Consider the following 71,558-nt stretch of genomic DNA (forward strand, 5'->3'; position numbering starts at 1 on the left):
TGAAGCTAAATTTATAGGCTTAGTCCAAGTAACCCCCCAAACAAGTCCACAAAGGTCTTAACGGCTCTCTCAATAAAGATGCATACATATTGCACACGCCATGTCTTGCCACATGCATGGCATGGCTGGCCAAGCTGAGTAAGCTGTGCATGTGTATGCACCAGCCCATCATCCCCAAAACCCAATGGAGCCTGAAACTACTAGACATCAATAATTTTTTTTAAATATTTAAACCTTTTCAAAAAAGAAAAAACAACTAAAATTTCTATTCAAAATTTAAACCTTTTCAAAATGGAAATTAAATCTCCAAAGAAAACAAGCAATGTTGCTATCTTTATTCAGGATGGTCCATTGTTAGAAATATAGTCACAAGGTTGATGTTCATGAGCAATTTATCTAGAGTTGGAGGTTCGAAGTTCTAGAAAAATATGCAAGAAACTGACAAAAAGTTTAGTTGGAATTCAGACCATCAGAAAAATTCAGAAAACACAAGTTTGAAAATTTTTATATATTTGTTCATGTTAAAGTAATGCATAATTAGGGTGATAACAAAATAAACAATAGCAAATATAATATCATCAGCAACAACATACAACATTATTGATTCGGAACTTGTAAAGATATTCTGAACTAAACATGGATAATTAATTTATTGTAAGGATTTTCTTTACTCCTTTGAGAGTAAGAGCAATAGATAGTAGAGAGATATTCCATCCTCTTTTTTCTTCTGGTAGAAATATTCTATATTTTTTATTGGGTAAGATGAAAGTTGAATCCAAATCTCTGTTATCAATACTGAGGGACTTTACTGATATTCTATTGGTACCTTTGTGATCCATAATATAGGACTATAGTATCAGCTCTTGAGGGTGTGACTCCATCCCTGAATTTAACTATACCTCGGGCTCACAAACTCTTCACTTTATTTTTAACTTATGGTGACACAAGACTCCATCTGAAAAATGGAATAGAGGAAGGAGGGAGTATATTTCGCATCTTGAGAGAGCTTTATAAGACTCCATCTAAGAAATGGAAGAGAGAGAGAGAGAAGAGGGGAGTATTTTCTTACCTTGATAGAGTTTTTTGCTGTCTCTACAATCACATATAGCGATAGGAAAACTATTTGGCCAGATAAAATCATGAATAATTTCTTTTGAAAAGTGAGAACTAGAACTAGTGGAAGCTTAACCTCATGCTAGAATAAGGGTAAGATCGAACCTGGAGATTTTATGCCTGGGTTGACATCTTCAAATTAAAAATACTTTGTGGTTCATTTGGTTGGGGTATATTAGATTGTAGGATAAACTGATGATTTCTAAAAATCATTTATCTGAAAAAATTGATTATAGATGAAAATAAATTTTACTATGTTTAATTGGTGGAAAAATTACTCCAAAAAATAGTTTCCAAAAAATATACTATATTTGGTTGGAGGTAATCTTATATTGAAATATTGCCATTTTTTAAAAATACCTTTTAATAAATAATTCAAGTAATAACATATTTTTCTTAGTCTATTTGTTAGCGATTTATAGCTCACTTACATAAATGTTAGCAATGTTGGCTATTTCGAATATTGACGATTTATGGCCCTTGAATAAGTATTTTTAAATTAGTTATATATATAATATTACTCATTTTAAATAATTTTTAATATATTTTGGTATATAAATAAATATACATAAGATTTATTAAATAATTGATAAATATTTGTTAATTGTTTATTGATAATTAATATTTTATAAATATCATTAATCAATGTAGTAATATAATATCAATATAACATAAGTGATGGTATTTCTATTAGGAAATGGTAATCTCAGATTATTTTCACTAAGTAATCTAATGTGAAAAACAAATATCATTCTTTTGGTGGTGTTTGTTACTCTCTCTCTCTCTAAGATCCTTTATTTATTTTATCATCTTTTTCATTTACTTTTGGTACTAAAGTTGGCAATCTGTTATAGAATTTATTTTTTCATGCCAGATTACTTTTAGCTAAACTGGCTCTTAAAATTTTTAATAATATTTTTTATTAAAAAAAATAAAGAACAGGAGAGGAGCATCACCTGGGGTGACCGTATTCACATTCCCCGTCCCAGAACTCCTGGGCCTTCGGCTAACACGCATCAGGCGGCGGAGGACCAGACCGGCGCCCAGTCAACTCCCCATCGAGTGAAAAGCAGGGGCATATCCGAAAATAACCTACAAAGCCAAGGGCATTTGCATTTACATTTCCCTCCTCCTCTCCTCAGCTTTCCAGTTTTACTCCAATTTCTCCCCTTTTATTGGATCCACCAGCAGTAATACTATTAACAGCTGTACACTTTAAAAAAAAAAAAGACGGCAAGATATTTTTTTTCATAAAAAAAGCTAAGAGAAGAGAGGAGAGGAGAGAGCTCTTCTCCTCATCTCTCTCTCTCTCTCTCTCTCTCTCTTCCTTTCCCTTCCTTGGCTTGGCGACTGATCTCTTGCCTTTTCCCCCTCCTCGATTCCCCCGTACACTCGGAGCTCTCGGCATTTGGATCCGAACAGCACTGCGAGGAAGCGAGGACTGTGATTTTGGAGAGGTTTTGAACTGAATATGTAGCCAGAGAAGAGGAATCGGGACCAACTTCGGCGGATCCTGGAGGCATTTGGAGTGTCTAGAGGTTGACTCGGTTTCTGGAGGACTTGGACGGATGGGTGGATGACAGGTCCTAACTTGGAGAGAATGGGTGGGAGGTTCGATTCGGTCGTGGAGAAAGCGGACTAGGGAGTGCTAAAGGTTGGTTCTGGTGGAGGGGATGTCGGCGGCTGCGGCGGCGGATCATGGCAGGGCGGGCCCTGTCGAGAGGGATATCGAGCAGGTAATGGCTTCTTTGGTTCGGAGGCATTAGCTGATTTCTTTTTTTTTTTTTTTTTTAAGTTCTTGAAAGTAGGAATTATTTAAATTATATGGTTGAATTTGAAGGTATTCTAATGTTGGTGGTTAAGGATGAGTAGAGAAATTTACATTGGTTTAAATGTTAATGCTCATAAAAATATCAATTTACCTGCATTGAGATTTTATGCTATTGGGTTGGAATTTATAGGGTAGAGCAATTGCTCCAGCCAGGGTCCTGGTACAAGCTTTTCAGTTTTTTGTGCAAAAACTCATGTAGCAAATTTGGACTGATATATGAAGATGTTTCTGAGAGTCACAGGAGTTTATTTGCTGATTTCAAGGGCCATGAATAACTAGTGAACTTTCTTCTTAAGCTGTATTCCCCACTATGCATTCATTCTTCTCAAAGGTGTTTTTTCAGTCATTTTCATTTGATTGCTGCCTCTGAATTCTCTAGAGATTTGTTTGGTTTGCCGGAAAATTTTTCTGTCAATGGAATATTTTTTTGGGAAGTTGATGTTTGGGTATATGATATATGAGAAAGTAGGTTTTGCATATTTGATTGACCATGGAAAAGTTGCACATTCCAGAGCGACTTATGTTTGGTTAAGAATCTATTTTCTTAAAAGAATTATGTAAAGTACCTCTTATGCCCTCGATAAAGGGGAAAACCTTTCCCCATTCTATCTAAAAACTTAAGGGCACTTTTGAAAAAAAATTATCCCAATTCTCAGCAAGTAGGAAAATCACTTTTCTATATCCCACTTGATTTTTCTTTTCCATGAAATGTGAGAATTTTATTCCCATAGGAAAACTACTTTCTCATCTCTCTCATTTGAAAACTCTAACCAAATATAAGTCATTTCTTCATTGTTCCGTTGACCACACTTCCCCTCTCCTCTTCCCGCGAACCAAACAAGTCCTAGAACTCTACTCTTTTCCCATAGGTATATTGGTGCTCGTCAAATCCTATTCAATTTTGGATTCGTTTGACCTGGCTGATGCCTGCTTCTCATGGCAATTCTTCTCTGGTTCTTATCATTCTTTATGATGCATTTGTTCCTTTTGATGGTTAACTAGGAGGTTATAGGTTAAGGGATAACTAGGTATGTCTGTATTAGGGTATAAGCAGGGTGGATGAAGTCATCATACACACGAATGTCATATGCTCAAAAGAAAAAAGTTCATAAATAACTAATACTAGTCCAACGCTATGGATCAAAGTGTTGGCTAATGAGGGAGTTCCATTATCATAAAAATGACATGACAAACATGAGAACTATGAGATGGCTGTTAGGTAAAATTAGGATATACTTAAGGTGACATCTTTTAGGATAACGGAATAGAAAATTGTTTGCGATGTTTGGACATATGAAGCGTAGGCTAAAGATGGTGTTGGTGACAGTGAAGTTGCCAATATTGCTTCAATTTGTGGTCATGAGGAATTGGAGGCTAAAGAAGACTTCAATGGAATCAAGGCAGCTAAAAGGTTTCACAAAGTGAAAACCCCTAGGTGGTGCTTAGATGACTAGTCAGCCACATAGGTCAAATAATAATTTTCTCTTTCAAAGAAAGAATATGGAGAAGCTGTAGACAAACAAAAGGAAGAAAAGAACAGGGAAAAAAGAAATATAAAAAAGGAAAAAGAAACAGTGTTGGAAGAAAGGAAACAAATAAAAAACAGAAGAAAAGAGGGAGAAAAACAAGAAAAGGTTAACATTTTTCTCTCCTTGATATTAATAAAAAAGAAAAGATGGATGAAAAAGAAAAACGACAGACTAAAGGAGAATCAATAATATTGAAGAAGGTTAAAAGGGGGGAGAAAGAATAAGAAGAAAGGAAAGGAAGTGTTAGAGGAAGAAATGGAAGAATCAATATATCTATGTTAGTCAAAATAAAGTTAGATATGTCTAAATTATAAAGGTCTTTTTACAGTTAACAGCAACCTTCTGTCTCCTCTCACAAACAAGGGCAGCGCATGAACTTGTTGACGTATGCTTGTATGGTAACTAGGCAATCATTACCTAGAATGCTTAAGCACCTAGTTTAGGTGGCAACTTGTGGCAAAACAGGATAGAGTAGTGAGAAACGGTTTTAAGAAAGTATCTATTTTTGAAGAGTTAGCCTTAGAAATCTTGATAATGTTATAGATGCAAAGATTATCAAATTGTACAGTGCTTTTAATTCTTGATTATGTTCCCTATTATTTTGTGCTAGATAGTGAATGATGTAAGATCCCTTGCTTCTTTTGACCTCTGCTCATTCTTGCTTCTTCCTATGGCTTGTAAGGGTGAAACTGGTTTAGCATGACTGAATTAAAGTCGGCAAATCAAGGATTTTTCTTCTCGTTTATGCCAATAGTTGATTGTTGTTTCATTTTTTTTTAATTTTTATATGATAGGCAACATTTGTTCATCTGTTGATGTAAAAAATGCCTGAGATGATTATTGTTTTGTAGGCTTATACCTGAGATGATTATTGTTTTGTTGGCTTACGCCCATCAAATTATGGTGTTCCATATATGGTGTCATTGTGTTGGTCTATTTGGTAGATAAATAGATAGATATGGGTTGTTTGGATTCGTCAATATACTATCCGTATGTTGTCATGTGTATCGGTGGTAAATCTACTTTTTACATGGTTGTTTTACAAACTTTAGTACCTCAATAACCATAAACATAATTAGGCCACGTTTGGGAAAGCTGTTGGCAGTAGAGCTTTCGAAAGTAGAGCTTTCTAAAATAGAGCTTTTATAAAAAGCTATTTACTGTTTGGTAACTACATTTCTAAAGTGTCGTGCCACTTTAACATGTGTTTGGTAAACAAACTAACAAAGTACTTTTGGTATGACAAAATGACCATAAAGAACATTGCATAGTATTATACAACAGAGCATAATAAAATATAATAAGTATGAATACATAAATATATGATATAGTATAATATTACAGTAATATAATATAATATTGTATACTATAGCATAATAATTTAATATAATATTAAATTATTCAACAAATCATATCAATATATTATGATATAATGTAATATAATATTATATTTATAGTATAATACAATAATAAAGATATAAAATAATATAATTATTAGCATAAATTATTTTTTTAATAATATAACAAATTTTCTAGCTATGTGATAAAATTGGTTAAACAATTATTAAAGGGACATGTTGTGTAATTGTTATATTTTATTATGGGTATTATGGTCAAAAAAATATTTTCTCAATCAGGCCTAAAAGTGTTTTTCTATAAAGCTCCAAAATAGAACTTCTCCCAAAAAGCTGTTTTTGGCTTTCTGAAAAAGCTAAAACAACTTTCCAAAATTTTTACCAAATACCCTTATATCATCTAAAAGTGCTTTTGGAGGGCCAAAAAGTGCTTTCTGGCCATCCAAAATCTCCCCCAAACGGGGCCTTAGTCTGCCATGCATACAAAGGATACTCACACATGTCATGGTTTGCATCTAAATAAGACATAACAGGAATTGCGGCAAACATTTCTTTGTCCCATTATTAGGGTTGATGTAATGGTGTTCTTTCTACCATAGATTCTTATCCTTGACCATTCTCTCTAGCCATTGGTAAGTAGGACTGTAGGAGTATAAAATTCTGTCACCTGAATTCAATTGCTTTCGGTATTCTTTCCCAAAAATCAACTCTGTTTTCTTGAGCCTTGCAGGTTCTGAATTAAATTTTATCTTTTACCTGATTGTCCAAAGCCATCTTTTGAAGCAAATAATCTGCTTATCCTCTGTTACTTTTGCCTCCAAGCTTCCTCCATATGATCAAAAATGTGTTATCCAGTGTTATTATTGCCTAAGAAAGGCTTAACCTTATTAGCCTGAGCAGCTGGGTTTACAAGCAAATTTGGGTGCAAAAAGATGGTGGTAGTTCTTCTGAAAAGATTTAGGCAAATTGCCAAGAGGTGTATAAAATTAATAAAAGTTACTAAATATCTTATCAAGTGTTTTTTCTTTATAAATCCTTACGAAAAGTTGATAAAATGGTTCAAGTATGACAATAGATTAGAAACGGTTTAACAAAATAATGTACTCCTTCTTAGGACTTAGGAGTCATCAGTTTTCATGTATAACCCAATACCCACAAGCAAAAAATTATCAGCAAGGGGTTTGGAGTTGTTACACAATTACTAGAAAGTAGGAGTGAGATTAGAGTGCGGTAGTACCATATTTGGTGGATTTTAGGTATTAAGAACTAACTGTATCTGCTTCTATTTGATATTGCTTACTTCATTCTTGATATTTGAAACATGATTTGATGCATCACTTAAGCTATGATGTAGACCATCTTTACTCTCATGCGTATTGTTATCATCACATCTTTATATGCTATTGAAATAGGTATGTTCCCACCTCCTTGTGACCTATCATGTTGAAGTTTTCCCCTCAAAGTATAAAATTCTTCTCCATTACTCTACTCTTGCTATGCTTCTTAAATTTCAATGTTTTAATGTTGTATTAATAAATTTATTGGCTCTTTTTTGCACGTTGAAATGTTTTGCATCCACATCTTAGCCCCTGAAAGGACAGCTGGTTGTTGTGGATCCTGTACTATTCTTTTTCTCATTGATACCGAAAGTTTTGGACTTTACAAATACACATGATTTGGGTGAATCTTGCTAATTTATCATAATTCATCGGCATCAGCTGACAGCTGCAGCTTCACTTCTGAATCATTTGAGCTTCGTCTCAAGTCTACTTTTTAGGTTGAGATGATCTTGTACGGATTTTTATTTTTCCATTGACACCTGTTTTGGATACTAGAAAGATTTGTGCGGTGCTAGCTAATTGAACATGTTACATCTACATTAGCTGCCACCGCTTATCTTCTGGATCATTTTGAATTTGTTTGCAGTCTATTTTCTTAGTCCACCCCTTCTCCTCTCTGAGGCTTTGTTGCATTTGCCTAAATCAACTCCTGAAATACTAGATGGGTAAGTAAGTTTGGGTTACATAAAATTCTGATACTCTCTGGTGTGATTCATGAGTAAATTGCTGATAGGATAAGGGACTTTCAACCCAATAAAGAAGAAATGATCACAGTTACCTACACCTTCTACTGTTATTAGCTTCTTTTATAGTTTCCTTAGTTATCTTGATTTTGCCTTACCATATTGTTTATCTTGCACGAGCGAAGATGGGTGCCACTATTAGCTTTTCTTTGATGAAATGAAGTAAAGAGGTAAAGAGAGATGGGCTTCAAAATAATAGAGGTACTTGTGAAAATGGCAGAGAGATGTGAGAAAACAAAAGAATGACATGCTAGATGCCTAGATGATACGCTATAACTGAAACCTTCTGAACATAGTTTGTGAATGGTATTTCTAGATAACATCTCTCGACCTCCATTTTGTTTCTATACTGGAAATTCATATGGTCTATAGAGACAGCTGTCTGTCACTGTGGTTTGTAACTTTTTTCTGAAAATCATGGCATGTCTAAGTTGACATACTCCAGCACATGGTCTGCCGAACCAGACCGTACCGGCCGGTTCGGCTCGATACGGACCGGTCCGGCCTGGAATCGGTATCCAGACAGCGTGGAAACTGGTTCCAGCTGTTTTCGGACCGATCTCGACCGGTATGCATGCGTACCGGTCGTGTACCGGCCGGTTCACATCGGTATTTTTTTTGGGAAAACGCGCATGGCTCTTTCGGCCATGCGCTTGGGCAGAGCACCCCACGCATGGGGCAGAGTGCCACGCGGGGGTTTCCCCCACCCGCGCTTCCCTAGCCCGCGCAGGGCAGCGTGCCCGTGCGCCCACGTGGGCTTATTAATGCCACAATGCCACTCTATAGCATTTATCCCGCTAGCACGCGATTCTCTGTCCGCGCGCGGTTTTGCGCACTGGGGAACTATGTCCGCGTGCGATTCCTCGCGCTGTGAAGTGCTGCGAAGGCGTTTCCCCCGCCCGCGCGTTTCCCCAGCCTGCGCGCCCACGCAGGCTCATTAATGCCACTCTGTGGCATTTATCCCGCGCGTCCGTGCGCGGACACGAAAACTGTAAGATAAAAAAAAAGAGTCTGCGCGCGGACGCAAAAACCGTAAGATAAAAAAAAGAGCTTACTGGTTCGTACTGGACTGGTTCCGGTACGAACCATACCGGTCCGGTAGGCCACCGGTATGCCTACCGGTGTTGGTACGGCAAACCTTGCTCCAGCATATTGCACTCATAGCTAAAGTTCTTAACTTCAACAACATATCTTGTGAACTTTTCCATTGACTGATTTTTTTAACAATTCTTGAATGTTGTAGGGTCTTGTGACTTCCAAATCCTTTCAATTTTCAGATAAACTGGAATTTTTCTCATAGTGCACTGGAGATTTGTATATGTATGTGTATGTCTGTACATTATATGTTATATACATATGTCAGGATATTTGTTTATGCATATTTATATTATCTGTATCGGTGTGGGGTAGGCTTTCCACAAATAGATCTGAAATACAGTAAAATTTGTTTTTATTGTCTAGATTTCTCCCATTCTCTGTTCTCGCATGGAATCCAATATGATGAACTTGATGAACTCTGTTCTGCGCTTGAGGACTAAAGGGTTGAGACCACACTGGCAAATCATTACTGTATTGACATGCAGCCACGTTCATTAACTTTGGTACTTGGCACAACCTTTTAAAAGAACAAGAGATGCCCAATTGTTAGAATATCCCAAGGCAAAAGCTGTATTAGAAAAATTACTGCTCACATCATAAGAGCTGGCTGCTTAACAAGTTTACCTCCGCTACAACTTCTAAAACGGATTAAAAGATAGGACCAGACAAAAGAGATGTATGTGAGTAATGTTAATTGATGGACTGCCCTTCCCCCCTCCTCTCTTTTACTACTAGTTCCCATCTATGATCCTATTCAACTTCCACTAATAATGATCCTTCACAGGACAAGAAGATTCGAATAAACATTTGCAGGTTTAGTCTTGTAAAAAGGCTTTTTAGGAATATTAGTAGCAAGATTAAAGAATAGGACATGGGAAGAGTCTTTTGCTATACTAGAGTATAGGTGATACTTCCCTGCTGGGATATGCAAAAAGGTGTGGTGCCATGAGAAATAAAATTTGTAACCAAGTTTGCTTAGAAAGGAGTTATAAAAGGTGTATCAAGGATGAGATGTGACCCAAGGCTACCTATAGCAAAGGGAGCAAGCATAATGAGTGTTAGAAATGTTTTACTTGAGGATGAGATAGTGTTAGCCAATCTCAAACCTATATATGCAGTCAATTAGCTTCCAAGTCATAACATCCTCGGATGAAACAAGCTTCTTAGCAGAACCTTAATGAGCATAAACAGCTGTAGCGGTGGAACATTGCTGGCAAAACTTCTGCTTGGCAAATTTGTTAATAGCATGCTCCATTTTGGAGCTGACTAAGGTTCCATAGCAGTGCCCAAAGAATGGAAAGAGCCTGATCTTCAGGAAACAGGATGTGGGGTGACAAGAACTTGAAGAGAGTTGTCCCTAGCAACCATCTCTTCTAGAGAAAAATTTAAAGGGAGGATAAGATGAAGAATTTCTATGAGTATTGACCAGAAAACACAGCCTTAGATCATTAGATGCATCAGAAACTAATCGAGATGCCTAAGTATTCTCTCATGTATGAGGTTGGATCTGTAGCTAAAAGCAACTATCGGTTGTCAAAAACCAATTTTGCCATGATAGATTGAATTGCACATTCAGATTTTCAACCATCCTTTGATCAATGACAGTAGACATGGTAGATCGTTTATAGATCTCTATGGTACAACAAATCACCCCGCATTAGCATACCTTGTACTATTGTGTGCACTGAATTCCATTTAAATTTATGAAACATCTAATATCATGTCAAGATTTAAAATCTTACAGGTGTAATGATGATTAATAACTTAAACCGCCAAAAGGTTAACATCAGGCATGAAATAAACAAACTTGCACATCAAACATCATTATCTGCTGTGAAGGATACAAGATATCTTACTGATTGGAACTTGTGGACTAGTATAATGTGACAGGTTTGTCACCATAGAATCAAAATATTGGTTCTGCTTATGTTGTTACCTCATGTGTTATTTTCGTATGACATCATAAGTCACTTGCATGCTCGTTTCTCTTTTTTTGGCTTTGCTGTTACATCTTACTCATACACTCCTTTTCTTGTTATTGCGTCTTTCCTGATGATTGTTATGCTTTTCTCTCACTTATCTTGCTGCATTCTGGTGCATAGGGTCCAGTAGTGCTGCAACTGTATATTATATATTGTCTGGGTCTGATGTGGTGCAATCATTATTCAATTTATTTGATTCTGGAGTTATTCTGAGGCAGACATCTTACATATCTTACTGGACCTAAGTTCTGTGATTCTTTTTCAAAGATCACACGAATGTTTTGTTGATAGAGTATATGACATTTTAACAGACTTTTTTCTATTACAGGCTATCACTGCTCTTAAGAAAGGAGCATACTTGCTCAAGTATGGACGCAGAGGAAAGCCTAAATTTTGCCCATTTAGGCTGTCCAATGTAAGTTTATTTACATTGTATTTTTGGATATTCAAATTTTTTCAGGGATGGTTGAAAAAAACCCATGTGCTGCACTTACTAGATTTTTAGTTGTATCATTTTTTTAGGCGGATAATTTATCAATAGTTGGTCTTCCATTAGTGTTCAGAGCTATGTTGTAGACATGCCCATTGAATGCAAGTATCGCAGAGAAGAACCTTTTGAAAACTAGTGACAGTGTTTTAGGTAATGTTACGAGTGTCATGTAAGCTCCATCCGAAAAGGTAATAGTATTCCAAGAACTTGTGCGCACTTTGGAAGTGGATTGACAAGGTCATGGAACGCCAAAGATAAGATAGGAACATAACTTTCTGAGCAATTCTTGCCTTTCTATGTCGTTATGAATTGTTTAATAGTCAAAGAAATATCCCACTTGGATGAAGCCATACATTGCGATATATATGGGACATGCAAGTTTGAGCTGATGAACATAACCCTCATTAAGCTGTGTTGATGGGAATCAGGCAATGCTGACCTGATTATGTGATCCGTATCCCCGACACTCCTAAGTATGATTATATCATAATTTGTAATGCTTGATTTGGTTTGTGCATGAGGATTACTATTAATTAGTTTTGTATTTGGGCTGTAAAACCCTACAGAGGATGCCTATAAAAAAAAGAGCATTGTGTAAAATGACTATCAACTTGGAGGATGTTATCACTATCCTCTGCCTCCCATTTGATGAATTGCTGGTGGTATGGGCAGTTGATAATCCATCTTTGGTGTTACTAGACCATCTTGGGAGGGCACCACCAAAGGACAAGATTAGGAGTGGCAGACATGGCTAAGGATGATCTTTAGGGTGATATAAAGTCCATCAGTAATTTAAGTATACATCCTTCATCTGGTTGGGAGCTTCATATTTTCAAACACACCTCGAACAATGTGTTCCTATAGTGGCTTGCTAACCCAACACATATTTGCTAACCGAGCATAGTGGCATTAATTCAGAAAAACGTACAACCCCAACCTTATGAGCAATTTTAATCACCCATTTCATATAAGGTCAATAACTAGATGAATGGAGACCGACTCAAATGATGATGGAGCTTAAGTGGGGGTTCCAACTTCTAAGAGCTTCCTTTGATTATCATGCATTGTTTCCTTTGGTTCTTTTTCATTCCAAATTAAGACTGGTTAAAATATATGGTATCTTTTGTTGCCTCTTGATATAGCTAAGTATCTTTCTGAATTTTGACCTCTTGTAGTATGTTTTTCTAGATGCTCCTTAGGGTTGTTAAATGAGTAAACCTATGGTGAGCAGCAACTATTAAGCTTGGAGCTCAGCATGATATGGCTCCTTAGTTAGCAGATGAATCAATGTTGAGCCTGGAATATGAGCTTGAAATTTAAGAGGAGTGATCTTGAGATTGGCCCTGTTGCTTGTGTTCTGCTCAATGAATATTGTTTTTACATAGATAAAATTTTACTAATATAGATATGCGTATATGTTGATTATTAAGGATTACCTAACCCTTAGTTTGTAATCTAACAGCTGAAATATTTGGACATTAGCAGCTGAGATTAACATCTCAGATCATGGTTTACATACTGATCAGAGTGGGGACGTACTGGTTGCTATGTACTGCAGTTATCAGCCTGTACTGCTTGTACCACACTGGTGTGCCTGCATGTGTTGGTACAAGGGCATACTGAAGTGTCCACTGTCCTAAACCGTGACTGGTACAAGCTCATCCTTTGGTATTTCATACCTTTCTCTGACTTTATACACCGGTTAAACCCTGACATCTCTTTTCATTGAGCACAGCCCTATTTGGTTTCTCCTTTCCTTGTGTCCTCTCTCAAAACCCTAAGATATACCCCTTCCAAAAGTCAATGCTAACAGCCTACAGTCCATGGTACTTTTGACACCCGCCAAATGATGCCTTTCCAACTTTCACCTCCAGTTTATCTCCTCTCTCAAAATTCTAGTGTTCCAATTCTTCTCTCTCTTTCCTCTCTCCTCTACACCAGACTCTGATAATGCGATTGCCAATGACCTGCAAGCTGCAACTTATTCTATGCCAACCAACTGGAGCCCCAAAACCCCTCTCATTTGATCATTTGATCTCTCTTTCCTTCTTCAATCTCCTCTCTCATACTCTTTGTTGTTGATTGTCTCTTGGCTGGAGCTCGACTCATGGACACTTTCAGCCAAACCAAACAGGACTTAATATTTGAAGTTACTGAACCGACATTGTGCAAGCTATGCTTGTCATGAATGTGAACCAATTTCAAGTTAGTTTGGTTGAATAAACATAACCTTATGCAAACATTTTTTGTGTTGACAAAATGGCTTAATATATGGTTCCATGAACCCTTAAAAAATTAAATCTGGAAAGTAGAAGAGTGAAGGTTATATAGTTGAGAACTTCCTATTAATTGCTTGAATTGGAGCAGAAATCAATTAATTGTCTCTGGATGCTTTTATTTGTAATGGTGCCATGATGCCATAGTTATCAATTGATCTTGCCATCGTTCATGTATGGTTTCTTTTGACCACTCCCTAGTGTTTAAGAATTTATTGGTTGTTGATCCTTTAGTAATCTGTTATAATATGTATCTTTTCAACATGGCTCTGCCGACATTGTGCAATTTCAGGATGAATCGATATTAATATGGTTCTCGGGCAAAGAGGAGAAACGCCTCAAATTAAGCCATGTATCCAGAATCATGCCTGGACAACGCACTGTAAGACTTTATTTTTCAAGCTTTTTTAAGTTTTCAGAAGATTGCATCCCATTCCCCCACCCCCAACCCAAAAGGGGGGAAAAACACATATGGCCTAGCAGTTCTAAGAAAACAGAATCTGTGGCGTTTTGTGCAAAGCTATTCAAATGAGTATGATATTTATGCAGAAAAAAAAAAACTACTTTATCACATCAGGCAGAATCAAGATGTTGTGAGTTGTGAATACACTTCGTCCTTCTGTCTATATAAGTGCTTCAGTTTCCTGACATTTGCAAGTAGTCTATTTTATTCAAAATTTGTCAATATAATTTTATGTAAATTTAAAATTATAATTTATTAGATTTAAGAAAAATCTATGGAGGAATATTTTGTATCATTCATTAATTTTAAAAGTGAGCGCAAAACTATGCTACCACCATTTAAAGAGACTTTTCAAAGCAAAAAACTTGTGTTAGAGAAAAATTGCACGATCACCTCACCTAATGTAGGTAAATTGCCACATACACGTCTGACATGCTACCTGATTTCTATCCTTTCATATTTTCCATGGGAATGTTCATGGATTGTATGTAATGTCTGTTTATATGTTCTCCTATCTTTTCCTTGTGTAGTTTCTCAAGGAATAGAATGGAGAAAAAGTGGTGGCATCGGTGACTCTTCAGGACTCATTACACTAAATGCAATGAGGTAGCCTCCATTGACCACTGAAAACCTTCTCAATGATCTTTAGAGGGACACTAGGACGCCTAGTGCTCCCTAAACTCCGCATGATGGATTTTGAATTGTGTATGGTCTCACAAAACCTACAAAACATGTGCAACTTGAATTTCTATTAAATTTCATTTGGTATGGGGACAGAGAATAGGGCTGCAGTTGGATTGGATTGATGCCTCTGATCCAAATCTGACCAAAATTGACCTAGTCAAAACTAAAAAGAAACCTTTTTGATTTGGCTCAGGTCCAATTCAATGATATGTATTATAGGATTATTTCCAGACTTTTCTTCCCTATCTCTGTCATAAAAAGATTTGTGATATTGATGCTTAATGACAACTGGAAGATATGTGTAGGATTGTCACATATTTTATGTAAATTTTTGTTCATCCTTGAAACTTATGTTTGTGATCCCTTTGTAAGTTGGCATCTATTAGGTTTATACTTTAGCCCACTTCTTCAAATATATTAAATATTGATTGAAAACATTTCTATTTTTCAGGCAGTATTTCAGAGGTACCCACGTCCCGAGAAGGAATGCCAGTCATTTTCTCTTATTTATAATGATAGGTCATTGGATCTTGTAAGTGTTGCTACATCTTGTGCATTTTCTATGGCTGTGATTGCTTCTATTGACACTTGGGTGCACCTATTCTATCCTGCTTCATTATTTTTCTGTTCCCAATTAATAGTTTTCACACTTGAAAGTTGAATAGTTGTGTTGTCATCTTACTCTAATATATGCCAGATATGCAAAGATAAGGATGAAGCTGAAGTCTGGTTTGCTGGTCTCAAAACACTGATATCACAAAGCCATCACCAGAAATGGAGAACAGAATCGAGAAGTGATGGAGTATCTTCTGGTACTAATAGTCCAAGAACATACACCCATAGAAGTTCACCTTTAAGCTCTCCTTTTGGTAGCAGTGATAGCATACAGAAGGTGCTCCAAGTTCATCTTAATTTCTTTCTCTTTGATGTCAATATTGTATTCTTTAAAACAGGAAATCTTTGGTTTTATTTAATTCAGGATGGCAGCGAAACCCTTCGACTTCGAAGTCCATATGAAAGTCCACCCAAGAATGGCTTGGAGAAGACATTTTCTGATGGTTTATTATATGCTGTGCCTCCTAAGGTTTTCTTTCCTTCAGATTCTGCTAGTGGATCAGTGCACTCTGTGTCATCAGGATGCTCAGATAATGCAAATGGGCATACAAGGGGCATTACAATGGATGCATTCAGGGTAAGTCTGTCAAGTGCTGTTAGCTCATCAAGTCAAGGCTCTGGTCATGATGATGGTGATGCTTTAGGTGATGTTTTCATATGGGGTGAAGGAACTGGGGATGGAATTTTAGGTGGTGGCGGTCATAGAGTTGGAACGTGTTCAGGCATTAAAATCGATTCTCTTGTACCAAAAGCCATAGAATCTGCCGTAATACTTGATGTTCAGAACATATCCTGTGGTGGCAGACATGCTGCACTTGTCACTAAGCAAGGAGAGATCTACACATGGGGAGAGGAATCAGGAGGCAGGCTTGGGCATGGAGTAGATTCTGATGTGGCTCAACCAAAACTTGTTGATGCTCTTGTCAATATGAACATTGAACTTGTAGCATGCGGGGAGTGCCATACTTGTGCTGTTACACTATCTGGTGACCTCTACACTTGGGGGGATGGTACTTTTAATTTTGGTCTCCTTGGGCATGGAAATGAAGTGAGCCACTGGGTACCCAAGAGGGTTAATGGACCTTTAGAGGGCATACATGTTTCAGCAATTTCTTGTGGACCTTGGCATACAGCTGTTGTAACCTCTTCTGGGAAATTATTTACTTTTGGAGATGGAACTTTTGGTGTTCTAGGTCATGGAGATCGCAAGAGTGTCTCTGTGCCTAGGGAAGTAGAATCCCTAAAAGGACTACGCACAGTGCGAGCAGCTTGTGGTGTTTGGCATACTGCTGCAGTTGTTGAAGTTATGGCTGGAAATTCTAGTTCTAGTAACTGTTCTTCTGGGAAGCTGTTTACATGGGGGGATGGAGATAAAGGCCGCCTAGGACATGGTGACAAAGAACCAAGACTCGTGCCTACTTGTGTGGCTGCCTTGGTTGAACCAAACTTTTGTCAAGTTGCCTGTGGGCACAGCCTAACTGTGGCACTTACAACCTCTGGCCATGTCTATACAATGGGCAGCACTGTTTATGGTCAACTTGGAAATCCTCAAGCAGATGGAAAGCTCCCAGTCCGTGTTGAACGTAAGCTACTAAAGAACTTTGTGGAGGAAATATCATGTGGAGCATATCATGTTGCCGTCCTAACTTCAAGAACTGAAGTGTACACTTGGGGTAAAGGAGCAAATGGCCGATTAGGTCATGGCGATATTGATGATAAGAATACCCCAACATTGGTTGAAGCTTTAAAAGATAAACAAGTCCGAAGTGTTGTTTGTGGCACTAACTTTACTGCAGCAATCTGTATTCATAAGTGGGTGTCTGGTGTTGATCAGTCTATGTGCTCAGGCTGCCGCCTGCCATTTAATTTCAAAAGAAAACGCCATAATTGCTACAACTGTGCACTTGTCTTTTGTCATTCCTGCAGCAGTAAAAAGTCTCTTAGGGCTTCCATGGCACCAAATCCTAACAAACCATATCGTGTCTGTGACAGCTGCTTTAACAAGTTAAGCAAGGCCTTGGAAACTGATTCATCATCTCATTCTGCAGCAACTAAAAAGGGTAGTATAATTCAGGGGTTCAGTGAAATGATTGAGAAGGAGGATAAGTTGGATCCTAGACCACATGTTCATATCTCCAGACTTTCTTCCATAGAGTCATTTAAGCAAACAGAAGGTAGATCTTCCAAGAGAAACAAGAAATTTGAATTCAATAGCAGTCGTGTATCTCCAATCCCAAATGGAAGTTCACATTGGGGTGCCCTTAACATCTCAAGATCACTGAATCCGGTATTCGGAACATCAAAAAAGTTCTTTTCTGCTTCTGTTCCTGGATCAAGAATTGTTTCTCGTGCAACTTCACCAGTATCAAGAAGGCCTAGCCCCCCTCGCTCTACAACACCAACTCCAACTCTGGGAGGACTTACATCTCCAAAAGTCGTTGTTGATGAAGCAAAAAGAACACATGATAACCTAAGCCAAGAAGTGGCTAGGTTAAGAGCTCAGGTACATGCTTACCAGATATGTCACGCATCTCTTCAGTTTCATGTGATTTTTTTCTCTATTCTGTTATTCTACCCTATTGAGCATGTCACCGATTGATAACCAAGGAAAAACACTATATCTACTCCTAGTATCTGCAACATTGGGCTGTGCATGGATGACATCTTCTTCTGGAGCACATAGATCCTGATGGGTGCTAATGAGAAGAGTCAGCCTTTTGACTGAGGTTTTAGAGATAATGCGTTATTTGGATAAGGTAGAAATTACTATCATTTTGATACCTATCATATTGAGAAGAGCCCAATTCTAATAGTTGAGATTCATCATCTATGATACATATCTATGTTTTTAATGTCTGTCCAAAGTATATTTCACAATAGGCAAACCAAGGAAGAGCTGTCAGTTCAGATTTGTTTCGTTTAAATTATAGGTCATGGGCAAATTGCACTTCTTCTCTCATCATCTACATGTAGATCTCTTCCAAATTTATGAATTTGATCTTCTGTTTTTCTTTGAAAAGTATTTGTATAGATTTTCTTTGAAATAACAAACACTGTTATTTAAATGTTCAACTCTATTAGTTCATTGGTTCATCCCCATATAGCAGTCCAAAGATATTATATAGTACAAAAAGTTAGAGTTGATAGAAAATATCCTTAGCATCTGCAGATAGCATCATGCATCTCTCTGTTTTGGTGCATACCAATACGTAACATGATATGGAACAACGGTTTATGTCATATGTGGATGGCTGATCAGTGTGGGCATGGTGTTGAATACTTTACACCTTGTTTGTTTTATATGTGGATCCATGTCACTTTTTTCAGCAGTCTGCTACTTCTTGCAAAGCAAGTGCAAGACACTAATTTTTATAGGGAAATTGGCATGTATCGAAAACTCAAAATGCATATAAATGATTTCTGATGAAGTATGTTTTGTAGGTGGAGAATCTTATACATAAGGCCCAGCTTCAAGAAGTTGAGTTGGAAAGAACAACAAAACAGTTGAAGGAAGCTATTGCAATTGCAGGGGAAGAAACAGCAAAGTGCAAAGCAGCAAAAGAAGTTATAAAGTCACTTACTGCACAAGTAAGGGTCATCATTTTCAACGATGATATGATTGCAATTCTCATTTATGGCATATTCAATTTGCTGTTATTGTTTCTTAGGGAGTGAATAACATTATTTGAATTACTTTATTACTGTTTGAAGTTTAGGGGGTTGCTTGTTGGGTAAAACTATGTGTAGGATTTTATCATAAAGCATGCTTACAGTTATTTGGATAGTTTGTACGAAATTGTAGACTGAAACAATTGCAGATTATAAATATTTATAATTTTTTTGACAGTTTTTGAAACTATTGTTACATATCTCTACTTTAAAATAAATACATACCAAGGTTCAAAGTATCAAAATATGGAGGCATACCAACTAGGAGTGGGTACAATATGAGCTGTAGCAAAGATTGTGCTGACAAAGATTATTATGGGTACAGGTAGATATGGCTGCTACACCTTACTACAGCCTCTTTCGCATTATTTTCAGATTTACACAATTTTTGGTTGTAGGTTTGGGCAGTCCAAACCTCAAGGATCATTGATTTTGATTCTGAACTGATGCATTAATTCATGGTGTAATGCATAAATCTGATGATTAAAAACATCTAATTTGAGAAAATTCCCCATGTTTTTATTTCAATTAGAGAGGAATTTTCACTCGATTTTTTCAAAAATAAGAAAAAGAGAAGGAAGAAAATTTACCTAGCTAGGATGATTTTGTAGCCCCAAAAAATCGAAAACCAAGCTTCAATCCTATAAGCCACTTCTAGGCATTAATCCCTTCCCCCTCACTTTGTTCCCAACTTCAATAGGTGGAGAATGATTGCAGAAGAGGTTGTTTTAGGCATCCAACCTTGCAATTCTAGCCAGTTCAAGCTCAGCATGGGGCAAATCAACCTCAATCCACCCCAAACGGGTTAAATTGGGATAGATTCAAGTAGTTTGGCATATAGATAGGTTACAGGCATCAATTACATATAATTCATTACAATGAATACAACATAAAAGGGCATAAAAGAAAACCAAACTCTAAAATTAAAGATGTTCAAAATACAAAATTAAGATGTCGTACAGAAAAAAAATGTTGTCTTTTTGCATGGAAAAAATCCCTTTGTTGCATTTTATTATATTATTTATTATAGGCAATTAAAACCTAAAAATTAAAGTTTGCACCTGAGCCACTCTCCCAGAAATCGTAGCAGATTCTGGCATGCAACTTAGTCTTAGTCATCCGTATCTTGTAGATCTCCTCAAATTTAAGTTATTGACATGGACACTTCATGCTTAGCATGGAATTGTTAATGTTCATATAGGAATGTGAAAATGCAACTGTATTAGTGATATGAATTTGTTATCTATGGATGTATGAATTAAATGCACCATTAACTAAATAAAATTTATAGATTTTCTTTGTTTTTGTTTACTTTTCATTGGCAAGAGATATTACTTAACATTGATCAAAGGAGATGTACACGACATTTGGAATTATATGCCATATAAAAACCTGAAAGATGTTTAACATTGTGTTTTAGTTTTTTATTTCGGTGTAGATGTTGATCACCAAAATCAGTAGTTTCATCCAAAAAAAAAAAAGTTACTCTCATATAGGAGTCCCAAAGACCAATAATATATTTTGTTTGAAATGAAATTTCAAACTTTCTACCCAAGCACAACCTGATAATTGATCCTGATAGTTTTTTAATGTCCTTATAGAGCTTAGTATGTTGATATGGTTCGTGATTTCAATCATCCAGAAAATTCTAGGTGGCTCCTCTGTAATGGAATGGCATTAACCTCTAAAAAATGTGAACTTGGGCAATTACCTCATCGTAAAATGTTAGCTAATCATGAACCAAAAAAGGATGTTAACCTCATTTTAACTATTTTCTCTATGAAAATTGGCATTAGCAAATTTTGCCCTTTTCTATTGTTGAGAAGGAATTTGGTTTGTGTTTAGTAGATTAACACAGGATTGTAAGTTCACAACCTCATCTAGATATGGAGAAGCTACGAAATAAGTTGGGCATCTCTATAAGGATCCTATGTAGGCATTTTCTTCTTTGTGGAGTGGTAGGATGTTGAGTAAAAAGCTCCTGCATAAATTTTGTGGTCTGGTGAAATCTGTAACGCACTTGCCAAACAAACCTAGAGTCATGTCCAAGATAACTTGGGATTCTTTTTCCCTGCACCTCCATAAAACCCTCATTCTATATAAAATATATTCATAGCCTACTAGGTCTTGTTGCTTCCTCTTGTGCTGACTTGAGTTCTTGTGTTTGAGGAAGAACAGTGAAACCTTCAAGACACTTATTTGATCATGTCTGGCAAAAAATGACTTTTCATTTAAATCTTTAGTTTCACTTTCACCACATGATAATGCATTTTGATATGTTTGATAACTATCATTGCCCATGGCAGACAACAATCTCAGTTTCTTGGGTTTGATGGGAGAGTTACAGAGTAGGACATGTTAATTTTAATCTCTTCAATGCACTAGTCGTGAATTCGAGCAGTGTTACTGGCATGGTTGATAAGATGTACAGGTTGGACCTGTCTAAGATATATGCTGGCAATGTAAGTATGACTTGGGAAAGTTGATGATATGGTTATATCCAAGCTTGGCTTTGAGGGGGATTTGTCTTATGCTATCAACTTGCTAGATATTTTTGCCTCAGCTCATAAGATGAATCAAAATATTATATGGCTGATTGTCTTTGCTCCTCCAACTTATCCTAGGAGTACAGCTTTTGCATGTTTGGTGCAGGGCTGATCGAGCGGCTACTTCCTTGGCAGGGGGACTTCTAATCATATGAGTAGTTAAACTGGTACTTCATATTCTATGGGATGGACAAGGATTTTCCATCATATTCTATGGGACTTTGATTGACATGTGGTTGTTACGGCTAATGATCTAGACACTATATGCCCATTATTGCATCTTGATTGAAGATTTTAGATTTGCATTTCAAGGAAAAAGAAAGTGCACTTTGTACATGCAACTTTTTTCTTACTTTTAGTTCTACGAAAGTAGCAAAAACCGTCACCAAATATAGATGCAATTTCAGAAGGAAATTTCTGTTGATGCGCTTATTGCTGTTTTTTGAATATGTAGTTACATGTTCCATCTTGTTTCTGACATAATCTTCTTGTTTCGAGCAGTTGAAGGACATGGCTGAAAGATTACCTCTTGGAGCGGCCAAAAACAGTAAACTCCTTTCGTTGGCATCCTTCAGTACTACTCCTGCTTCAAGTGATATTTCAGCTGCAGCTGTTGATCGAATGAGCAGTCCTGCTCCATCTCTTGAACCAGAATTAAATGGTTCAAACGGATTATTGATTTCTAATGGAGCAAGTTCCATCAGCAGCTGGAGCAATGTAGGTCATTCAGAAGCAGTAAGAAATGGAAACAAAGTGACAAATGCAGACCCCAATCAAGAGTCTGAATGGGTTGAGCAAGATGAGCCAGGCGTATATATTACCCTCACTGCTTTACCTGGGGGTGTCAAAGATCTCAAGAGGGTCCGGTTCAGGTATGTCTGAAGCAGTGATATTCTGATTCATGCCCTAAAGTAGAATAGGATAAAATTATATCGCACATAGTTACTTCCAGAGTCCACTGCTACTTGCTATAGTATTGGACTAGAGTCTAGCCTGTGCAATGCATGTGCAATTTTTTTTTAGATATAGCAAAAGGTGTGGTGCTTTCCTGAAATAGGATTTTTTTCCCCCGGTTGGCAAGAGATGGTGCTGTCCAATGGACGACGGGATATTTTCTTTGTTTTTGTTTTTGTCGAAAAAAATACCTTTGGTTCATAGGAAAAAGGAAAAACAATTTTTTAGAGCCCGGTATATGTGATTTTGGAGCAGATGTGCATCTGGGAAATCTGAAAAGCCAGATTTTTTTTATTTTTTGGGAACTGTTGAAGCCATGAGGTTTCAGGCTCTAAGACCAGAAGCGTGAAGCTAGCCTCAAGCCTTTCGCATTATATATTAATAGATGTCAAACTGGAAGTGCCAAATAACTGTCATTTGAAAAATATGTATATGTGCAGGTCATTGTGCAATGTGAGGGATGATGATATCAGAAGCCAGAAAATATCTGTTATAGAAGTGGATAAATGGCCATCTTTTTCTCCACACAAAATGTTTTTCATTTTAATATGCATTAGATAATAGTTATATTATTATGAGCTCCTTTAAGTACTTTTATGATTAAATTTGTACATCTTTTTTCATTTTTTCTGTTTGAAGAAATCATGTACTCTATAGCTGGTGGTAAATTGGAGTTGATAGTATAAAACGATAAGTTGGCTGTTGGGAGAACAGTATATATGACCTAGCGATGATTGAGAATACAAATCATCATGTTGATTGGTTGGTCAGATAATGGTTTGTGACTCTATTGTCGCCATTTGTGCTGTTGGCTATACATATAAGACCATAATCAATCACATTTTGTTCCTTATGCTATTTTCGCACATTTAAGAGCAATCCTCTAATTTTTTGTTTGGATTCAGTCGGAAGCGGTTCAGTGAGAAACAAGCAGAACAATGGTGGGCTGAGAACCGGGCAAGGATTTATCAGCAGTACAATGTCCGCATGGTTGACAGGTCTGCCTCAAGTGTTGGGAATGATGAAGGATCCCATTGAAATTCAATTGACTTGTAAGGAGCGGTCATCCGAATTGGATCCAAGCTGCAGTAATGAGGAAGCTCTCGCTGATCAAATGGTTGTAAGTGTGGGTATATTTTATTTAGCCCTATGAAAGATTGGAGGGCCCTGAGTATAAAGAGATGTGGCTGGTATTCTCCCCCACCCCCCCCCCCCCCCCCCCCCCCCCCCCCCGGCGTGTGGAAAAGTAGAGTGGGTTTGTGAGGAATGTAAATTCTCAGTATGCAGCTGGCAATATCCTGCCTTGTAAATTCATAAGCAAATGCATCATCTCTCTGTCCCTCCCCTTTTTCTTGTGTTCTTCCAATAACCAATGAAAGGAAGGCACACGGTTTCAGCTATCTAGCTGCTGAAAATGTTTGTGCAAAGTTGGGCTCTTGCATTATTTCAGTTTCAAGAGCTTTAGTGGATATTTTTATGTCTAGATAAGTTGTTATAGAAAAACAGCTGCTTTGATTGTTGATTTTAGACAACACTTCTGATTGAGAACATCTGATCATGGTTGGCCATAAGGTCCTTTAAAAAACAAAGTGAAAATGAATTCAGTGATTTCTAATGTAATTTTTTGGGAGATGGTTTCTAATAATTCATTGTAATTTGTAGCTCAATCCTGAGTCAATTGAGACTACGGCTTTTACAGGTGTAGGTACCCAAAGAACCTCCATATGAGGCCCATTGGTGGCTAGCACTGTCTGGTTTGTTAAAGAAAAATATTGCCTTGCTGAGGAAAGCCAAACAAATCTTCTTGTTCTGATGGAATTTTTCATTTAATGAATGGTTGATGACAAGATTGAGGACAAAATGCTTGAGAATTTAAATGATTCAGATGTTCGTTATCATTCATTTCAAATTTGCAAATTGGTTCAACTTTACTTTCTTGGGTGAAGAATTGAAGGGTAAATTAGTAAAGAATGGAGGCGTAAATTAGCTTGTCATCGTGCAATGTTCAAGCTAATAACCAGGCCTTATGTGCTGGAATGGCAGTTAAGAGTTTTCTCAATCAACTTCAGAATTGCAACAATTTCTGTTCTTTTTACGCAAAATTTTCATTTCATTCTTCATGCTGGAAGCTAAGTCTGATCGCTTTTTCAAAGGAGATTTCAAAGAGCAAATGCATGTATTCATGTATTCGATTTTTTCAAAAAATTATTAAAAATAAAAGTTAGAGATAGTTGAATTTATTATTTACATTCCACAGGTACTCAAAATAAATAATCTCTTGTGCATTTTTTTTCTTTTGATAAACCTTGTGGAAATTTGAAGGTATGCAGCAAATTAAATTTGCACAGGGAAATTTATTACATTTAACACCAGGTAGACAATGATATAATATAATTCTCTCTTACGGGAACTCTGAACTAGCTCCGGCAGGATGCATGTCAGGATTCGTTCATCTTTGACAAAAACGCTTATCAGGCAACTTTCAACTAGATTCATATCTTACAAATTCTTATGGCACGTTTCAACTAGTTCCTGACATGCGGCTTGCCAAGACTAGTTCATATTAACATCCTATTTCAAGTTTCTCCTAGCTCAGATCCTTTGCAGCAATTCTCTTATGATAAATTTTGACGATTGCCGGTACGCCAATTGCCGAGACTGGGTTATATTTGACGGAACCTCTTTATAGCAAGTTTCAATAGTTTTGGCCATCTGGACGCTTGACTGAAAGGTTGTCCTATAACAAGTTATAACGAGCCGTATGTGAGTATAGACTTCATATGTACTCTTACGACAAGTTTCAACCAGATCCGGTGGTCCTTTCACTGAGACTATCAACTCGGGTGTTCGGCCTTTCTTTCTAGCTAGCGGTAGACCCATATGAGGCTGATCCTTTGACATTGTGGTTTCATGAAGGTTACAGTAAAATTTTCAAAAAGAAAATCTTGAAGAGTGGATGTATGAGCTGAATTTGGCTCTGAACCACTATAAAATCCCTCCTTTTTTTTTTCCTGTCTTCCTTCAGGGATGGTAACCTACTCAATTATTGAGAGTAGTTTTCAATATTTTACATGAATAATGTGAGGATCCGTGCGGGCGTGTGTTTAGTCCCACATCGGTTATTCGCTGGGTAGATATTGGGTACTTATACAGGATCAAGAAATCCAAATAATACATTTCGGCTAACCATTTTGGATGAGGTCTTGGGTTGTTACAAATGGTATCAGAGCGGACCCGGCCCATAACCTATGTGGACTAGGGGACACTGCAGCACGAATCTATTAGGGCTGATCACGGGCCAATCGTAGTGTTTGTGATTAGATTTGAATAGACTTGAACCCTTAGCTTGACGAGAATGTTAGGGCTTGAACGGGGGAGTATGTGAGGACCCATACGGGCGTGTGTTTGTCTCACATCGATTATTCGCTGAATAGATATTGGGTACTTATACAGGATCAAGAAACCCAAATAATACTTTCCGGCTAGCCATTTTGTGTGAGATCTTGGGTTGTTCCAAATAATGTTTTCACGAGTTTCAACTAGTTTCGGCAAAGGCTATGCAGACAACATTCAACTAGTTTTTGGCCCTCCTCATGCCAAGAGTAGATAATATCTTACAAAAATTATGTTATTGCACTTTGTTAATCCAAGAGAACTCCTACAGCCAGTTTCAACTACCTCAGTTTCAACCAATTGAAATGGAATTTGGGGTTAGAGGTTTATTAGGAAAGATGTCGTCCCTATCTAATCCTCTCCGCTCCTGCCTTAATCTGCTTTCTGGGAGATCTGGTACGCAACACGCTCATCTTGCTTTAAGTGCAAGATGCTGTGACTGTCGAGAGTGCCCCCATGTCTTAATTTCTCTTGTATTATGTTGAATTGGCAACATCCTTCAGAGTTGGCTCCCATAAGAAAATTTGTTCAATCACATTTCTCCAAAGAAATGTTATAGATGAGAAACGGGACTGGCAGGCTCATTTGTTAATATCATGAGGCTCCAATGAGAAGTTCTTTGGGATTATAGTGCCGTGAAACGAGGCTTGGAACCAAGAAAGCTAGAATCCGGTTATGACAGCGAACAAAGACATTGGGAGCCACAGAAACCCGCATCCCTCTAGGAAGAAACGCATCAACCTTATTCCGACGCTATATAATTCTGATTCCTGGCAAATTAGCTCGCGCAGAGGTAGGTTTACATGCTCTGGTTTATATAAAGCAATAATCTTTCGCATCAATCAGACGTGGAAAGAACTTAAACCTGCCCAATAACAGGCTCATGCAACATCCAAGGACTGCTGCTATGTACGAATAGAATATTTGGGAAACAATTTATAAAAATAAATGATGTATATGTGCAAAATGTAAGTTTCTGATTGTTGTTTTGACACTGAGAACCTGACAAAAATATTCAGCTTGACAGAGCAACAAAAGGAATGGAGAATAAGAATTCCTCGAATGTTTCCAGCTTGTAATGGAATCTCTCTTTGGCTGTAGCACTTGGAAGGCACCTTTGCCAATAATTACAAAATAAAACCAAACTAAGCAGGCGGCTGATTTCATAGGGTAGCCTGCAATAACAAGTATCTGAAGGTTGTTGCTGAACCAAAAAATAAAATAATAATGATGATGATGATGATGATGATGATGGTAAAGACATGAAGATTGCATAGAATTAGATTCGCATCATCAAGGGCGGTCTGATGTGCAGAGACTTTGATGCTGCATTCAACGTCCTCGTACCTGAAGAAGATTAGAGCTAAAGAATTTTCAGCCTTTCGGTCTTGTTCATAAGGTGCACAATGTCAGACTTTGAGCTGCTAGTTAAATTGATTGATGATTGGAGTAGAGCAAGGTGCTTTCAACATTGACTGACAGATTTTGCGTAGTGCTCTTATTGTTTGTAAGCATGTGAATTCATGACATAAACAGAGAATCTGGAACGCTGAAGAAAATTTATTTTGAGAGGCATCTGATAGGATTTCAATGTTGATTTCAGGGATTTTTAATCATTTTATCATGAGTTTCATGGATTTGGAGTTAAATAGATCAGGTGAAAAAATGCATGGGTCAGCATTTTTGCTTGATTCTCTATTAATATCAATGTGATTCCTTCAATCATCTTTTGAGATCGAGAAAGGGAGCCCAACCCCTTCCCTGTCAGTACTCTTCCAAGGGTAGTGGAAAAAAGGCCTCTGAGTGGCTTTTCCACATAAGCAAATCAATCTCTCTAGTTTAATATGCAGATGGCAGAAATATTCTTTGTGAATCATGTTTCATGATGCAGGTATGTGATGCTTGTCTTTCAATATTTGGTTTGAACAAGAACCAAAAGGAAAAGGCAAAAGGCAGGGTTCTTTTGATACCATGTAGGCAGGTGCTGGATGCATGACAAGATGGGATGTGGCCAACATGCGAAGGATTATGTAAAGTTTGAGACGTTGGTTGCAATGCTCAATGTTGCCACATTCTGTTGGAAAGTTTAAGAAGTATGACTGGTAATTTGATGATCAAAGGATTGAGAAAAGGTTAGTATCTCCATTTCCATTTACTCATCTTTCATTTTTCAAGATCTCAAGTTTGACCAATTAGATGAGACTCTTTCTTTAGTGACATCTGGTGAACCTCTGGAGAATTTCTTTGATTCTTTGAAATGAAGCTTGCCTAACAAATGCCTCAAGAAATTAAGACTTAGGCATTTAACTGACTTCAATTTTTCTTTCTTGGTTAACTAGCAGTGGTGGTCAATGCAAAGAAGCAAGGGAGTTGGTAAGTAGAATTCTTTCAGATTTCAATCATGAGTCAGATATGTTGGAGCATAGGGGTACCGAGAAATGAGATTAAGCTGAGGGCGACGGAGGCAATTGAGTTGGATTTTAAGGAGTTGTTCGATATTCTTAGGTGCAAGCTTTGTTTCCCACATCTTGTCATGGTAATAAGTGTTGAGCAACCAAGTATACAGGCCTTGTTTAGTGTCCTCTATTCAATAATTTCTTTTTTGGTAAGTTGAGTTAAGAGTAAGATTTTGAACTATCTCGATTCATCACCAGTGCCTGTAACCCGAATCAACTATCAAAAGAAATGCAGAGTCAAAACTGCTTCATGCCTCTTGTCTAGTTGAGATTTCCTTGCTTTAGTCATGTTTAGCTTCTTTTCTTTCTCCCATTTTCCTCCACCTTCATGTCCTAACTTCTGCATCTAAGTGTGGGGTGTGATGGGGCCCATCTATCACTTTAATCATCTTTCAAACGATGAAGACAGTTTTGGCTTTAACCAAAGCTGTCAACAACGTTAAATGCTTAAGTGGACACTTGAACAACTGTGGTATCACTGTTTAAATGAAATCCTATCAAATGTTAAGATATAAGTTAGTCAATCTAAACATCCATAAATGATTGAGCAGCCATTCACTCTGCTTAAACAGTAGTTTAATTCGCTACCCCTACAAGATGGTTAGCAACATGGATAGAGAACCAATGCATACAATGTTCAATGCATTTAATTATTGATCCAGCAGAATATATGTTAGGTAACAGGATATGATTAAGAGATTGCCTCTCTCTTATTTATATATGCTCCCCTAGGGTGTTGCAATGAATTGACAATCATGTCATTGCTTATTGATTATGAATAACCAACAGGTAAAGGTATGCCATGTAATGCAATGAATACCTGTCATGCCTTAACATTTGTCCGTACAAAACTGAGTTCAGCCAAATAATTGCTTTCAGCAAAATCATGTATTGTACGATGACCTCGTGATCCCTCATGATCAGTTTTCCGACTTTCTTCCTTCAGCGTTCTTCTACGCTCACTAGCATCCTGAAGTGACAAGTGCAGTTAGTTATGTACAAAATTGATAGAACTATATTTCTGCCAAAATATTACACCAGCAAATGGTTGTAGCTTCATACATATTTTTTCACTAGGGTGTTAGACATGTTAAAGATAAACCATGGTTAGTACGTTCTAAGATGCAGCAGCAAAGGATAAAAATTGTAAATTTTTTGGATAAAAAATGCATGCAGAAAAAACAACTACATGTTTGAGCTCCTGCACATACTTCACATAAAAATTTATTTCTAAAAAAACCTGGAGTTAACAAACTATCAGAAAAACAAGATATAGGGTAAGGACCTGTAGCCAAACAATTCTCATTGTAAATTTGGTGTTTTGATAATTTTCTTGGTCGTTACATATATTGTTCTCACTTGCCTCAATGACATCTCTATCTAGAACCACTGATAAGCAAAGCTACTCCATACTGCACTAAGGGAAATCATGTTACTTGCAGTTGGCACAACAGTGATGGAAGACCGGAAGATCCACAAAGCTAATAGATATGCAAATTGCGACTGAATTGAGGACTATGTCTCCATTAGACATGTAAAAAGGACCACGGAGCAAGTAAATATCCAGTTATGGTGAATCCCATAACTCAAGACTGAATAGAAGATGAACTCGAAACAACGTGTTGGAGGGGATTTCCTCATGGTCGTTGAATTGCAGTGAGAATCTCTAGGCGCATCCATATTTCAGATGCTACAATGCATTAAAAGATGATTTTCATCATCCAAGAAATCCTGGAATTGTAGGATAAATTCCCTCCAATCCCTACTTCTATTTCCCAACTTGTCATCTCACCTGAATCAAACTCCTCAAGTTGTGTTTTCCACCCATGCATGGAATATCAAACTAACACTATAGCCAGGCAGCCAAAAAACCACTTTATTTAATCAGTATGAAGACCTAACAGCACCAGCAGTCATGTGAAAGAAAATGCACAAGTTTCAGGGAGCTTGCAATGTAAGCCATAAATTTAGAGAAACAACCAGTATCCTCAAGTTACTAGGTTTAATAGGTCCAGGAAGGGTGTGATGGTGGATGAAGAGACGTCAATGATATGAGCATTAGGGACTATGAGCAGAAATAAGATACTCCAACAAAATAAAATGTCTATCAATGATATATTTGTATATCATCACCATTGGTGCATTGGTGTTGCATCTTTTGAAGGATTCAATTGTGCACAAAAATTCAGAATAAATGATATTCTTTTGATAGAGCAAGCAAATACTGTAAGACGTCATCTGGAGGAAGAAGTTATAGATGAGGGTAAGAGACACTACTGCGTTAATCCAGGATACATTTAGCGGCTCTCTTGTCATGGTGTTGTTCACTGAAAACATTGTAATTTGATGTGATGCAATAGCACTAAAGGAAAGTTTGGAACAATAGAAAGAACTATTAAAGAATAGGTTAAACTTTAAAGACTTGTTTATTGTAACAAAAAGAAGGAAATTGGCATCATTGCTAATCCTATCTATCCTGAGAAAACCAATCACATAGACATTGATGATCACTTTGTTCGCAAAAAAATTAAAGATTTTTAAAGATGCTACATTGATGAAGCAGAGAAACTAGTTAACATTTTCATGAAAGGATTTTTAAATGAGAGAAATCCTAATTTCAAGGTCAACCTATGTTCCATCAATGACTACAAACATCTTATGGTACAATAAATATGTTTCATGACTAATAGAACATGTATTTATCACAGAGGTAAACAATTTTTTATAATACAATTGCAATATTAAATACACAAAAGAGAAGGCAAGAGGGATCGGTTGGCATGTCATAGCCAGTGTTGCATGGGCACATAAATGAGAATCGGATTCGGAGACAACATCAAGGGATTTAGAATAAGGAGACGTCTTATGATGATGATCCAACATGTGACAGATTGTCCTCATGATTTACCAAAAACATACACTTGAGGACTCAAAAATGACCTTTACACCCTCTTGCTACTTGAAGGTACTATTATTTGGTTGCTTCATTTTCCTCCACATTAGCAGACACTAGCAGAGTAGATATCTTTTCTCCAGAAACATATCAGTGCTTGGCTGTTAGAATAGAGTAAGAGTACCGGTATCTCAAATATTATATATAGGTCAAAAATCAAATAGAATGGATTTGGTTTTGTGTCTTTTACATTGGTTGTATCTTGTTTGTTGCACTTCTCATTTCTTTCAATTCTCTAGAAATATAAACAGTTTCTGTTTCGCCAATCTGCAGATTAACCTTATAATCAGTTGATCTACTTATGCTGTTCCATAAGCCAAAAGGGAAACAGAATGGATTATCGCATCATCCAAATATAAGGAATAATAAAGAGCACAGCTTTAAGGATATTTCCATCAAAGCAGACTAACAATAATATTAATACATGGTCTTCTGCAATCTGCAACAAAACTAACCAAGTTTCTGAAAAAGAAAAATGGTCTCAAATGGAAGGAGAATCTGTGATCACCTGCAAAAATTCCAGCATTTGATCTTCAATGGTACCACGCATTGCCAATGTTTCAACATAAATCGGACGAGTGGCACCCATGCGATGAGCACGACTAATCACCTGTTCCTCCATGCTGATTCAATATAATAAATTCAAATTATTGGTCAAAACATATACAAGTGTGTTGAAAAACTGGACATAGGGAAGATGATGGATCACAGAAAAAGAAGAAAAGGAGAATGAGCATTCCAGCAGAATAATGTCTGCTTATTGGATTGTTAAATGTAGTTGCTTCCCCTTAATGAAACGCTAGAGTAGGGCAGGGATGTGCCACTAAAAGCATGGAAGAATAAGATTAGAACTGTTGATAAATAACATTAGGTTAATCAAAATTTTCTTTTCATGCATGTTCAAACCTCAAAGGTTTTCAATTTGTTTATACAAAAAAGGCATTACCTCCTGTCCCAGATGGGTTCCATCAAAAATACATGTGTAACAAAACTCAAATCAAGGCCTAATGCTGCACTTCCATCCATTAGTAAAGCGATGCAACTTAGATTTTGTTGAAAACTCATTAACGACTTCATCTGCACAGAACAGGAGGGAATAAGCTGATCTAGATATAAAAGGATAGAGAAAAAAACATTTCATAAAGGCACACCTTGTTGCATGAATGCATCGGACTGTACATTCCAGCATATTCGATTCCAGCAACTGTCAGCTACAAAAAAATAATATAATAATAATACATAGGAAACTTTTATTCTTACAAGGCCAAGCATATGATATATAACAGATTATACTCAGTTATGATTACCTGCTGCTCAATGACATGTATGTGCTCAAGAAATTGAGAAAATATTATAACTTTCTCAGGTAACATTTTACAAGATTCGTCATTTGGCCTTGTAGCAGTCCCCTGATGTGTGAACACAGTGCAAGAGCTCTTTTGAGAGTTTATGGATGCCTTTGTATCATCCTTTTTATCTAAACAGCAGCCAATTTTTCTATTAGATTCCTGTAAAACCTTTAGGCGTTCTATCAAGTATGCAACTTTGCTACTTGATGTTGATTGCCAATCTGGATCCCAGGCATCCTGCATAAAAGCATAAAACCATGTGGAGGAAAAAAAGATGACGGAAGGGGGAGATGGAAAGGTATTATGTCACAAGATGACATGCCTGCTTATATGAAGGTTGCAACTCAATAAGATCTTTAGGCACCGGCCACTTAGGATTTGGATTTTCTGGGCGTGTTAATATTTCTGGAGACTGCATCTCGTAAGGGTTGTCACAGCCAGGAAAAGTGCACTTCTGGCTGTCCAGAGCTACGCAATCAAGGCACAGTAAATGCCTACATGGCGTGATAACAGGTAAACGGCACCAATCTTTGCACCTAACAACAGCATCCATAAGAGTACTATCTTGAAACATGAATAATAGATAGAATGGGAAATTTAAAATGCATTAGTTACCTGAAACAGTAACATCCATACAGAAGATAATTTTTTATGAGAACATACTCTTCTGAAAGAGGATCAAGACCTTGTTGTGCCAGAATATCCATTGTTTCCTGGATATCCTGACCAGCATCTGTGACCTTAATATGCCCAGCCACACAACAAGACAATCTGACATTCATAATTGTGGTGCTACGAAACTTCCATTGTTTTGGGTTTAGAAGTGATTCAACATGAGAAGGATCATTCCAATCAGCCATCAATATATTTCTTCTGACTGTAGCAACCAGTTCATTGTAACTCCTTGCATGCTCCTCAGTAAAATGTAAATAAGTTGCTTTTTTAATGCAAGGGGGGATATTTTTCAGATCTATCTTTCTTGCACTGATCATTGTTCTTTGAAGCAGCTGTAGAAGACGCAATCGCCCCTCCTCCATCTGTGCCTCAAAAGGTCTAAGTATGCCAGCCTCCCATGATTCCTGGTTTTCGCCATAAGCTTCTTCATGAAGAAATTTGAGCATGGGTTGAAGATGAGCCACTTGACTATTTGGTGTATTTGGTGTTGGTGTACCAGTCAAAATCCAACGATTTGATGCAGCCAGAGAGATAGCCATCTGTAATTTATTTGTCAAGCTGAGACTTGAGCCAAGGGTGTGTCCCTCATCTAACATTACCCTAAGCCAGTGTACTTGCATTAATACACTCCTCTTGCGTGGGCCCCATTCAGCACTTAACCGGTTAAAGGTGGTTATGACAATGTCATAATCCCATGCAAGATTGTGAGCACAAGGCTTTTTATGGTCAGCCCAGACATAAACTCGGAGCTGCCCAGGCCTGACATGTTTCTGAATTTGGGTTTTCCAGTGATCGACTAAATTTGAAGGGACAACAATCAGGGTTGCTCTGGACAAATACAACCTGAACAAGTCCAACGGTTTGGTGAGAGCAATTCTTAGTGCAGTCAAATCAAACGCCAAATTGTCGAGCTTGGATGGATAATACCACCTACTTACAAGTCTTTCAACCCTCCTTACAAGACCAAATGCTTGAAATATCTTGTGAAATCCACGGGAATCTCTATCTGAAGCCATTCGAGAATCTAGTATTGGAAGCGTCAAGCCAACGGTTTCCATCTCTATGAGTTTGTTATCTGAAAGATTGGCCAACCAACGTAATGCATTCCTTGTTTCCGAGTTCAACAACATAAAATTCTCCTTTAGTACACTAGCGAAAAAGGATATATTTTGCTCTTTCCCTTGTGAGGTTCCTTTTGTATAAAATCCAGGCAGATTTGTTATTCTCCTTTTGTAGTCCCAAGATTCCTCTGGAGCAGCACAACTCTGGTGTAAAGGATCATTATTCATGCTACAAAACCATGCTGCTGTAGCATCAAGTGTACTTCTCTCTGATAGCTTCCGCCACTTTCTACAAGCATCACACTGGACCCAGGTCTCACTAGAATCAAAACCAGCATTATCCTTCTCAGGTTCCTTGTGACTGTTGCACGATCTGGGCATGACAATGTCCTTTGCAAAGTGATCTAATTTTGGGACTTTTGAAATATTTGTGCTGTCAACAACATTTTCTGTAGCCTTTCTTTTCTTGTCACAGCCTGAAATTTCTCCATACGTGTCCAGGAGATTTCTCTGCACACGACTCAGGCTTCTGGTACATCTAAGAACACGTGTTACTGGCCTTGAGTGTGTGTCCGTGCAAGATAAAATGCCTGGTTTCCCATAGGAAGAAGCTGCCAGCCCCACAGCATGTTCAGGGCCCATTGACCTGCCTCTCTTTCGTAAGGGAGATTTTGTCATCTCAGCTGAACTAAATTCCAGTGATGGCATACTAGAACAAACCTTCCCCCTTCGCAAATTCTGCCCCAACAATCTTTTCCACGTTGGAAAAAGGTTACCTGCCATGACATTATTAGAACTGACTTCATAATAGCCACATTTTTTGTCAGAACTATGCATGCACCATATTACATCCGCTCCATGTGGTGGGTCAGCAAAAGTTCCATGTGTTTTCAGAATAAGAGATAGCGCAGTTACTGTCTTCCCTAATCCAGGTTCATCACAAAACATTCCTCCACGGAAATCATTTATCATAGGTGCCATTCCAGTGGATATTTCACCAGTAACAATGTTTATGTAAAGAGAAAATCCATCCTCAGTAGAAAAATGTGTATATAAAGGATGTGCCAGAGTCTCACCATTTCGCTCACGTTTCAACATCCACTCAACTGCTGCCTCCTGATGGGGAAAAAGTTTAAGTTTCATACAAGGCATGATAGATATAGCCAACGACCTCAAATGACGACATGTGGCTGAAACCCTAACAAGGTCCTTTGGGCTAAGCTGAGTTAACACGTTAGTCAACACATCATCAGCTATATCCCAGATACCGCGATGTAATGATGCATTTTCAGGCTCTATTCTAGTAGACTGCATCTTCTTTTCCTTCGCTACACTAGGTAGGCTCTTAAAAATTTCATGAAGATCGAATAACCTTTTATTGCCAGAATCAGAAGAACTGCAATGCATTTCACATCCAAGGACATGGCAATCAGTACAACTCCAAATATGTTTCTCATCTGCAAGTGAATAATCAGCCTTCCAATCAAAAGAAAGCATCGAATTTCTGATTTCCCAGTTGCAACTGTAAACATATAACCCATTCGCATTAGCAGGGCAGGTAAATAACTTAAGTTTTCGCAAGAATTCTCAAAAAGTTGAATAAAAAGCACTGCATCAATCAATCAAAAATTTAACATTGTAACCAATTTCATTAAGCACTGCAATCAGCGACCCTATGATAAGCATTTAATGTCACAGAAAATAACCGCTATCTGGAGCTAAAGAAAACAGCAGCATATAAGTGCTCATGATGCTTCCAGCATAGTGTATGAACAAAGGTAAGATTAAACACACAAAATGATTGTACTTTACTATTAAAGGGGATACACAAATATGATTTATTAATAGAGTCCCTACTATAATTAGATGCACAAATTTATAACAATCTCCCTCTAAATAGTGTTAAGAGAGAAACAAAGTGATTGCGATCATAAAAGTAGGAGAGTATTTATTAATTCCCACTAATAATAAAAAGAGCAGCAGGATATAATGTTAATTGGAGTCAACGGATGCACACTCTCAAAAAACATAAACAAAGAAAGAAATATGACAAATTATATTTCAAAACATTAGCATTCAATAAAGAAAGTAATTATAATATTTATTAAAATTATATGACTTGTATTAGACAATTAAATTTTAATTTGCAATATTTATGTAGTAACCTTCTGGGCAAAATGGATATTACTCAATTTCTTTTTTACAACACTGCTCATAATTCTTCGCAAAATCACAATAACCTGAACATGATATCTGATGACAACATATACAAGGAATGAGCACCTTGGAGTGCGCTATGCCTATTCTATATATTCCTACATTATAGTGCATATAAATTCATTTGTTGAATCACTGGTACATATGCACTATAACACTTGATAAATCTTAAGTATATTCATTATTTACATGCCCCTCCAAAATTGTACCATGAATTCGAGGTTTATTTTGTGGTGTTAATATGTAAAAATAGTCACATAATGTTAGTTTATCTAGTTGATTACTTAAAGGCAGTTGTTATAAACATCTAGGGTGATTTATAATGAAAATTTGAGATCCATGAGTTAAAAACCAAAATTATAGATTCATTGTTAAAGTAGGGACCCTGAGAGCCATTTGCATACAATTTTGAACATTGGTTGAAATATATCATGGAGATTTCATTTGCATGATCACTAGATAGAGTTGGGTATGAATCACAGATCATCCTTAGAGCCAACAAAGAATCCACAAGTTCTCCTGGAAAATTATCCAAGTTGTCGGAGTGTTTACCATAAGGAGGGTTGGATATTCCTAAGCATTTCCTAAGCTATTGAAATGTATAGTAATTACTTGAAGTTCCTCCTCTGCTAAGATAGTGACCTTGCAGTGACACTCCGGTATGCAATCATATTGAATGGTCAACACTAGCAATCTACCTCAAAAATCATTATCAAGATTGAGGTATGAACTAGGTATACAGCTTACACGTGGTCCCTTGACCTAAAAGATAAGACATTTTGTTGTATTCTAAGGATAAATAAACTGGACCCAAACCTATGTACTAACCATGATACCTTAAATTATACCTTGAAAGAGAATATACCAATTTATTGGGCTTAGATGCGAGTAAGGGTTAAGCTGTCCAACAAGGAAACTATCATATTGCATTGTCTTCATATTAGGATAGAGATATATTCAGACATGAGTCTTGGAGCCCTAGCAGCTATTTATGTTTTTAAAAAATAATTAATTTGATTTGCCAAAATTATTGCGCTTAATAATTAACTATTTTACAAAAGGCCTCGCACGAACAATTTTATTTAAATATATCTAACATGATCCGATCCTAATACACCACGACATAGTACGACTAAGGGTCTGACAGTGTCAATGGTCATGCAAGGACACAAAAATGATGAGGAACTTAATTGCACCATCTAGCTAATGTAGTAACGGGGAGACTATCGGTTTCATCCTAGCGCATTAGAGGTTTGGTAATGCATACGGGCACCATATCTTCATGCAGGGCCATGTTACTAATATTTGATATGGCCACCTAAAAAGACATGTTCTAATGATGCAAGAAACCTGAGTTGACCTATCCCATTAGGCTAGGTTTATAGTAACCCATGCCAAGCTCAGGACCATCTACGGCCCAACCCAACTTGCCTAATCTGCATCCCTAATCAAGGAAGCATCTACATGATTCAACTATTCAATGATTTTCATAGAAATTCAATATTATGATGATTCATTCCTTGCCAATTTTACAAATCCATCATTTCTAGACCATTCAAAGGGTGATAGATTGCCTTGGGATGGCTGGTCAAGGTGCACTAAAGCCACCATATAATAGTAGTCACAAGGAGATCATGATCTAAAAAACAAAACATCAATATAAACATCATGAAGATATGTGAAACAAGATCCGCCTAGTGAAAATAGATGATGTAGCATAAGGTGAGCGAGTAGTTTTAGATTAGTTGAGTTTGGAGATAGGATTGTCAAATAGGTTGGGTGAACCCAAACAGACCAAAAACCCAGCCCAAGAAAATATAGGCTTAGGTTTGAGTTTTAGGCCTGTGGCACAAGCTCGGGTCTAGAAATGTAGGCTCGAACAATTTTCAAGCCATGCTCGAGCTAAAATTTTGGTAAAGAAATAATATAAGGGCTTGTTCTAAGCATTTGGGCCCATGAAAGTATATGCTTAGTCAAGTCAAGCTCGAGCCTAATACTTGTAGGCTAGATCAGGGCCTAGCCAGGCTCAAGCCCGAGGTGTAAGCCTCAGGTGGGCCTATGCCTATTCCAGTGGATTCGCAACCCTTTTTTAGCTTAGAATTAAGCATTAGAATTTTTTTAAAATTTTCTAATATAATTATAAACATAGTTTTCTATATGCATAATTGAATTTTCTCAAATTCATTTCATTTAAGTAATATACAACTTTTCAGAGTGCCCATATGAATGAGAAATATTTATCAAGTTTTTGAGTATGCTAAAGAAACTTAATTTGACCAACATCATTTTGCCCGAAAGGTGTGTGGGTAGATTGAGGGAAACAAATTTCATATTCTTCATTTTTCTAGTAGGGCTCAGATTAATAAATGAAATAAACTATTCAGTTGAGCTCTTGGAATTTAAGGCCAACCCCAGGATAGAGAATTGCTTTAAAAAATGGAACAATTCCTAGCTTCTCTCTCTTCACTCCCTTTCTCTTCTTTATTTCCTCTTATCTTCTTATGGATACTTTAAATCAAACTTTTTATTCAATTTCCTACGTAGATCTGATCTCAAATTTTTCAAATTGCAACAGATACTGCAAACCTGAAATTATAATCATAAGGGACAAAATAGCAAATTCAATCATCTCAATCTTTTTCTACATTAGCAATCAACCTTTTCGAAGAAAAAGAGAATAAGAGATATTAAAGCTTTATGTTATTCTTATTCTAAATATTAAACAATGGTTACAAGAAATGCTTTGCTTATAATTTTTAGGCAATTATTCAGGTCCCAGTCAATCCCTTATTAAGAATTCAAATCTCAATTATATCTAGGTCCCTTAGATAATATTTAGTGAAATGATAAGGAGCATTATCCAAAAAAAAGAAGAAAATTAAGAATATCTGAACTTTTGTGGCCAGCCACTTAATACCCCTCACCCTCATATGAAGTAATTGCAACCTCCAAAAACTCTTCTCAAAATCTGCCACTGTGCTTTTTATTGTACAAATCTAACAATAACCATCAAGCCTTGTTCCAAGTTCCAACTATTTGGGGTTGACAAACTTCTAAAAAAGCTAAACAGCATAAATAGGAAGACAAACATAACACATTATAGTCTGTGTTATATAAAAACAGCAAAACTAAACAGAAATCAAACATCTATAAAACGTAAGATAGCAAAATCTATGCTTCATCTAAAGATCCGCAATTTTGATACCGGGTATCATCTAATAAGTTGCCAGTTCAGTGCGGTACAATACCGAACCAACTCTCGAATTATTTTTCTTACTTTTCATCTTGACACACCTCGGTGTGGCCAATATACCTTGGTAATGGTTGATACGCCTCGATATCGGGTGGTACGCATCTTGGTATACTTCGGTGCGCCTCAGTACATTTCGTACAGAATGGTACAGAATCTATACCAGCCTAAATATAAGTTTCATACCAATATCGACCCGGTATGATACGGTACATCCCAAACTAAACAGTTCAGAGCAGTACTACAGTCCATGCTCTATCTCACCCTCGGCTACAACAAAAGTTCATGATGTCTCATTGCAACTCCTAGCAATTAATGATATGCAAATTCTAAACAAGCCAATTATGCGGAACAATGGTAATATAAGGGAAGCTCATAAAAGGTAATTACATAAAGCAATAGTTTGTTGATTGCTCATCAAGGTTCTTGGAACCATTCTTCTTGGTTACAAATAAGAGCCTTGTAACCTGCTCCAAAGAAGATTCCAATAGCTCCATGCTACATATATTGTAGATCCATCTCATAAGCTTTAGGCATACGCTAATGGTTATAGCAGCTAAATTTTGCAAACTAATTAACCACACTATGTTCCCGATTGGAGAGAATTAAAATCTTCAAATGCATCTGGAATGACTTCCTCAAGCCTTTCTGTGAAAAGGCTGTCAAAGAAGACCAGATCCCAACCCACAGCAACTCAGCACCAACACTATATGCAGGCACTACCTATGCTAATTAAATTAAAGAATTCCCACCACTTCTTCGCCTTCTCACATACGCTTGCATCGACCATCATCCTTGCCTACGAGCAAAGTCTTCATAAAAAGGAACCGACGGCTACAGTAGCTTCTTAAGCAACCAAAGTTTTAAATCTAACGGTTGAATTTCAAATTTTTTAGTAAAATTCAATTTTTAAGCAATTAAAAATTAGAACTGAAGAGGGGAAAAAATAGCCATACCTCACATGCTTGAACAAAGAAGCAGCCAGCGCCCTCGACTTGGGGAATTGCCAACCAGACCACACCTCTACGGGCAAATACACATCGATCAGCACCACCGCCCTCGCCTCCCCATCCCCTCGAACCGAAACCCTAACAACCCTGGCCTCGATCTCCAAGCAGCTGTGAGCCCTCAGCGCGTGCAGCTGCTGTACCACGCTCATGCTCCCGTTCACGAGCACAATCCCCCTCCTCCTCCTCCTCCTCCTCCTCTTCGAACTCGAGACCGGGGCCCCTGCACCGCCACCGCCGCCCCCAATCTTCGCCTTATCCGGCATCGAAAACTCGGTCTCTTCAGGGTCTGCCTTCACATTGCTTTCCTGGAGGACCAGCAGCAAGAGTCCATCTTGAGATCGGAAGCCGGCAACGGCTCCATCGCTGAAGAGGGAGCAGGGCGTGCCGGAGGCTAGGGTTGGGCGAGGGGGCGCCGCGTCTCCGCGGGGCTCCTGGGGGGAGCTCACGGAGACGACGGCGGGGAGGAAGCCGCAGAGCTTGTGGTGGTTCAGAAGGCCGTCCTCCATTAAAGGAGGACCCCAGGGTAGCGAACGGGGATTAGGGTTTTGGGAGAGGGTTAGGGTTTGGAGACCAAGGGAAGGAAGTACGGTGCGAGAATTCTGGGGGCGATTTGGGGAGGGAGGGATAGGAAAGAAGAGAGGATGAAGGGAACGCGGAGGAAAAAAATGGCAGGAAGCAATCGAGGGGGCGATAAAGAGCGTTAAGGAGTGGGAGTGGGAGGCGGAATCGGAGTGGGAATCGGGAATCGGATCGGAAAGACCAAGCGGAAATCCCGAAGGATGATGTCACGGCCACGGCCCACCGTGTGGCGGGAGAGACTGGGGGCTTGTGGCAAGCTAGGGGCCCGGATAGTCGTTAAAACTCGTACTTGCGTAGGAACGCTTCTCTGGATTTGGTGCCGACAACCTCGATATGTAGTATGTGCTAATAGCTGGATTACTTGCACATGAGGCTGCAAAGGAGTCGCCCTGACTCGTGACCTGATTCGATCCTATCCAGGTCCGATTCAATTTAGTTTAGAAGATCTGTGCGGCCGAGTCAGATTTTAAACTTGGATCTGTTTCATTTTTCGGATCGGATTTGAATTTAGATCCGATCCATTTAAAATTTGGATAATTTTGTGAGCCGATCCGATCCGACTAAAATCTGTAAAATTATTTCGACCCGTGGGCTGCAGCCCGCAGGTACAAACATAAATTCTGAAGCCATGCAGCCCGTGGGTACAAACACAAATTCTAAAACTATGGACAGGTTGATCCAACTTGGACCCAACCCGATCCGAATGATCTGTTGGGTCAAAAATTATAGTGGTTGACCCAATCCGACTCAATAGGTCTGGGTCCAAAATTAGAATTCAAATAAAAAATTGGATTGGGTCGGAATCACTCATGACTCGACCTGATCCATTTACATCTTTACTTGTATGCTAGTGTGTAACGAACGTGACTGTGCATATAGAAGATTCCGATGCATGGATGGTATCAATAATCTTCACCATGGAATGAATAAAAAAAAAAGCATTATGTAGTTATGATCCTAAGAAATCGGGATCCTCGATCATCATTGGAGGAGCAAATTAGAGACGGTCCTAATCTATAGTATTTTTTCATACAGAGCGATTATTGGAAGACTCGAACTTATGACATGGAGCAAAAATCAATCCAAAAACCGAGGAAGATAGCTTCGAACCTCAAGCCTGTATTATAAGAATAGAGATTTTGATAGTGTGAGAGATGGCTCAAGTAAGACCAAAGTTTGGAATGCTAATCTATATTAGTTGTGCTACAACTAGATCATGGCCTGGCATCAACAATTAGGAGGAATGGGTACCTGCATATTCTAGTAGACGTCAAGCAGACAAGCATAGATATCTCACAACAAAATATGGTAGTGGCACAAGACACTTAAAACATCAAGTATAAGGTTAGATCTTAAAAGACAAATTTGTCATTCCACCTATCTTTTGCTGAATGATTCTGAATAGTTAGATCAGTGTTATCCTCCCCCTCCCCACCCCCACCCCTTCTATTTATAATGCATGCATTAGTAGGTTGGTGAAAAATAAAACTTAAGCACCATTTCTTCTGATAACTTAGTTTTGAGTACCAGTAATGTATGGCATTTATACACTTACACAAATCAACATGCTTAAAGTTTTTAGAACTTGTGTATTAGTAGGGGATAAAAAGATATTATACTAGAATTTGCTTCATATTTATTATTCACAAAGTTTCAAAATAGGATAAGTAGTTAGAGCTTCTCTAGTTCTAGCTCGCATCTCTCTCCACTTGAGAGAGGTCTAGCATTGAAATCGTCGCCGAGGCATCTCCATCGTATTTCTATAAAATTATTCTAGAATAAATACCCAAGATCTATCCAATGTATAGTCGATGTAGGACTGAATCTACGCCCGCACAGATCCTTACATACTCCTCTCATTTAAGCCTTAGCATCCTTACCAATCTAATGACTCAAATCCATTCAAATCTAATCATAAGACCACAATCGACTTATGGTCGGTCCTAATGGGCCTATGTTGCAGTAACCCTTAGTCCACATAGGTCATAGGTTGGATCCTCTCTGATTCTATTTTGTAACAATCCAGAATTTCACCTAAAAAAGCTAGCCGGAAGGTATTATTTAGGTTCTTTGGTCTTATATAAGTATCCAGGATCTACCCGACGCATAGCCAATGTGGGGCTAAACACACGCCTACGCGGATCCTCATAGATTAGTAATCAATATAATTGAAAATAACTACTCAAAGAGTTATTGGTAACTCCTAAGTTGTAACTCGATGCTTGGGGAGGAACAAGGCCAGGCATGCCTAATACCCTAATCCAGCTTCTCCGCTGCTCATTGTGTAACAACCCAGGACCTCATCCAAAATGGCTTTGGGTTCCTTGATCCTGTATAAGTACCCAAGATCTACCCAGCGAATAACCGATGTGGGACTAAACACACGCCCGCATGGGTCCTCACATACTCCCCCCGTTCAAGCTCTGACGTCCTCGTCAGGCTAAGACTTCAAACCCATTCAAATCTAATCACAAACACCACGATCGGTCCGTGGTCAACCCCAATGGATCCGTGCTACAGTGTCCCCTAGTCCACATAAGTTATAGGCCGGGTCCGCTCTGATACCAAATATCACGCACCCGCCTCTGCGAGGCACGTGAGGTACCTAGTGCCCACGTGGGGGCCACATGAGGGGGGAACACGGGGCTCCCCTGCCAGATACACGTCTGCAGGATTAGGAGACACCCGCCTCATATGCCTAGGCTCTAGAACGAGTCTTTCCGATGTGGGACTATTAGGCCTCACACCCTTCCCACCATCGGACAAGAGCCGTCCTCGGCTCTGATACCATTTGTAACAACCCAGAACCTCATCCAAAATGGCTAGCCGGAAGGTATTGTTTGGGTTCCTTGATCCTGTATAAGTACCCAAGATCTACCCAGCGAATAACCGATGTGGGACTAAACACACGCCCGCATGGGTCCTCACATACTCTCCCCGTTCAAGCTCTGACGTCCTCGTCAGGCTAAGGGTTCAAACCTATTCAAATCTAATCACAAACACCACGATCGGTCTGTGGTCAACCCCAATGGATCCGTGCTACAGTGTCCCCTAGTCCACATAAGTTATAGGCCGGGTCCGCTCTGATACCAAATGTCACGCCCCCGCCTCTGCGAGTCACGTGAGGCACCTAGTGCCCACGTGGGGGCCACATGAGGGGGGAACACGGGGCTCCCCTGCCAGATATTGTCCGATTCTGGGGCTTCACGCAAGCATCCTTCACCCCTCCCCGGTTTTGTTTTCCACCCAAAATGTGTCTGCAGGATTAGGAGACACCCGCCTCATATGCCCAGGCTCTAGAACGAGTCTTTCCGATGTGGGACTATTAGGCCTCACACCCTTTCCACCATCGCACAAGAGCCGTCCTCGGCTCTGATACCATTTGTAACAACTCAGAACCTTATCCAAAATGGCTAGCCGGAAGGTATTGTTTGGGTCCTTGATCCTGTATAAGTACCCAAGATCTACCCAGCGAATAACCGATGTGGGACTAAACACACGCCTGCACGGGTCCTCACACAATGTGCAGCAATGGATGATCCAAATCTAATCTTCCTTGGCTTCCGTTGGTTGGGCAGATCTTGAGCACTTTACAGGCAGCTATCTACGTATAGAGGTTATTTGGATTACTGAACCCCAAGTGTATAACTATAAGTGTGCCTAGGCTTAGGAGAATACCTTGTAAAATAGTCGGATGATCTAATCATTCTCGAGAGAGTTCATTAAACCTGGATTAGGAGATCTTTCAAGCAGTGGAAGAGCAATATATACCTTGATGACTGGTGAAAATGATATAGAGATTATTCAAAGTGAAGCACACAGACATTTATTATGCTTTTTGTTTCCAACAAAAGGTGACCCATTTTGTGGTCAGCTTCCATTTTCCAGTCCTCCATCTGATTGAGCCTTGAATTCAAACAGATTAAATGTTTTATTGCTATTAAATGTTATTGCTTCAACTATTAGTATATTGCTTGCACTTGACATTGGAATCTATGATTACAGTACTGGAGAAATTATAGTGGAATGTAAGTAGGGGAAAGGAAAGGAAGCAAGCAAATTGTCAGGAAGCTATTCCCCTTTTTGATGCATCACAGTACATGGCATGTTCCACTTGGAGGTCATTATTCATTCTGGGATCCTGCTGTAGTTTGTCATCTAAATGTGTATTTGGAACAAGAAAAACATGGGAAATGACCATATCATCATTAAGCTTGGTATATACAAAAAAAGGAGAAGAGAATGGAACCAAGATTTAAGCTGATGATCTAAAGATTTGTGTGATCCATGACTTTGAGTGAGGTTTGACCCATGAAAAACATACAAGAGGTATTTCAGAAAACAATATGTAGCATACTGTAGAAAGAGAAATTAAGGACAATCTTTTCATCATCAGACTGATATCTTATGAATCATAGGATCCTTGGTTCAAGTGACTTTTGATTACATCGTCCCCTGGAATGCGAGCAGTAACAAGGACACATAAATTCGAGTAAAGTTTGAGGACAAACATGCAAGAAGAAGTATCTTGTAAAATGATGTCAACCTATCACAGATGAGAAAGCTAAGGATTGTCTTTCTGTACAATAAAGATGTCTGGATTCATCACCACATGGATAGTTTTTGAACCATAGAAACCTTACTATGATCTATTTTTTTGTTCTTTTCCCTGTTTTTTTAACAAAATCGAAGGGCGAAAAGGAAACATGCTAAACCAATGGTTTCAAATTCATTTTTAGTTACTTAATTTTAAGTCTAAACATTGCTTATTTAAATTTATTCTGCTGTTTCCTTTATAATATCATGATGAGATGCCTTACATGCTTACCATGCTTGTAGAAAGAGTTTGTTATGGATATACAACAGTTGCCACGACCCCTGGCTCGCGATCTCGAGTTGGGGGCGTGACAGAAACATGCTAAACCAATGGTTTCAAATTCATTTTTAGTGTTGTAGAATGTGTTTTCACTTTTAATGGTGCATAAATATGTGCTTGTATGCATGTTGATGCATATAAATCTCACTGGAGCTATTGATTCTGATATAACCCAACTAAACTTTCAATAACAATCTGTGTTGGTCCAATTCTCTCTACTGCATTTTTTTTTTGGGAGAGTGTGGCTCATGCTAATGCACTTTTCTCCGTTTTTTCTTCTGGATTATATTTCATAATGTAAATTCCACATGTTGATTGGAGTTTATGACATCTACTGTTTTAGATAGATTTTCCCCATGAGTAATTCGATTTAGTGACTGCATGTATGCAGGTTCCAGGATTATTGGAAATCAGATACATTGTACAAACCATGCTCGGAAGTGCTGCAGTGTTTGCGCTCTTTTGTGCACTTCTTTGGGATTGAGAGTTCACTGCAGAGTGATTTTACGGAGCTCCCTGTTTTCTCTGTCATGCTATCTTCTGGGTGCTGTATCGAATTAAGATACCATGGTTGTGCTCTAAATTAGGACTGTGAAAGCTTGATGATGACAAAGAGCAACTTTTTTCTGAATTTGTTGAATATCACAGATAAATAATTAGAGATGCCAAGAGAGAGAAAAAATTCTCATCATTTCTAAGGTACGTAGATCAGATTCAATTTAGTTTTCACTATATGTGTGTCATCTGATGCTCGCAGGTTGTAGGTCATGGTAGGACCTAAATTGTTGGTCTGCATGCTCATCATCACCTTGGATGTTTCAATGGCTATCCAGCTCCTGTAAAAATCGACCAATGAGATAGCAATTGGTAGATCCATTCAAAGATAGGAGCCGAAAAGGGGCGAACCAACACCATTCTGAAGCAATTTTAAGAAGCACCAATATGTTACCTGTATCAAGGCTCCACGTTAAGGTGATATTGGTCTTTTGAGTTAATGCAAGCATGATGCTATTGCATGCATTTGTGGCAATGAATAGGTGTGAATTGCTCAAAGGTGATTCAAAAGGGACAGCGAACAAGAAGAGATTGATGGTGTATCTAGTTAACTTCACTATTTGTAAAACATGATGTTTTTATTTCAATGAATCACATCAGAATAACAATTCCATCAGTGAATGCAAAATCATGTTTATTTATCTGAAACATCAGAATAACAACTTTATTGTGAACAATAATTTTGGTCATTGAATGTATGATATGGCATCCACTGTCAATGGAGAGATTCAGTTGTCCTGAAGGGTCGACAGATAGCACACGGCACTAAGCTTACTTCAAGTAAGAATGATTGGAAATACCTTGCACCCAAAGAAAGGATCCCCAAGAAACAAACCCAACTCACTCCAGCTGGATCTCTCCATTCTTTCTTGATGGATATCTTCATGGCATTTTTCTGCTTTTCTCCAAATTGGTCACAAGAATCTTGTAAAACTGCATTAATATCATTAGCTCTTGTGTCTAGCAAGCCTTTTTTCAGTCATCTCTTCTTTTACATGAGTTGTAATATAGAAAAGATGAACCTTCTAATGCGAGTCAGAACCTTCGTTTCATTCCACTATATGGAGAAGCTTTTACATAACTGCAGTTTCCTTTTACAAGAGATTAGTGTTAATAATGGTTTGCTCCACAAATGACACTTTACAAGTTCATCTTACACAAGCTCCAGAACCCCACATTGTGAAAACACTCATCTTTGCAAAGCAACTTGGAGGTTTCTGGGAATTACAATGTGATGCTTCTTCACAACCTGTACATTATATTCATAGTTAAAGATGCAAGTTATTTTCTGCCAAACATGAAGCAACGAAGTGATGTCTGATGGAAATAAGGTTGTCACAAAGAATCAGTGAAGCCATCAACTAGAAGGGAAAACAGGGTAATCATAAAACCCTTTACTACAAGCATATTCTAAAACCCATTATATTACAAAGCCAGCAGGATGAAAACCAAATTCATCAAACATAAAATATCAACGTACCATAACTTGGTGTGCAACTAGAGAGACAAATATGATCAGCTACTTAGAAATGACAAAAAAGCAGGAAATTAGGCACTGGAACCTGGAGGGAGAAAAGATGGTGACCTACAATTTAGAAGCATAGGATAGTGACCCAGGATGCTAGTTCTCTGTTGGACATGACCAATGAAGTTGTGAGCATACCTACAATTCAGAAGCATAGGATAGTGACCCAGGACGCTACTTCTTGGTTGGACATGACAGAATGCATGCACTTAGATAGCAAAACAAAAAGGAAGTTCACTGATCTCTTAACTCTACATCTTTCAAGGTATCTTTTAGCATGTGGAGGCATTGGCAAGTTTTATGTACCCAGACCCGATAGCAAGAAGGGAATAAGAGCAAGAAAAGAAAACAACCTTTGGCTTGAGCGGGCATAACGTCTCAGAGAACCACCATCTATTTGATCTTGCATAGACGACCCTTTACCTTTCTTCATCTTGGACTTAGAGATGCCTGCAAGCAGCTGCAAACTGGTAACTTTTCCAGAACTCATGAGTTTTAAGATATCAAGTTATTTATGGAGAACTCTGAATCACCTCTGCGAGAAGTTTTTGGTAATGGCGACTGAACCTCCAGACCATCTTCATCACCCTCAGTCACAACACTTGAAACCCCACTTTCTTCTGACTTTGTGCCATTCATTTCAGGCAAAATGTCCCTCGTTTTAACATTTTTGCCCTCCACTGAAGGGTCGATCACTTCACCAGCTCCATCTGCTAGCAAAAGGTTACTCATACATGGGAGTAAAATTTAGAGGAACAAAAGAATGCAATTTAAGAATATGTTGATCAAAGGAATACACAATTTTGCCAAATAATTACACATGCATACAGTATTACCCAACGATACCTTATCCATTTGTCTGAAACCAGCTTTGTGAATCATGATTCACCCATAATTTTGGGCCAATTCTTCTAAGTCAGAAGTGCCTCCAGTCTCCTCTTTTTGTCCATCAAGATTGCCTCTCCAATATAAAAGATCAAGTAGTTCCAACCAAAGTTCGTCGTACCGATACCGGACCCCATACAGGTGCCACGCTAGTATAGTGTCGGTACGGTATGGTACAGAGGTTTTTTTGGCATACTGAGAGACGTTACGCCACCTATACCGGTACCGGTACCGAACCGGTATAGTATGGTATGTTCGGTACCGTCCGGTTCGGTATGGTACAGCATATCATGATACTTCCAACACAAAAGACCAGTTTTATTATGCTCATCTCAATATGAAGCTTCAGGGAATGATGTATAATATTTTTATTACCTTGTTACTCAGTTAATTAGCACACTAGTAATTTGCTCAGTGGTTCAGCCATGAGTGTGATTCTTGGCCACCAGAATTCTTTCATAGTTAAGTTTCAAAAGTCAAAGAAATATAGGCAACGAATAAGAGGAATATGTTGCAGAAATGAATGCAACATAATGTCAATTGTTGCAGGGAGGAAAAAGGTTCAGTTAAAGAGCGTATTTGAAACTGATTACCTTCAGCAGTATGTTTATCAACATCTTTTTTAGTCATCAGGAGGCTTTCAAGACTACCAATCCTCCTTTGATGGTCCTGGGCATTTCTAGCAGTGATTTCTTGTTCCTTTCTCTCCATATGGATCTTATTGAGCTTCTCCTCAAATTCCTCGATGAAAGCTTTGAGCTCTGGTTTTGCAAACTTTTTGCACTGTTTTGAAACAACAAAGATGATAGGTCAAAGTAATAGCAAGTCAACACTTTCAACTGGAATAATATATGAAGGTTCCTGTCAGCAGCAAAGTATCTTTTTTCCAAATGTCCTACTTCTATAGATAAGTAAACCATGTAGACACAGTAGTGTGTAGTGAGTACTAAAGAACCTTGCTGATTATGCTCCTAAAGTGATCCATCACAGAATCTTCACATAAAACATGCTCATAAGCTTTGAAGGACTCCATAAGTTTTTTGATGCCCTTCTCGCTGAATGTTAACTGAGAAAGGCAATAAGCAATGCACTCCCACTCTCTAATATCTGCATCGCAAACATATTAGAAGACAGCCAGATCAATTCTTCACAAATAACATGAATGACTAGGAGCTGATGAAGGAACTTGAGTGATTGATGCGGAAACTAAGGGAACTTAAATTGATAAATTCACACGCTGTAATCCAATCATATTCACCTAAAATAACATAAAAACTGGAAGGAATTGCCTTTTATTTTTAGTATTCGGATAGGATTTCTGTTGGCTTCATCGGGAGGCTCGCGTAGTTTGTTACATCAGCTCCAAAAGGATAAAATTTCCTCGTCAATAGTGATAATCAAAGCAAAAAAAAACCCTTCTAAATGTTCTAATTTATCACCGCTAAATAATACATGTCCATACTTTTTCTTTAATCATCCAATATTTTCTCTAAATTTCATATTTTCTGTTCCATATCCAAAAAGATTTTCTTTTACTTATTGTTAAAATGATATGCTAATGCAGGTTAGCTCTCAAGTTAAGGTTGTGAAATCAAATTGAAAGAATTTTGCAATGGCTGATTTAAGCAGATAAATGAACAGCATATTAAGTGGTCAAACCAAGACCAGTCTTTCAATCACTAGCATGGGTTGTATATTGGAATTAGTATGATTTATTGCTGGACACTGCATAGATATTGTTCTATCCTCATTATCATCCATGCCTTTTTTTTATTATTGGCTATAAGGTGATGGAGCAGATGTCCTTTCACTCCCACACAATTATTGAAGTCCAGCACTAAATGAGCATATTAGCAAGTTGTGTTTAAATAATTAACACAAGTCTAGTAGCACTAATAATCACTCCTAGATACATAGGATCATCACCAGACATCTTATGTTGGCAAACTATAGCCCACCCTCCCTCCAAAAGGTGAGAACAACTAGAAAATCACATTATAAAAGGGTAAGAGTCACTATAAGTAGATGTATGGAAACATAATGCATATTCCACAAGATAGCACATAGAGTTAAAGACACAACAAAAGTAATCATGACCCCAATACACAGATTATACAGAGGAAATGAGGCCAATGATGACAGTCAGAACCATTCCTGACTGTCACAGGACATCCCGATAATCTGTCATCAGCTTTGTCAGTAGAGACTCCAGCAATAAATGGAATAAGTTTTTCTTCCTCCAAAATCGTTTCATGAGCACTAACAAAATCAACTTCGGTAACAAATGAATCCTATTCCTAATGTATTGATACATTATTCCTCTAACTCAATATCTAAATCTAATCAAAAATTGTAGACAACTAATTAAGGCAACCCAACCCTTTTCAACAAGGCAATTGCTTAGGTATCAGGCAATCAAACAACTATGGATTGGCAGGTATGAAGTTTCTACTTTTCTGCACAGGCTACAGTAAGATTTTGCTGCCTGTTATCCATCTCTTGAAGTTGATGTTGGGGAACCCTAGCTACATCTCTTCGCTTATAACAAGTTCGGTTGCTGAATATATGTGCACAATAAGAACCTTGTGCTCCCATCACCGGATACATAGAACCAATCAAATGATATTCCATTTCTCCCACATGTAGCATGTGCAGTTATGGAACCTACAATTAAGTCCATTAAATTGAATAAAACAACATAACATAAAACAAACTCAATTCAATATTTGTGGAAAAACAGTCATAAGAATCTGAACATCAGATCATCTCACTATATGTCCGTTCAAGAAAAAAATGCATATGCATATCGAACTTTAAATTCAGTACAAATCTTAAACAACCCATCATGCCTGAGCCCTAAAATTTGTATCTAAACCTTCAATTTATTCCTCGAAAAGATATCTGGAACCCATAAAGTGAACATTCCCAACAGAAAATTCCTTACTTGCAATAATCAAAACCTAAAATCATAGAATCCAAAGTTTAATCGGTAATGTGATGTACTATTAGTTTAGAGATGATGAATAAAAACTTAGATTTATCACAGATAAGTATATGGAGCAGTTTCAAGAGATGGCAAGAGCCTTGCCAATTAAAACAATGAGCACCAAAGAAAGAGAAGTAATGATGAAGAAAACAAGCAAAGAAAAGAACAGAATGGGGATTCCATACACAGATACTGTCAAGAAGCATACCAGTGACTCCACTGAACCTATTGCAAAGCTTTTCAACAAGAGCTTCCATTTGTTTGTCCTAAAGACAGTCAGGAAATCAAGAGTTGAATTACAAGGAGAAATAAGGATCTGCAACAAAGGGAAGCCGCCAATACCTTCTTAATAGAATGTATTAGAAATTGCATGATGTTGCAAAAGGCCTCTTCCTTGAGATTTTGATTGCACAATCTGCCAAGGATATCTGGAAGTAAATTATAAATAGGATTGCTCCCTGCAAGAATAAAAAGCACTTGAATATGAGACAAAGTATGGCACAGTTATCTGTCAAAACGACTATCCAAGCATCAAAATGGTACCCTTCTTTGACAACTCATGAAAGAAAAGTTTGGCAAGACTTGAAATCCTTTCATCCTCATCTTCTATCCTCACGGCCATTTCATTTATGTAACCCTTCACCTGATCAAAAGATTCTTGAACAATTGTGATACCATGCTGATGATGATATAAAAAAATAAACTAATGAGCCTATAGGCAATCTACCGCACCTTCATCATGTCGTTCAGTATGAGATGAGAAAGCACTAGAACAGCATTTTTCCTTACAGATACTGAAGGATCTCGTAAACGAGCATACATATGCTCTGTCCAAGGTTCTAAGAGGTTAGGAAAACGAACTGCAAGGTCACCAAGAGCCACTGTGCAGTTCGAACGAACAGTTTCTGATGGTGCATTCTCCACAACAGTGAACAGAAGCTGAAGATTTGCTTCACTGAAATTCATATAATTGACCTTTTTATGTGTTCATTAGATTCTTTTTAAAAAATAAAAACAAATATATATAGCATTGAGTGCACATTTCTCACCAAAAATCCGTATCAATAATCATAAATCTACATAGAGCAAGCATTGCTGAAGCCTGCAGCTCTGGAAACTGCAAAATAGAAACAAAGGACACCTATTGAGTTCGGAAGACTGATCAAAATAGCAAAATGTATAATGATTAATTAACTAAATAAAAGATAAACAGACAAATTACAAAAAAAGCTCATTTACAAAGAACTCAGAACCTTGTCACCTTTTGCATCAAACTAAAATTTCTACAAAGCTTGGAGACAAAGGGTGCACAATATCCAAGGAGGTTTTTTTCAACAGAACCACTAGAAACAATTTCCTTCTCGGCCCTTGCAGAAAGTGAATCAATTATTGCATCTTCAGATGCACTAAGGCCCAGTTCAGCATTTATACCTTGCACCTGTCAACCATGTTTTTTTTAGCTTTCATAAACAATGCAAGTACACCTGATCCTAATAGAAAACATATAGTTTTGGGGGGGAAATGTTGCCAAAGAAAGAACTGAACAATAAAGTAGCCCTGTCAAATGAAAACTTACAGCAGCTTCTTCTGCAGAGCCAGCCTGAGATTCATGTTTTGACTTTTCTTTCTTTGATTTCTGTTTCTGAATCTTCCTAACACAGGACTCAATATAAACCAGATGATTTAGTGCAATATGGCTTATAATAAAAAGAAATCTGCCAAGCTTTGCTGCTGGCACTCTGAAAAGGAAGTTCATGCTATCATTATCCGTGTCGTTGGGTTCTTCATCTCTTCCAGTACCACTGAATACAGAACTGAGAGACTTTTTCACCAAATCAGCAGCAAAGGTTTCGGGTGTTGGATGTATCGAATATATGGTACTTATGGCTTTGTCAGCAGCAGCATACCAAATGTTCTCTGGAAGCCAGAAACCAGTTACTAAGCTATGTAAAATACCAAAAATCCTACTGCCAATGTTTCTTAGTTTTTCCTTATCTTCTTCAGACAATCTTTCAAGCGCAACACATGCAGTTCTTGCAAGCAAAGGCTCTTCCTTAGCCCAGCGTCCAAAACCAATATCAATAATATCTTGCAAGTGAGAACCCAGAATGCTTGGAGATGATTTGGCAGCCATACAAAGAATTGACAAGGCTCCACGGCTTTGTGCTGCCACTACTCCGCTGACATTGAAGTTAAAGAGATCCCATAAAGCTGATATCTAGAGAGAACGTGAGAATATTTTTGTAAGATAATCTCTTCCTTACAACACAGTAGGAAACAAATATTATACATTTTCAGCATTTACAGTGCAATATTCATCAGGTTATGAGATCACGTGCATCTAAATGCACCATATGGATAAGCGCAAGTTATCAGATAGAGAACAAAAGGTATTTGATGTCCAGAGCAATAAGTATTTTACTATTCATGCTTGCATCATGCAAGAAAACAAGCTAAAGAGGCAGTGCCCAATGTTGACTTAAGCATATATATGATTAGACATATTCAAGTATTGTTAGCCATTATGGTAAGCCATAGTGTGCTTAACTATGGTTAAACATGGAAAAGTTCAAATATTGTCATTTTTAAGCTTTGTAAAAGGTACTCCAGAATATTGTTATTGGCACCAGAACTTGAAAGTCAGGCAGGGGAGAGATGCAATTTACTAAACTTACACAAAAACACTAGCAAGTTACTTTCTATTAGAGTTTCACACAACAAGCAAACATGGTTAGTTTCAATCAACGTATATAGTTTGAGACAGATATCACTTCATAGCTAATATATTTCAAAATTAGTAAAGAAAGTTCGGCACCAAGGTTTTCAGGAAAAAAAAGTAGCTCAAATGTTTTGATGTTCAAAAGTTCAAAAATGCATGTCATTGTTATAAGAGTTTAAACATACATATCCAAAGAAAACTCAGATCATATGGTCAGATTTCTGATCAAATGCTTGGAGGACCTAACTATATATCCCCTGCAAACAAAAAAGAACCACGCCCACTAGCAACACTATTGGTTCACATTGGTCCATCAGAAGCTGATAGAAATTTGTTGGTAGAAAAAGAACGCCATATAACCAAGCACTGCATGAGAATGCACTTCAGCTTGGTGGTTGTGGGATAATGACTTCGTCATACCATGAGTTTTAAGAACTTGGATGGCATGGATATGCCTTTTTAATACACAAACTGCCACTGGACTTGATACAGCAAAATTGAATGAACCAATAAGATGTCAACAGAACCAGTGAAAAATGAAGTCTGATGCAAGAGATAGCATGCACTTTTAAGTTTTATAATGATGGTGCCTTCATCAGGGAGTGACCTGATCAATGTATACACATTTAAATGTATGTGGCAAATCTCTAAGAACTTAAGCCCTACAACCTTCAAGTCACAACTTTTTCCTATTTATGTCACCATGGGTGATATAAATTAGCTTACAGTATTGCAGAAAGATGAGACCATTTTCTAGAACATTAGAATAGTTCAAGCTGCACCTATCTTTGAAGAGCAAAGGATCAGTCTGATTTGATAGAGAGTCCAAAGTAACTAATTTGTTAGGATCCTAGCCATCTTGAGCTGCGTACATTAACAGCATCAAATGCAAACGGTGAATTATGAATTAGCTGAATGGTTTTGCTTGGTAGCCTCCTATATATTTTCCCTTTGTTGCATTCCAAATGACCTCGTTCTCCCCTCTTTGCTTCTTCAATGGTAGCAAATCACAATACAGACCCAATCCATGCAGCATTTGCATCATTCAGCAAGAACTAAAAGCACTTGCAACTGATAACAACATTTCAACAGAGAGATTTTTGCAGCATCTCTCTCTCTCTCTCTCTCTCTCTCTCTCTCTCTCTCTCTCTCTCTCTCTCTCTCTCTCTGTGTGTGTGTGTGTGTCTGTCTGTCTATCTGTCTGTCTCTATGTGCGTGTGTGTGTAGAACAATGCTGTGATATTTGCATTGCCTCAGTATCTACTTTTTCTCAGCCAACTTCCTTGATCGAATTTAATGAAAATCAACAACATGGAGAGTAATTACATATCTCCGTTAAAATTGAATTCATATCTAAAGATGGTGATCAATGCACTCAAAGAAACCTCCATCCATGGAACAATGCAGTCTAACTTGGCCAACACTCTCACTAATCCAAGCTGAAGCAAAGGATATTTTGTAACTAACTTATGCATTTATTGATCATGCATCCATATGAGTAATATTACAAATAATTTTTATTATAAAAAAGAGCTTTCAGTTCATATGCATTGCATTTGTTTTGGACAAATACCAAGCAAGCAAGCAAGTCTCAAAGGAATCAAGAAGAGTACATACCATGCTTGCAGAAATTTCCCCTTTAGACACCAAAGAACCAATTAGACACTCCAAAGCTGCAAGATCTCCGATGCTAGAATCAACCGCCAGGCTCAACAAATTTCTTGCAGTTTCCATTGGGTTTTTTCTTATATATATAGTGATGAATGCATTTTCAACAGCTTCATATATAGACTTGTCCTGGGAGAACACCTACAAAGATCCAACAAGTACATCAATTCCAGCATCTATCAATCACAGTATATATCTTCTTTACATATATGGAAATTCTATAAAGGTTTACCAGGGGCAACATTTTCCGAAGGCATTCTTCGGAGCCATCGATCTGAAACTGTCTGCACCTCATCAACAGAAGGATTGTGTATTCCACATCAGTGACAGAAGATGATGCTAGCAGCTGAACCAGGGTGGGCATCAGAGAAGTAATGCACTTCGAGAACTGCAAACCAGCCTCGAGTGATGCCACCAATGCCCTGATCTGTTCCAAATTCCCAATATCTGGAACAGTTCCGTCCTTCTCCTTCTGCTCTTCACTAGAAGGCAAACAACTATCACTAACACTCTCCTGCTCTGCGGCAGCCTCTCCACGAAGAGCATCACCATCAGGGACTTCCTCAGAAGAGCCAGAAGGCTCCAGTCCCCGCAATTTCTCTTTGTACTTTTCCAATGTTGCTTCAAAAGCCACAACACGTAGCTGAGGTCCAAATGGGTTATGCTGCAGCATCGTGATGAGCAGATTCAGTGCTGACTTCCTCACCATCGCACTCTTATCCTCCAATCTCCCAGAAGCAACTGATGCCACCTCATTCCACAGACCGATAGGAACAGCATGTTCCTCGCACAATTCTGTCCACACCTGGAGCACCCGGCTCCTTGTGTATGCTGAGACATCCCTGCAGCGTTCTAGAAGAATCTCCAGCATAGCCTGCTTGCCCCTTAGCCGCAGAGACTTTGAACTCATATCACCTTCCACATCCTTATAAGCCTTTGCAACCAGCTTGCCCAAAACCCCAACAAGAGCATTTCTAATCTTGTAAGACTCGCCACCAAAATGAGGCACCAAAACCCCCACATTGGTTGACATAAGTTTTGGAGAATGGTCAGCAAGATCAACAAGAAATCTCCCAACATTCTCTGCCCCAACACCATCCCTCACATAGTCCTTTGGGTCTGTCCTACCAATCTCCCTGATAAGAGCTACTGCAAGGCTCCCATCACCATACTTCCTCTCTGCTGCAGCAACCGCTTCAGCAATGTGAGGGACCGCAAAGTCAAACTTGTAGATCAAATGCTGGATTGATGCGCACATTTGTGCAGTCCGCTGGTGCTTGGTTGCAATGGTGCCTATTATTCGGCCAAGTCCATCTCTTGTGCCCGCATCCCTCAACACAGCCTGTTTCTCGTATAGGGTGACAGCACACCTGCAACGATGGCCAAATTATTGTCGAAATTAATAAGCTTGGTGAAGTGGGGGTGAAAAAGTTTAAGGCTTTAAGAACGGATATTTACTTTGAGACAAAGGAGAGATAGTTCTCATTGATATCACTCGATCCAAAGAGCAGTGACAGGTTGATCTCAAGAGAGTTAGCAATCAAATTGATTATCCGACCCCTCTGCATCTCCCAGTTCCATGCATATGCCGCATTTTTCTTCCGCCCTAGTGCACCGACCTTATTTCACCCAGAAAATCCCACTCTTTTCACCAAAATTAACCAAATGAGTGCAAAATACATTAATTAGGGTTTGGAGCAAGATGTACCTTAGAGCTACCACTGGAGTCGTGGCCGGACTCCTCAGCGAGGGCGATGGTGAGGAGGAAGAAGGTGTAGATCTTGAGGGCATTGCGGTGGGAGGCGATGCGGAGAGTGACTGAGGTCCCGCCGGAGGCCGGCGACGATGACTGGGGGGCCCGAGAGAGGGAGTCGACGTTGGGGAGGAGGACGCTGAGGTTGGAGCGGAGGGTCTCGACAAGGTTGAACTTACAGGAAGGGGTAAGGAGGGAGAAACCCCTCACCAGGGAGTAGACGCGGTCGAACACGTCCTGCTCCTCGACGCAGAAGAGCTCTCTGTCGGAGAGATCAAAGGCCACAGCTTTTTTTTTAACACCAAATTAAACGAAAATTAGTTCCGAAAAGGGGGGATTTTGGAGAGAGAGGTAAGAATCGAGAGAGGAGGAGAAGGAGGAGGAGGGCTGACCTTTGACGAGCTCTTCGAGTTCGGAGGGGCGGAGGGAGGCGACGTCGATGGGGGATTCAACCCGGAGGGAGGGCTCGTCGGAGTCTTCTTCCAGGTCTTTGAGGTCGGAGGGGAAGACGAAAGGCGGAGCCATGGGGAGAGTGATAGAGAGAGAGAGGAGAGCAAGAAGGAGGAAGAGAAGGGGAGAGGGAATTGAGGAGGGTTGTGGGGAAATTTCTGGGGTAGTGGAGAGGAGAGGGAAAAGGGAGTGTTCGGTTTGAAATGGGGATGAAATAATCGGGGAAGCGGGAAGTTCCAAGATTTTGGCCATCTTCGAGTTGGAAATCGGACCAAGGGGGCCGCACCCTTCTACTCCGGTTCAAGTTTAAGTTATACCTCTTTAACTTTTATATATACATATTTTTTGAATTGGATGATAGAAAGTCCATATAAATAATTCAAGTTATTGGATATAATCTACTATCTCTATGCTCCTTGTATACTAAAAATCATATAATTTAGAGACTTCAAACCTATATATTCAAGAGTTAAAAAATAAATAATTTAAATAATACAAAAGAATAAATATTTTTTGATTATTTAATATAATTTAAAAATAGTAGATTATATCCAATAGTTTAGATCATGGATGTAGAATACAATCATCTAATTAAATATATATATATATATATAATTTTATAAGGGTTACATCAAATATAACCCGAACGTAACCATATATATGTGTGTGTTGACACACACACACATATATAAATATATATGCATGTGTGTACATATACATATTATATATATATATATCTTAAGAAAAGATTCTTTGCTAATCAAACATTTATCAGCTTATCTATTTTATCTTTACATTCAGTCGCTTTATCTTCTCCTAGTTTTTCTTACTTTAGTTCGTAGCATAGATCATAACCCCAATTATCCCTTCTTTGAGAAGGTGGTACTTCAATAATAAAAGTTTTTAAAACTCGAGATAGTAGAACCAACTACCACTAGTATCTAGTTTAGACATCAGGTGCACACCCACATTGGAGAGAAAATGGTGCCAGCAGTTCCTTCTACCATCTCAATTACATCAAACATGAAAAATTGTAATACTAAAAAGAAAAACTTCCTATTTCTCCATTTGCATACCCTGGCATACAAGTGAAATTCTACCCTCCCAACCTCCTCATGTTTAACACTCGGTTCTTTCATCGATCGACCATCATCAGGAGGCAGAGAAACATAATCCGATCTTTGAGAGATGTGGTTGGGTATAGGGTAGGAGAGCGGGGTAAGACAGAATCTATTTGACTTATTCAAGTCCAAGTGGACGGAGGACAATAATTCGAGGATGGTCACTAGCTTTATGCCGTCGAACGTCAGAGTTAACAAGACAGAGAATGCGGGCCTCATTCGGCTAGGGGTGGCAAAATATGACCCGACCCGCCATAAACAGATTTGAATTTGGCCTAAACAGGTTCGGATCGTAAGCAGGTTGACTCGTTTAGCCTGTTTATTAGTTGGATCGGATACATATTTTAGTTGTTTGACCCGTTTAACCCGTTTATAATTTGATGCAAACAATATTTTTTTTTTTGCTTTTTCCTGTGGTCGTTGTCCGCAACTTGGCAACTCCCCATCCTCTTTCATTTCCCCATTTCGGCATTTCCCCCTTCCTCTCTAGTCTCTACGGCTCTACCCAAAGCTCCTTGGCACCCTCCTCCTCCTTAGTCAGCGATCAAGGACCCCAGAAGGCTTGGAAGCCCGCCCCCCTCCATATCGGCTCCATGGGACCCTCCTTCTCCTCCTTAGTCAGCGATCAACAAGGACCCCTAGAAGGATTGGGAACTCCCCTCACCATCCTTAGCCCCGACGACCCCCGTGACGCTCCTGGACGCCGCCGACCTGAATCAAGAGGCGGGGAGGATGTCGGAGACGAAGGGTACCAGGAGTTTGAGTCATTTGACGACCTCAGGGGGGGGATCCGAGAGCACAAGGAAGGCGGCAGGGGCTAGGGTTAGGGTTTCGGACCCTCTCTTCTCTATGTTCTTCTTCGGCCCTCAAGACCCCGAGTCAGAGATCGTCGTCGTCGAGCTGTAGCTCCTCAAGGTACGCTTTCTCCACCTCCACTGTCGTCGTCGAGCCAAAGATCATCGTCTTCTTCCAACTGAGAGAGTAGGGCTGGTGGATTTGTGGGTTTGCAGAAGGATGGGAGGAAGAAAGTAGGGCCAGCAGATTAAACAGGTGGAGAAGGAGAACGGGTTCAGTGGGGAGTCTGGGGACTGGGGAAGTGGGGAGTGGGGAGTGGGAAATGAGATGAGAGAGATTTTTTTTTTATTAAACGGGTTAAATGGGTCGGGTCGGGTTACCCGTTTAATAAACATGCCAGGTTCAGGTTATAATTTCCTAACCTGTTTAATAAACAGGTCAAATTTATGATTTTTTGACCCGACCTGCATCTGACCCAACCCATTTATGTCTGACCCGACCCGATTGCCACCCCTACATTAGGGTGGTCTCTAAGAGTGAGATGCAGGGGGCTCTTTGGGCCTTAGCAGAGGACAAAGCCTCGGGGTTGGATAACTTTTTTCCGTTCTTTTTTAGAAGGTGTTGGTGCATCATTCGGTGGGCGGTAGTGGAGACTGTCCAGCTACTATTCAGCATAGTGTCAATGACTGATGCTTGGAAGGCAACCTATGTCACCCTCATTCCAAAGCATCGTGATGCAATGGAGGCCGGCCACTTTAACTCGATTAGTCTTTGCACTACACTTCATAAGGTAGTGGCAAACATTATGGTGGGTAGGATGAAGCCATTGCTGCCTGGACTCATCAGCCAGGAGCAGAGGGCATTTGTGGGGAGCCGCAGTATTACCAACAACGTCCTGATTGCCTTGGAGATGATGTGAGATCTACAACGTGCCCTGAGTCGACAGAGCTATATAGCAGTGAAACTACATATGGAGAGAGAGCTTGTGATCGAGTTTGCTGGGTCTTCTTCAGGTTTGCACTGGAGATCTTTAGTTTCCACGAGATTTGAATCATTTAGATTCTTGGCTATGTGTAGAGGCCATTCTTCTCCATCCTGATCAACAGGACGTTGTTGCCTTTCTTCCACTCCATCATCGAGCTACGTCAAGGTTGCCCCTTATTCCCTTACCTGTTCATCATATGCGCTAATGTGCTGTCTCGAGCCCTAGGGGTTGCGTGTCAGGAGCAGGCGATAGATGCCTCCGTGCTAGCCCCTGGTGCTCGATTGATCTCCCATCTTTTGCTTGCAGACGACTGCCTTCTCCTAGTTAGAGCGAGGATGAGGGACACACTGACCCTTAGAGCTGTCTTGGAGGACTACTGCTAGGCATCAGGTCAGAGGGTAAACCTTCTCAAATCTACTATCTGCTTCAATCTGAAGACGGAGTTGCAGATGAAGTAGGCTATCAGAAGGCTCCTTGGCATGAGAGAGCAAGAGAGAGCGTGGAGTTACCTGGGTGTCCCCATCACTAAGAGCAAATTACAGATGACAGAGTGCCTCAGTATGGTGCAACACATCTAGGAGTGGCTTGAGGGTTGAAAAGCAGCCTCTTTATCTATGGTGGCCAGGCTGACGTTGGTGAGATTGGTCTTGAGCTTAATACCAGTTTATCTCAAGTCTAACACAATCATTCTGAAGTCTATGCTATTGAGGATTGAGCGACTTCTCTAGAGTTTTTTGTGGAGCTCATATGGCGGCGGACACAGGGTGCACTCGATGGCATGGGAGATAGTTTGCCAGCCGACTTAGGAAGGAGGGATGGGTGTCCAGTCTCTTTTTACGAGGAGAGAGGTATTGATTACTTGACATGCGGCGATATTGGTTCTTGAGTTATAGTGCTTTTGGAGTCAGATAATGATTGCTCGTTATAGACCGGTTACTAAGGGTGCAAATAGGTCGGGTTGACTCGTGACCCGATCTGATCCGATTAAACTCGATCTGAACCATTTTAAAGGATCCGTAGGCTGGGTTAGGTTCTAAAATTGGACCCATTCCATTTTTGGGGTAAGATCTGGATTTTCTAAATTCTGGCCTGATCTGATTCGATCCAATTCATTTAAAATTTAGATAATTTTGTATTTCTAATCTTATTACCTACTCCGACCCGATCTGACCGAACTCTGCAAAATTATTTTGGTTTACGGCCGTAGGGTGCAAGCCAAGTCATAAGGTCCGGGCCAGTACTCACCGTCTCTTAATCAGCACAACTATTATGTTAAGGCCTGGCCCGGTCTCTGACTCACCAGCTTAACAAGTCTTCGGTCTCCACTCTCCGTTCGGCAGTCGACCGTTTCGATTTTCCACAGCTTCGAGCCTTCTCCCTTCCGTGTCTTTCGATTTTCCCTTCTTCCGTCCGGCCATCCCCAGTCCCAACCCGACTGACCGTCCCAGATCGGCAAATCCCGTCGGCCATCGCTCTCTCTCTTCCAGACGGCAGAACCCTAGATCTTCTTGCCCATCGCGAATCGCTCTCGATCTCTTCGGCAAAGCCCTAGATCCTGCATCTCTTCGGCGTCCGGGGCGACTTCGGCATACTTCGTTCCGACTCTCAAGGTATCCCCCCTCCGCCGAAACCCTAGAACTGCATATTTACTATTTAGAGGGAGTTGGGAAGGAGAGAGAGAGAGAATCGATCGGCTCTATTTTCCTATCATATCTCGAGGTGGCTTCGGTAAAACTCTGATCTTTCTCGCTTTCTTCTTTGTTTTCTCGATTTATATTATTGATTTGATTTTTGGGGTCTTGATCAGGGGAAGATTCGGGTTGGGAGTGGGTTTTGAGGAGAAAGTTGCGTTTTTTATTTATATTTTTAACCCACGTTTCTGGCAGATCTCTGTCTTTGTTTGGATGCTTATAGTACCCCAACACACCCCGCCACCCCCCCCCCCCCTCCTTCTTTTTTATTTAAGAAAGTAGGTTTGATTTGTTCTTCAGTGCTGTTCCTTTGAACAAAAAGTATTTTTTTTAACAATTTTAGAAATTTATTATGCTTTTTGATTAGTTTCTGCATTGCTGAAGGAATGATACTTATAAGCGTTTTTCTGTGGTAACATGGGAATTGATACAGTCTTGTATTTCTGCTGAAGCTTTTGATGGTTTTGATTTTGTTATTTCGTGTTTCAACTCTTCTCGTCTTTGTGTCTTTACCGATCATAGTTCTCTTTCTTTTCTTCTTTTTTTCTTGGTTCATGGTGCTGAAACAGTTTGTCATTTCTTCAGTGCTTTGATGTTCCTTTGTCTGTGATGATCTGAGTGTGGTTTGAGCTCTATCCATCTTATGTGCTTATGGTCCAATCTCCATAGCAGGGGTTTATAATTATGGATTTTGTGATTTTCCTTTTATTTTGTTTTATGAAATCCACGGATCAATCATCTTATTGTCTGCTTTGTTCTCAGTGATATTTCGGTGTTATGTAAGCTATGGAATGTTTCCTTATAATTTTTGGCTTGAGTTTCATGGTTTGCTCATGCCTTCTCTGCCCCATTAGTTTCCTTCTCTTAGCTTGGAGTTTATGCATCCAAGGCAAAATTTTCACATTAACGATACAATCATAAACATACTGGCTTTTAGTAATTTAAAACGAATTCTGACCATCATTGTATATGTAATATATAACAGGGCACAGGTGGTAGGTTAGCCACCAATCTGTAGTTATTGGAAGAACACGATGGCTACTAACCCATCGAAGAACAAAGAAGATGTTGAAGGGAAACAAGGATTTGGGTTTTTGTATGTCAAGGTTAGCATGGATGGAGCCCCCGAAAGTTGACCTGAAAACCTACAACTATAAGGAGCTGTCATCAGCACTTGGAAAAATGTTCAACTGCTTTACGATTGATACCCTCTGGCCTTTTCCCAATTTCATTTGGATTTTTTTCTTTTTTTCCTCTTTGAGACCTGGATGAATTTGACTTGAATGCTATGCTTTCATTTTCTTCATCGAATTATATCTATGATTTTGATGTATGCTCCATGTTTGACAAATTTCTTTGGAAATACAATCTGTTTTTTTCTCTTACAGCTATACTGAGCTGAATTAGATCATGACGTATGGTGGATGCAAAAATTTTTGCAAACAGATTTATTGCACTGGATGCATTTTTTATTACTTTAATATGCCTCGAAGAAACTTATAGATAACTTTTGACAATGCTGTAGCTTTACTATTATTTTTGTCCTTTATTTTGAAATTTTCCGGGTTTTATCTGAACTAGTGAAATTGCACTGCTTTCTGCAGTCTTATTAGGATAGTCTAACTTACGGTCTTACCTTTCTCCCAGAAAATATCTTCATGAGTTTAGAAACACATATTCTCCTTTCTACAATTTTGAATACTGCAAGAGCAATATTTAGGTAGAGTCCACCTCCTTATTTCAGAAACAAAGAGCAAATTTATTCTTCAAATCTGGCAAACTCTGAAACTTTTCATGTTCTCGTATTATTAGAAATATCTGAAAATATTTTCATAAGGAAATTATATGAGGACAAGCAGATTTGATCCAGATTCGAATTTTTTGGGTTGGGACTGGGCCATACATGGACCCGACCGGATCCGAATATCCCGTCGGATCAAAAATTGTAGCCGTGGACCAGACCCGATCTGATCCGTTCTTCTATTTGGTTGAGTCTGGGTCCAAAATTAGGAACCGAACAAAGAATTGGATTAGGTCGGGTCACTCATGACTAGGTTCGACCCGACGCATTTGCACCCCTACCGGCAGGCGGGGCAGCTCAGAGTGGCCGGAGGTGCTCCTTCATTTGGCGGGAGATTTGCAGGTATGTGCCTACTTCTTGGCCAACACCAGGTGGCTGATTGGTGATGGATGCAGTGTGGATGTTGTGGAGGATCCTTGGGTGGATACTCTTCCGGTGAGGCTCTGGCCGACCATGGTCAATGTTGAGACCATGGACGGTTTGCGGGTTGAGGAACTAAGTCGTTGCTTAATTGCTCCCTCAAAGGCTAAACCGACAAGCAGTTGCTAGACGTTAACATCTAGTCTTAGTTTATTCTATATGCAGAGAGCTAATAATAAACAAAAAAGACTCTTAACTTCCACAACTAATAGAAACGATGATACCAATTTAACTGCAAAAACAAACACCAAAACCCTCCTAGATCAGCAGTAAACTTCAAAATAGGGTAAAGTCATCCAAGACAAATATATTAACAATGCGAACATTTTTCAATTTATTGATATTTTTGTATCAAAAATAATGCTCCTAATCCACCAAAAAAAAGGCCAACCGAGCATTAACTTTTCTTGTTAAAAGTATTCCTCAACATCTTGGGGCTTAATTTGACATGGGAATTATTGAACTTTGGGTCAAAGTTGGATTCTACATAAGTATATCAACATCTATATCATCTCTCAATTTTCATAGGATATTGAGGGAAGTTTAGGTTGATTTCACCCAATAAATAGGTACTCTAGGAGTAATTCTAATATATACAGTGAATCACCAAAAGCTCCTCCTCTTCTCTCTTGTTGCCTTTGCTCTCCACTCCTCTCCATGATTTTGAGGTGTGGAGGCAAGATCTGGCAATTGTGACATGCTTTATAGCTTCTCTACCGACCAATCATGACATGCTTTAGCAATTTAGCATCAAGATCTAGCAGGTTCCAGCAAGCAACAGTAACTTTGTGAAGCAGGCTTTTAAGGTGAAGCGATTCAAGATAAGCTTCTCTCTCTCTCTCTCTCTCTCTCTTCTTCCGTCTCCCTCCTTCATTTCAAATTGTTCTATTTGTCATTCCTTGAACGAGAAAACTTATTGAGAGCATGTGCGTGTTGCTAGTAGAATCGATTTCTGTTGCTGTCTTGCATCATATGTCTCCTGGCTCTCATGGTGACTACCTAGAGTTAATCTTACCTTACAAAGATTTTGCAATGATCCTCATCCTCGTGCAACTTAAATCATGAGGAGTATGGGAGGGTAGAATTTGACTTGTATGTCAGGGTATGCAAATGGAGAAACGGGAAGCCTTTCTTTTTAATATTACAATTTTTGTTTGTTGCAATTGAGATGGTACAAGGAAGTGTTGGCACCATTTTTTCTCCAATGGGCATGCAGCTGTGCCGAATGATTGTGTGGGTGTGCAACTGATGTCTAAACCAGAACAAAGTACAAGTGGTAGTTGGTTCTACTATCTTGAGTTTTAAAAACTTTCATAACTAAAGTCCCACCTTCTCGTAAAAAGGATAATCGGGACTATGATCTATGCTAAGAACTAGAGTAAGATAAACTAGGATAAGATAAAACGACTGAATGTAAAGATAAAATAGATAAACTAATAAATGTTCGATTAGTGAAGAAAAGATAAAGCGACATACATATATATATATATGTGTGTGTGTGTACTTTGTCAGTTTACTAGTATTTGCTGTTTTTACATTTCTAGATCACTCGAATAATGATCTTCTACTTTTTTTCATGTTGAAGAAGATTATTTATTAAAGCAAACTGCAAAGCTATTGCGCCTCTCAACTCCATCTTAAGAAATTTTTTGGAAGCCGGCCGGACTTCATGAAGCTAGTGCGTAAGTTCCAGTTTCGTTGCATGGCGATCCTTCGATAACAGGCTAGTTCAATTCTGTCCATGTTAAGAAATTTTCTATGTTGCCCCTCCGGTAGGGTTTCTGGAAGCCGGACTCCATGAAGCTAGTGTGCCTCTCAACTCCATTTTGAGAAATTTTCTTTTTTTTTTTTTTAAATTCTTAAGGGTTCTAACTTTGATTTCTATTTTTTCTTCCTTTTTTAAATAAGACTTGCTTGAGCCAAGGTGGGGGATACCACTTCCCGCCGTGCTACATGCTGGAGCTGTGCGGCTTCCGTCTCCTCCTGGAGTGCCCCCTCGACCTCTCTGCCCTCACCGTCTTCGCCCCCATCTCCGCCACCGACAACGACGCCAACGCCTCCGGTCTCATAAAAGCGCAGCCCTGGTACAAGACCGTTGCTGCCCTCCACCTATGGGACCCCTCTCTCATCGGCGCCATCTTGGTCTCCACCCCCGCCGGCATGCTCGGCCTGCCCTTCCTTGCTAGAAACCCCAAGTTCTCCGGCAAGGTAATTGACTATGAAAAAAGAAATTAGTTTGAGATTTGGGATTTGATTTGATTTGGGGTGGTTTTGGGTTGTAGATTTATGCTACGGAGGCGACGGCGAGGATTGGAAGGCTCATGATGGAGGAACTCGTAGCAATGCATGCTGAATTTGTGCAATTCTATGGTCCCGATGAGAGACCGGGGCTTCCGGAGTGGATGAAGTGGGAAGAGCTTGAGAAGCTCCCTCCGGCATTGAGAGAGGTCGTGATGGGGGAAGACGGCGAGGAGCTTGGGAGCTGGATGCCCCTGTACAGGTTTCTTTCCTTCTTGTTTGGTAAACTACTCGGAGTATAAATAATTCTTATCTCATATTGACTAATTTACATCATCTTCGTATAAATCTGAAAGTACGATTTATCGACATACTTGTGTCATGCATATATTTTGCGTTGGATGCACTTTTTCTGCATTATAAGTTTTCAATTTGATGTTTTGAATGATATTCACTGCAAACAGAAACATAACAATCATTCTTCCCAGGAATTAACTCTTCTCTTCACCAGATTCTCTCAAAGTGAATAACAATTTCAAGTGTTTTCTTGTTGACATAGAAACCTAACTTTTAGGAAGTGTGATTTTTTAAACCTCTCTTTTAGTTGCAAAATCAAGTTGTTGACCATCATAAATTGTTTGTTGCTATGTTAATTAGCTATTTTGTGGTTGCTTTCCTTATTGCCTTCTGATACTTCACTTTGTGCTTGTAATTGTTTGTATCTGTCAGCGCATCAGATATAAAGGAATGCATGCAGAAAGTCCAGTCTGTGAAGTATGCTGAAGAAGTTTGCTACAATGGCACCATAATCTTGAAAGCATTCAGCTCTGGTTTGGAAATTGGAAGTTGCAATTGGACAGTAAATGGTCCAAGAAGAAATATTACATACTTGTCAAGCTCCATATTTGAGTCTTCTCATGCAATGGACTTTGATTACCATTCTTTACAGGGGAATGATTTAATTCTGTTTTCTGATCTGTCATCCTTGAATAGCATGGCTAAGAAGGGTAATGACTTTAATGGAAATAATAATCATAGTGAACCGATGGATAAAGATGCTCCTCTTTGTGATGTTTCAGCTATCAGGTATGTTCACTTTATGTTATTCTGACAATATCTTGAATTTGAGTATTTTTACCTTATATTCGCATGTCTTTATACATTTGATTTCATTTAGATTTTCTTTAAATCATGTGTCTTGAGATTTATCAATTAATTTGCTGCAGAACTGATTATGACAATGAGGATGAAATTCTCAGATGTTTAGGTGGCATTGATGAGAATTTGGAGGAAATTGACAAGATCAGTTTCGTATGCTCCTGCATCTTAGATTCCTTGCAAATGGGAGGTTCTGCTCTGATACCAGTAGGTCGACTTGGAGTAGTACTTCTCCTTCTGGAGCAGCTATCACGGTTACTAGAATCTTCACATCTGAAAGTACTTAAACCATGACCTCTCTCTGTGTGGGTGCGTGCGTGCTTGTGCCTACGTGCATGCATTCATGTCCAGCCCTTCTCACAATGTTTTGGCATAGCAAGTTCCATTTGTGATTACATCTTAAATTTCAAGATAATCATTGGTACTGTTAGATTAGGGTTAGATATTTTATGTATGCAAAACTGCTGAACTGCTTATAAATTTCATTAGGCTTTCCTGGTTATTCAATTCTTTCTTAGTCTGTAATTGCATCACGCTGAATAGCATATCAAAGGAAATATATACTAGTTCATGTAATTGGAGTTTAGAGATATTATTCAGCCAACTTTTTGTCTCACAAATAGAGGCCAATGAGAAAAGACATGAGAGGAAAGCATCTCCAAGTAGTTTGTTGAAATACATGCCATTTATATCTTCCATCTTCACAATTAACACCGGCACATCAGCAGAAAGAAGTTACCTCGCTTTGTTTACTTAAACTTGTTTTGTTTCTAGCGATTTATCTAATAATATTTCAAATGTCTTTTAGTCCACTGGTGCCTATGCTAATCCATGTTATCAAATTTGTAAAAAAATATAATTAGCAGACCCACGAGTATAACTATTATGATGAAAAAGATTTTTGAAATTACCAATAGTGAAGATGCAATTTGAACCTTCAAAATTCTTGTTTGCTGAAATCCATAGGGGGCGTTTGGTAACCCCAACAGGATCACCACGGTGATCTAAAATTTCCGGTGATCCGAATGCTAGGGTGATTTGATCCCCGGTGATCTAAGATCAATGTGTTTGGTAAGCCATGGTCCAGTGATTAAAAATCCTCGAATATCCATGAGTAACTTGTTTGGTATGGTACGGGGATCCAAGATCACTGACTACATAATACCACAAATATCCTTGATATATCTTAGATGGATTTTTTATGTATTTTTAATTCTCATGAATTAAAAATATAAGTCAATGTACTAATTCCTATAATAACTCCATAATTTTGTCACATATTCTACTTTAGTAGTCCTTATCATATATTTATTAATCATATAAAATATATTATAATAAAATATTAATATATTTATCAATAATTAATTATTAATATATTCTATAAAAATATATTTATTACTCCTATAAATTATTAATCTTATAAAAATATGTTATTTTTCATTATAGAATTAATATTTTATTTATACTTATAAAATATTTTTTTAATACTGATAATTATTTTGATTAGAAAAATAAGGTAAATAGGAGTAATATAGTAATATATTAAATATTTTCATTATATAAATATAAAATATAATAATATATTTCTACTAGAATTTAAAATTATTCTTCAATAATAATAGGATAATAATATGATTAGTAATATATTATAATATAATATATATCATTAATATAAAATATAATATCAATATAATATATATATATATATATATATATATATATATATATATATATATAACATTGACATAATATATTGATGGTATATTGATATATCAATTTTTTTTGCTAACTTGAGAGGTATTTTTGTCTTTAACTTTCAGCCCAGGATCACTGCCCTGGGGTGATCTTGGATTTCCGACCTCAAGGACGGGTATCCCATCATCGAGTTGGAGGGTGATTTGAGGAGTGGAGGTGATTTAAGATCACCGCCACATAGGATCACCGTGGTGCAATCAAACGTGGTGATCTCATCACCTCCATCCACATCACCTTGATCCTAGGACGATCACCCCATATCAAACGCCCCCATAGGGTTAAGACATTTGTCTGTTCTTCTAGTTTGGAGCTTTGTTATAATCTTAGTGAAGCTGTCTTTTTTTTTGCCCCCTCCTTCTGCTTTAGTTTGTGAGAATTCAATTTTGACACAAAAACAGAAAGGAAGTCCTTTTCCTGGTTTAAGCTTTCTTTGAATGAACTGCTGAGTTTCTCCTATTTATTTCACTTAGAACAAGGTTTCTTTTCCTATCAAGTCTATTGTCCGGGAATTTCTTTCTCGAGTTTAGATAAACTTCACCTCAACAT

General features: G+C 38.6%; 4 protein-coding genes across 36 annotated transcripts in view; 2 read left to right on the top strand and 2 right to left on the bottom strand.

Moving 5' to 3' along the window:
- The first annotated feature begins 2,314 nt into the window (after positions 1–2,314).
- LOC103701639 (PH, RCC1 and FYVE domains-containing protein 1-like) lies at positions 2,315–24,300 on the top strand. 3 transcript variants are annotated; one of them, XM_008783783.6, is made up of 9 exons: positions 2,315–2,849; positions 11,320–11,406; positions 14,050–14,139; positions 15,356–15,436; positions 15,602–15,796; positions 15,884–18,022; positions 18,961–19,107; positions 22,236–22,606; positions 23,594–24,300. In XM_008783783.6, the coding sequence occupies exons 1-9, from the start codon at positions 2,787–2,789 to the stop codon at positions 23,724–23,726; spliced, it is 3,306 nt and encodes a 1,101-aa protein (XP_008782005.3). In that variant the 5' UTR covers positions 2,315–2,786; the 3' UTR covers positions 23,727–24,300. The 3 variants fall into 3 exon arrangements, with proteins under 3 accessions (XP_008782005.3, XP_026658246.3, XP_088569795.2); XM_026802445.4 differs by lacking the exon at positions 23,594–24,300 and adding an exon at positions 23,129–23,554; XM_088713669.2 differs by lacking the exons at positions 2,315–2,849; positions 11,320–11,406; positions 14,050–14,139 and adding an exon at positions 14,756–14,826.
- A 2,716-nt stretch (positions 24,301–27,016) lies between these two features.
- On the bottom strand, positions 27,017–41,937 carry LOC103701638 (SNF2 domain-containing protein / helicase domain-containing protein / F-box family protein). Of its 9 annotated transcripts, none has more exons than XR_603193.6 (9): positions 40,999–41,937; positions 33,455–36,097; positions 33,162–33,375; positions 32,798–33,076; positions 32,642–32,701; positions 32,437–32,567; positions 31,999–32,313; positions 29,358–29,507; positions 27,017–27,428 (listed from the first exon to the last, which is right to left on the bottom strand). XR_603193.6 is itself a non-coding variant. In XM_008783779.6 (9 exons), the coding sequence occupies exons 1-8, from the start codon at positions 41,556–41,558 to the stop codon at positions 29,361–29,363; spliced, it is 4,149 nt and encodes a 1,382-aa protein (XP_008782001.3). In that variant the 5' UTR covers positions 41,559–41,804; the 3' UTR covers positions 27,017–27,428; positions 29,358–29,360. The 9 variants fall into 9 exon arrangements, 2 of the variants coding, with proteins under 2 accessions (XP_008782001.3, XP_008782002.3); XR_603194.6 differs by having other exon boundaries at positions 27,017–27,444; XR_015974460.2 differs by having other exon boundaries at positions 32,798–32,967; positions 40,999–41,786.
- Positions 41,938–47,972: 6,035 nt separating this feature from the next.
- On the bottom strand, positions 47,973–59,252 carry LOC103724056 (binding protein). The gene is made up of 17 exons (XM_039132821.3): positions 58,991–59,252; positions 58,554–58,885; positions 58,304–58,464; positions 57,078–58,215; positions 56,795–56,986; positions 54,035–54,676; positions 53,720–53,896; positions 53,508–53,575; positions 53,191–53,413; positions 53,002–53,101; positions 52,801–52,916; positions 52,667–52,724; positions 50,428–50,579; positions 50,066–50,255; positions 49,121–49,297; positions 48,941–49,037; positions 47,973–48,311 (listed from the first exon to the last, which is right to left on the bottom strand). The coding sequence occupies exons 1-17, from the start codon at positions 59,121–59,123 to the stop codon at positions 48,305–48,307; spliced, it is 3,963 nt and encodes a 1,320-aa protein (XP_038988749.2). The 5' UTR covers positions 59,124–59,252; the 3' UTR covers positions 47,973–48,304.
- Positions 59,253–63,230: 3,978 nt separating this feature from the next.
- Positions 63,231–71,558, top strand: part of LOC103724048 (integrator complex subunit) — a 13,963-nt gene continuing 5,635 nt past the window's right edge. For 2 of the 23 annotated variants that reach the window (XM_088713135.2, XM_088713138.2), the window contains exons 1-7: positions 63,231–63,559; positions 64,626–64,746; positions 67,450–67,584; positions 67,770–68,069; positions 68,144–68,361; positions 68,829–69,185; positions 69,326–69,536. In XM_088713135.2, coding sequence (XP_088569261.2) covers positions 67,815–68,069; positions 68,144–68,361; positions 68,829–69,185; positions 69,326–69,536 — 1,041 coding nt within the window. In that variant the 5' untranslated portion in view covers positions 63,231–63,559; positions 64,626–64,746; positions 67,450–67,584; positions 67,770–67,814. Of the gene's footprint in view, positions 63,560–64,625; positions 64,747–67,446; positions 67,668–67,746; positions 68,070–68,143; positions 68,362–68,828; positions 69,186–69,325; positions 69,537–71,558 lie in introns of those variants that run through there. The other 21 variants (XM_026800345.4, XM_026800350.4, XM_088713136.2 and 18 more) reach the window with 18 other exon arrangements.

This window comes from Phoenix dactylifera, chromosome 17, assembly GCF_051530095.1.
Source record: "Phoenix dactylifera cultivar Ajwa chromosome 17, Ajwa_hap1_PhDact_Kaust_v1.1, whole genome shotgun sequence".
Lineage (NCBI taxonomy): Eukaryota > Viridiplantae > Streptophyta > Magnoliopsida > Arecales > Arecaceae > Phoenix > Phoenix dactylifera.

What these genes read in the sequence shown, in the direction of transcription:
- LOC103701638 (XM_008783779.6), bottom strand. Translation starts at nt 41,558, where the DNA reads ATGGAGGACGGCCTTCTGAACCACCACAAGCTCTGCGGCTTCCTCCCC. An exon ending in TCTTTGTTCAAGCATGTGAG is followed by an intron (nt 36,098 to 40,998) that starts GTATGGCTATTT and finishes ATATGTTTACAG; the next exon opens with TTGCAACTGGGAAATCAGAA. An exon ending in GAACCCATCTGGGACAGGAG is followed by an intron (nt 32,114 to 32,436) that starts GTAATGCCTTTT and finishes ATATTGAATCAG; the next exon opens with CATGGAGGAACAGGTGATTA.
- LOC103724056 (XM_039132821.3), bottom strand. Translation starts at nt 59,123, where the DNA reads ATGGCTCCGCCTTTCGTCTTCCCCTCCGACCTCAAAGACCTGGAAGAA. An exon ending in TTCGGAAAATGTTGCCCCTG is followed by an intron (nt 56,987 to 57,077) that starts GTAAACCTTTAT and finishes GGATCTTTGTAG; the next exon opens with GTGTTCTCCCAGGACAAGTC. An exon ending in GGGAAATTTCTGCAAGCATG is followed by an intron (nt 54,677 to 56,794) that starts GTATGTACTCTT and finishes CGTTCTCTCTAG; the next exon opens with ATATCAGCTTTATGGGATCT.
- LOC103701639 (XM_008783783.6), top strand. Translation starts at nt 2,787, where the DNA reads ATGTCGGCGGCTGCGGCGGCGGATCATGGCAGGGCGGGCCCTGTCGAG. An exon ending in ATGATAGGTCATTGGATCTT is followed by an intron (nt 15,437 to 15,601) that starts GTAAGTGTTGCT and finishes AATATATGCCAG; the next exon opens with ATATGCAAAGATAAGGATGA. An exon ending in GCAGTGATAGCATACAGAAG is followed by an intron (nt 15,797 to 15,883) that starts GTGCTCCAAGTT and finishes TATTTAATTCAG; the next exon opens with GATGGCAGCGAAACCCTTCG.